This window comes from Moschus berezovskii, chromosome 7 (assembly GCF_049115385.1).
Source record: "Moschus berezovskii isolate FMDL1 chromosome 7, NW_MosBer_1.0, whole genome shotgun sequence".
NCBI classification, from domain to species: Eukaryota; Metazoa; Chordata; class Mammalia; order Artiodactyla; family Moschidae; genus Moschus; species Moschus berezovskii.
In genome coordinates this window covers 29,362,500-29,434,187 of record NC_142466.1, presented here as the reverse complement: position 1 = coordinate 29,434,187, position 71,688 = coordinate 29,362,500, and the positions used below count along the sequence as shown (strand labels likewise).

Below are 71,688 nucleotides of genomic sequence, written 5' to 3'. Positions count from 1 at the left end.
TCCCAGGCACAAGCGCTGTGTCCCTTCTCTTGCAGATAGAGAGTGATTCTGTGGAAGTATTTCCTCACAGCCAGGCTGGAGTCCCCCTTGAGCAGGGGAGCCCCTTGCAGCCCCTCCTCCTGCCTCAGACAGGCTTGCAGGTCAGTGAGCTGCTGATCCAGGGCAGTGCGGAGCTTGTCCAGGAGGCTCTCGTCCCATGCGGCGGCCGAGCCCTCTGTGCTGAAGAGCTGGAAGGTGTGCTGGGTCACCTCGTGGAGCACAGAGATGGCTTGAGCTTTCTGCAGCTGGCTACCACCCAGCGCCTCCTGGGGGAATGCAAAGTCATTTCTGTCCTGCAGGCAGGAGGAAGGGGAGACCCTCCTCAGTTGTCTCAGGAGCATCAGGATCCTCCTGTTGGCCAGGCTGTGGGTGTGAGGCAGGTGGCAGCCCAGAGAGCAGATGGCGTTGCAGCTGAGCAGCAGCAGGGCCAGGAGTAAGGACCATCCTGGGGCCATCGGGGACCTTTCACGTGCTTCTGGCCTGGTGAGGTGGGTGACTCTGTGAACCTGCTCTCTAGGTTCTCTGAAGACCTTCCTTCAGGCCTGTGTCTTAAATAGGAGCCCATGGTTTCCATTTTCTCAAAGTTCCCTCTTACTTTCTACTTTTGTTTTTGCTTTTCAATTTGCACTCTCCAGTGGGTTAGGACAGCATTTCGCAAACATTGTCTTTCCTTATTGTCCCGCCTTCCCCTATTGAAAGAGTCTTCTGAGATTTTTTTTCCCCTAATTACCCCCACCATGAAATTTTGACAACACAGTTATGCTGTGGATCCGTCTTTGTACTACTTGCATATCTTTATGCATAGAAAGAGAAAGTGTGAAGCTTACTTGTTGTATTCACCCTAGGGTTGCTACTGCTGCTGCTGCTGCTAAGTCACTTCAGTCGTGTCCGACTCTGTGCGACCCTATAGACGGAAGCCCACCAGGCTTCCCCGTCCCTGGGATTCTCCAGGCAAGAACACTGGAGTGGGTTGCCATTTCCTTCTCCAATGTGTGAAAGTGAAAAGTGAAAGTGAAGTCGCTCAGTCGTGTCCGTCCCTTAGCAACCCCACGGACTGCAGCCTACCAGGCTCCTCCATCCATGGGATTTTCCAGGCAATAGTACTGGAGTGGCTTGCCATTGCCTTTTCCGCCAGGCAGCTGCAGGAGGGCACAAAAGATCTTTTTCTCAGGTTTTTTGGGGATAACCACTTTGGAGAGTTTGCAGTTCTGGGCTCTGCAGACCGACAGAGCACAGCATCCTCAGTGAGTCTTTTGATACTGATTTACTACTGGGGGGAAAACCTTTGTTTTCACAGTGTTGAGAGCTGAAGAGGGGGCCTTGTTGCCCTGCCAGTGACAGTGTTCTCTGGTTGGGAGCTCCGAACTTTCTATTTTCTGAGCTTTCCCTAGACTTTTGTGCTTTATTTTCCAGGAAGGATTCCATTTACTGAGGGGCTTCAGGTGGGGACTCAGCGAGTTGGAGTCGATTTTACAGATTCGGGTCCCTTCTGGCACCATCAAGCAATAGTTCAGAGACAGGGGAAGCTGGTGGTGGTGATGGGACCTCTGGAAGGTGTCCAGGATGTCCTGGGGGTGAATCAGAGCACGGCCACCACCAGGGCCAAGGACCGGGGAGCTGTGATTTCTTGCCTTAAGAATATTTATCCCTATAGAGATTAAATTAAAAAATATATTTCCTGGCCAATATTCATGGATAATAAGGAAATAAAATAAAAATAATTTAGAACATGGAACCAACAGATTTCTTCTTTAACAAGTTGTCAGGAAAACTCAGGAATTAAGGGGAAATATTTTAATTCTCAAGATACTGAAATTTACTGACTTTCACCAAAACATGAAGTTAAGCAAATTGGTTAATTTCACTGCCCCCTCTCTGACGGGTTACTGATTAAAGGAATGTTTCATGCAAATATTTGGATCAAGCCATGGATAGGGAACAATATTGGCTAAACGGTTAAATGATTTTTAAAATATCCAATTGCTTTTCAAAATATATTAAAATAAAAATTATTTTAGGTATATTTTTCCCATTATCCCTTGGGAAGAACCAGAGGCAGAGCATTCTTCCCTGTTGCCTCAGGTTTCTTGCTGTTTCCCTTCTTTCATCAGTACTCTTAATGTCATTTAGATGGGCTATCATTCCTCTCTCTTTGATTCAGACTCTATGGTTTTTACTTGTGAGTGCAGATTATCAGTTTTCTTTCTGAAGAAGAGGATTGAGAATAATTACACATGACAATTTCATCTCTGTCATATATGCTTTGAAAACAACCTCAACTAGTGGACTGCCGAAGCTAAATTTGCCATGCCCTGTGTCTTAGTTCAGGCTGCTCTAACAAGGTTCCAGAGACTGGTGACTCATCAGTGATAGTTTATTTGTCACAGTCCTGGGGGCTGCAAGTGTGAGGTCAGCGTGCCAGCAGGGTGGGGTTTTGCCTGAGAACCCTTTTCTGGGTTGCAGACTACCAGCGTCTCTCTATGTTCTCACATGGTGGAGAGCAGAGAGGAAGCAAAGTGTCTCGTGAGCCTCATGAAGACAGTAATCCTGTGCATGAGGAATTCCCCCTCATAACCTCCTGTAACCCTCATGATTTCTCTAATAGCCCACCTCCTGATATGATCACATGGTGGGGGTAGATTTCAATATATGAATTTTGGGAACACACACACATTCAACCTGTAACATGGTAACAAGAAGATACCTAGGTATTGTGTTTATTGCAGATTCATTAGAATAAATTTCATTCTCGATATTTATTTGAGGATAACACATTCCTTGATGCGGTCATCCCTTATTATGGCTCATTCATCCTGAATTGATTACTAATTAAATGTTACAATGCTACTGTGAACATGATTATCAAGAACTTGCCAAACCAATTCCACAGACTTTCAGTCTTTATAAAGATGATGTTGACAGCAACTGCAAATTCCTTAGCCCTCAAAAGGGACACTTAATCCTTCCACCATAGTTGAACCTGAGTTTACATATTCTCATTTCCAGGAGTCACCTGCTAAGACTTTATTTGAATAAAACAATCTAATAAGAAAATGACAAATCCAGGTTTGAAACCTATTATGTCAAATTCCAAACTCCACCTCCCTATCATACCATAAACACCTGTGCAAATTGTATGTATTGAACCATCACTTATTTTCCTATTTCACTAACACACGTTGTGCCTTTGTTTTCCATACCTTGCTGGTACAGTACTCTATATTTTCATTAGTTTATTGTCTACCTCCAAATATCTAGATGAATTGAGCAATTTACAAAGTATCCTGATTATTTTATGTAATAAGAAAAATGAAATTATCAACTGGTAGGTGCAGTGGCTGTGCTTTCTTGGAGCAGCTATGAAGAGATATCTTACGCCCAAGGTAAGAGAAGCCCAAATAAGATGGTAGGTATTGCGAGGGGGCATCAGAGGGCAGACACACTGAAATCATAATCACAGGAAACTAGTCGATCTGATCACATGGACCACAGCCGAATGTGGTCCACTGGAGAAGGGAATGGCAAACCACTTCAGTATACTTGCCTTGAGAACTCCATGAACAGTGTCAAAGGGCAAAATGATAGGATACTGAAAGAGGAACTCCCCAGGTCGGTAGGTGCCCAGTATGCTACTGGAGATCAGTGGAGAAATAACTCTAGAAGGAATAAAGGGATGGAGCAAAAGCAAAACCAATACCCAGTTGTGGATGTGACTGTTGAAGAAGCAAGGTCTGGTGCTGTAAAGAGCAATATTGCATAGGAACCTGGAATGTTAGGTCCATGAATCAAGGCAAATTGAAAGTGGTCAAACAGGAGATGGCAAGAGTGAACATAGACATGCTAGAAATCAGTGAATTAAAATGGACTGGAATGGGTGAATTTAACTCAGATGACCATTATATCTACTACTGTGGGCAGGAATCCCTTAGAAGAAATGGAGTAGCCTTCATGGTCAACAAAAGAGTCCGAAATGCAGTACTTGGATGCAATCTTAAAAAAGACAGAATGATTTATGTTCGTTTCCAAGGCAAACCATTCAATATTACAGTAATCCAGGCCTATGCCCCAACCAGTAATGCTGAAGAAACCGAAGTTGAACAGTTCTATGAAGACCTACAAGACCTTTTAGAACTAACACCCAAAAAAGATGTCCTTTTCATTATAGGGGACTGGAATGCAAAAGTAGGAAGTCAAGAAACACCTGGAGTAACAGGCAAATTTGGCCTTGGAGCACGGAATGAAGCAGGGCAAAGGCTAATAGAGTTTTGTCAAGAGAACGCACTGGTCATAGGAAACACCCTCTTCCAACAACACAAGAGAAGACTCTACACATGGACATCACCAGATGGTCAACACCGAAATCAGATTGATTATATTCTTTGCAACCAAAGATGGAGAAGCTGTATACAGTTAGCAAAAACAAGACCAGAACCTGACTGTGGCTCAGATCATGAACTCCTATTGCCAAATTCAGACTTAAATTGAAGAAAGTAGGGAAAAACACTAGACCATTCAGATATGACCTAAATCTAACCCCTTATGATTATACAGTGGAAGTGAGAAATAGATTTAAGGGACTAGATCTGATAGAGTGTCTGATGAAATCTGGACGGAGGTTCGTGACATTGTACAGGAGACAGGGACCAAGACCATTCCCATGGAAAAGAAATGCAAAAAAGCAAAATGGCTGTCTGAGGAGGCCTTACAAATAGCTGTGAAAAGAAGAGAAGTGAAAAGCAAAGGAGAAAAGGAAAGATATAAGCATCTGAATGCACAGTTCCAAAGAATAGCAAGGAGAGATAAGAAAGCCTTCCTCAGTGATCAATGCAAAGAAATAGAGGAAAACAACAGAATAGGAAAAACAAGAGATCTCTTCAAGAAAATTAGAGATTCCAAGGGAACATTTCATGCAAAGATGGGCTCGATAAAGGACAGAAATGGTATGGACCTAACAGAAGCAGAAGATATTAAGAAGAGGTGGCAAGAATACACAGAAAAACTGTACAAAAAAGATCTTCACAACCAAGATAGTCACGATAACGTGATCACTGACCTAGAGCCAGACATCTTGGAATGTGAAGTCAAGTGGGCCTTAGAAAGCATCACTATGAACAAAGCTAGTGGAGGTGATGGAGTTCCAGTGAAGCTATTTCAAATCTTGAAAGATGATGCTGTGAAAGTGCTGCACTCAATATGCCAGCAAATTGGGAAAACTCAGCAATGGCCACAGGACTGGAAAAGTTCAGTCTTCACTCCAATCCCAAAGAAAGGGAATGCCAAAGAATGCTCAAACTACTGCACAATTGCACTCATCTCACACGCTAGTAAAGTCATGCTCAAAATTCTCCAAGCCAGGCTTCAGTAATATGTGAACCGCGAACTCCTAGATGTTCAACCAGGTTTTAGAAAAGGCAGAGGCACCAGAGATCAAATGGCCAACATCCACTGGATCATGGAAAAAGAAAGAGAGTTCCAGAAATACATCTATTTCTGCTTCATTGACTATGCCAAAGCCTTTGACTGTGTGGATCACAATAAACTGTGGAACATTTTGAAAGAGATGGGAATACCAGACCACCTGACCTGCCTCTTGAGAAACCTGTATGCAGGTCAGGAAGCAACAGTCAGAACTGGACATGGAACAACAGACTGGTTCCAAATAGGAAAAGGAGTACGTCAAGGCTGTACATTGTCACCCTGCTTATTTAACTTATATGCAGAGTACATCATGAGGAACGCTGTGCTGGAAGAAGCACAAGCTGGAATCAAGATTGCCAGGAGAAATATCAATAACCTCAGATATGCAGATGACACTACCCATATGGCAGAAAGTGAAGAGGAACTCAAAAGCCTCTTGATCAAAGTGAAAGAAGAGAGTGAAAAGGTTGGCTTGAAGCTCAACATTCAGAAAACAAAGATCATGGCATCTGTTCCCATCACTTCATGGGAAATAGATGGAAAAACAGTGGAAACAGTGTCAGACTTTATTTTTTGGGGCTCCAAAATCACTGCGGATACTGATTGCAGCCATGAAATTAAAAGACGCTTACTCCTTGGAAGGAAAGTTATGACCAACCTAGATAGTATATTAAAAAGCAGAGACATTACTTTGCCAGCAAAGGTATGTCTAGTCAAGGATATGGTTTTTCCGTGGTCATGTATGGATGTGAGAGTTGGACTGTGAAGAAAGCTGATCGCCGAAGAGTTGATGCTTTTGAGCTGTGGTGTTGGAGAAGACTCTTGAGAGTCCCTTGGACTGCAAGGAGATCCAACCAGTCCATTCTAAAGGAGATCAATCCTGGGTGTTCATTGGAAGGAGTGATGCTAATGCTGAAACTGCAATACTTTGGCCACCTCATGCGACGAGTTGACTCACTGGAAAAGACTCTGATGCTGGGAAAGGTTGGGGTGGGAGGAGAAGGGGACGACAGAGAATGAGATGGCTGGATGGCAACACCGACTCTGTGGACATGAGTTTGAGTGAACTCCTGGAGTTGGTGATGGACAGGGAGGCCTGGCGTGCTGTGATTCATGGGGTCGCGGAGAGTCGGACACGACTGAGCGACTGAACTGAACTGAATTCTTTCTGAGAGTCTAAATGTGATTGACAAAATTAATGATTCTAATAATTATAAAACAATCATATTTAACTGTCCAAGATCATTCTTATAGATTGCTCAATTAACCATCACCATTAACTTGAGATGCATGATAGATAAGACCCTTGAGAATTATAGCCATTGCCAGAGATTGGATTACAAACATTTCAGTGAGTCTCTGTAGGAAATAGGCTTTCCTTGTGGGAAGAATCTTTCAGTGGATTAAAGAATCCACGTGTCCATGCAGGAGAGCGGTGTTAGATCCCTGAATTGGGAAGGTCCTCTGGAGGAGGAAATGGCAACGCACTTCCAGAATAGTCGAGGAAAACCCATACAGAGAAGCCTGGCAGGCTACTGTCCATGGGGTCACAAAGAGTCGAATAAGACTTAGCAATAAAACAATGAGAACTGTAGAAAACACCAAGCTGACGGGGCTCTTGTGGATTTAGGTTAAAAATACTTCAGTCAGTCAGTCAGTCAGTTCAGTCGCTCAGTCATGTCCGACTTTTGTGACCCCATGAATTACAGCACACCAGGCCTCCCTGTCCATTACCAACTCCTGGAGTTCACTCAAACTCATGTCCATCGAGTCGGTGATGCCATCCAGCCATCTCATCCTCAGTTGTCCCCTTTTTGCCCCTAATCGCTCCAAGCATCAGAGTCTTTCCCAGTGAGTCAACTCTTCGAATGAGGTGGCCAGTGTATTGCAGCTTCAGCTTTAGCATCACTCCTTCCAATGAAAACCCGGGACTGATCTCCTTTAAGATGGACTGGTTGGATCTCCTTGCAGTCCAAGGGACTCTCAAGAGTCTTCTCTAACACCACAGGTCAAAAGCATCAATACTTCGGCACTCAGCTTTCTTCACAGTCCAACTCTCACATTCATACATGACCACTGGAAAAACAATAGCCTTGACTATACGGACCTTTAATGGAAAAGTAATGTCTCTGCTTTTTAATATGCTGTCTAGGTTGGTCATAACTTTCCTTCCAAGGAGTAAGCACCTTTTAATTTCATGGCTGCAATCAGCTTCCGCAGTATTTTGGAGCCCCAAAAAATAAAGTCTGACACTGTTTCCACTGTTTCCCTATCTATTTCCCATGAAGTGATGGGACCAGATGCCATGATCTTAGTTTTCTGAATGTTGAGCCAACTTTTTCACCCTCCTCTTTCAATTTCATTAAGAGGCTTTTGAGTTCCTCTTCACTTTCTGCCATAAGGGTGGTGTCATCTGCATATCTGAGGTTATTGATATTTCTCCTGGCAATCTTGATTCCAGCTTATGCTTCTTCCAGCCCAGCGTTCCTCATGATGTACTCTGCATATAAGTTAAATAAGCAGGGTGACCATATACAGCCTTGACGTACTCCTTTTCCTATATGGAACCAGTCTGTTGTTCCATGTCCAGTTCTAACTGTTGCTTCCTGACCTGCATACAGGTTTCTCGAGAGGCAGGTCAGGTGGTCTGGTATTCCCATCTCTTTCAAAATGTTCCACAGTTTACTGTGATCCACACAGTCAAAGGCTTGGCATAGTCAATGAAGCAGAAATAGATGTTTTTCTGGAACTCTCTTTCTTTTTCCATGATCCAGCGGATGTTGGCAATTTGTTCTCTGGTGCCTCTGCCTTTTCTAAAACCTGCTTGAACATCTGGGAGTTCATGGTTCACATATTGCTGAAGCCTGGCTTGGAGAATTTTGAGCATGACTTTACTAGTGTGTGAGATGAGTGCAACTGTTTGGTAGTTTGAGCATTCTTTGGCATTGCCTTTCTTTGGTATTGGAAGGAAGACTGACCTTTTCCAGTCCTGTGGCCACTGCTGAGCTTTCCCAATTTGCTGGCATATTGAGTGCAGCACTTTCACAACATCATCTTTCAGGATCTGAAATAGCTCAATTGGAATTCCATCACCTCCACTAGCTTTATTCGTAGTGATCTTTCTAAGGCCCACTTGACTTCACATTCCAGGATATCTGGCTCTAGGTGATTGATCACACCATCGTGATTATCTTGGTTGTGAAGATCTTTTTTGTACGGTTCTTCTGTGTATTCTTGTCACTTCTTCTTAATATCTTCTGCTTCTATTAGGTCCATACCATTTCTGTCCTTTATTGAGCCCATCTTTGCATGAAATATTCCCTTGGTAACTCTAATTTTCTTGAAGAGATCTCTTGTTTTTCCTATTCTGTTGTTTTCTTCTATTTTTTTGCATTGGTCACTGAGGAAGGCCTTTTTATCTCTTCTTGCTATTCTTTGGAACTCTGCATTCAGATGCTTATATCTTTCCTTTTCTCCTTTGTTTTTCACTTCTCTTCTTTTCACAGCTATTTGTAAGCCCTCCTCAGACAGCCATTTCACTTTTTTGCATTTCTTTTCCATGGGGATGATCTTGGTCCCTGTCTCCTGTACAGTGTCGCGAACCTCCGTCCATTGTTTTCAGGCACTCTATCTATCAGATCTAGTCCCTTAAGTCTATTTCTCACTTCCACTGTGTAATCATAAGGGATTTGATTTAGGTCATATCTGAATGGTCTAGTGTTTTTCCCTACTTTTTCAATTTAAGTCTGAATTTGGCAATAAGGAGTTCATGATGTGAGCCACAGTCAGCTCCCGGTCTTGTTTTTGCTAACTGTATAGAGCTTCTCCATTGGCCGAGAGGAGCTACTCCATGACTGAGGTCAGGGGCGGTGGCCGAGAGGAGCAATCCCACGTCCAAGTGGTGGCGCTGCATGGGCGCAGCAAGTCTGAGAGGAGCTACTCCACGTTCAAAGTCAGGAGGGGTGACGGTGAGGAGATACCCCTCGTCCAAGGTAAGGTGCAGTGGCTGCGCCTTACTGCAGCAGCCGTGAAGAGATACCGCACGACCAAGGTAAGAGAAACCCAAATAAGACGGTAGGTATTGCGAGAGGGCGTCAGAGGGCAGACACACTGAAATCACAATCACAGAAAACTAGTCGATCTGATCACATGGACCACAGCCCTGTCTAACTCAATGGAACTAAGCCATGCCGTGTGGGGGCACCCAAGACGGACGGGTCATGGTGGAGAGGTCTGACAGAATGTGGTCCACTGGAGAAGGGAATGGCAAACCACTTCAGTATACTTGCCTTGAGAACCTCATGAACAGTATGAAAAGACAAAATAATAGGATACTGAATGAGGAACTCCCCAGGTCGGTTGATGCTCAACATTCAGAAAACAAAGATCATGGCATCTGGTCCCATCACTTCATGGGAAATAGATGGAAAAACAGTGGAAATAGTGTCAGACTTTATTTTTTTTGGGTTCCAAAATCACTGCAGATGCTGATTGCAGCCATGAAATTAAAAGACGCCTGCTCCTTGGAAGGAAAGTTATGACCAACCTTGATAGTATATTAAAAAACAGAGACATTACTTTGTCAACCAAGGTCCGTCTAGTCAAGGCTATGGTTTTTCACGTGGTCATGTATGGATGTGAGAGTTGGACTGTGAAGAAAGCTGATCGCCGAAGAATCGATGCTTTTGAACTGTGGTGTTGGAGAAGACTCTTGAGAGTCCCTAATACTGCAAGAAGATCCAACCAGTCCATTCTAGAGGAGATCAATCCTGGATGTTCATTGGAGGGACTGATGCTAAAGCTGAAACTGCAATACTTTGGCCACCTCATGCGACAAGTTGACTCACTGGAAAAGACTCTGATGCTGGGAAAGGTTGGGGGCGGGAGGAGAAGGGGACGACAGAGAATGAGATGGCTGGATGGCATCACCGACTCTGTGGACATGAGTTTGAGTGTACTCCGGGAGTTGGTGATGGACAGGAAGGCCTGGCGTGCTGTGATTCATGGGGTCGCGGAGAGTCGGACACGACTGAGCGACTGAACTGAACTGAACTGAACTGAATGCTACTGGAGATCAGTGGAGAAATACCTCCAGAAAGAATGAAGGGATGGAGCCAAAGCAAATACAATACCCAGTTGTGGATGTGACTGATGCTAGAAGCAAGGTCCGATGCTGTAAAGAACAATATTGCATAGGAACCTGGAATGTTAGGTCCATGAATCAAGGCAAATTGGAAGTGTCAAACAGGAGATGACAAGAGTGAACGTCGACATTCTAGAAATAAGTTAACTAAAATGGACTGGAATGGGTGAATTTAACTGAGATGACCATTATATCTACTACTGTGGGCAGGAATCCCTTAGAAGAAATGGAGTAGCCATCATGGTCAACAAAAGGGTCCGAAATGCAGTACTTGGATGCAATCTCAAAAGCGACAGAATGATCTCTGTTCTTTTCCGAGGCAAACCATTCAATATTACAGTAATCCAAACCTATGTCCCAACCAGTAATGCTGAAGAAGCTGAAGTTGAACGGTTCTATGAAGACCTACAAGACCTTTTAGAACTAACACCCAAAAAAGATGTCCTTTTCATTATAAGGGACTGGAATGCAAAAGTAGGAAGTCAAGAAACACCTGGAGTAACAGGCAAATTTGGCCTTGGAGCACAGAATGAAGCAGGGCAAAGGCTAATAGCGTTTTGCCAAGAGAACGCACTGGTCATAGCAAACACCCCTTTTCAGCAACACAATAGAAGACTCTACACATGGACATCACCAGATGGTCAACACCGAAATCAGATTGATTATATTTTTCACAGCCAAAGATGGAGAAGCTCTAAAAATACTTAATGCTACCAAATTACATGAATATGGGAAATGACTGGAAGAACAAAAGACGACATATGTGAATGTTAGGGATGGAGCAGAGTGTCCCCGTTGCCATCAGCAGGGAGACCAGAGTTTCAGAAATTCAGCACTTCACCTGGGTCTCAGTGAAACAGCTCAGGTCCTGCACTAAGCTAAGTCCTCCAGCTCCCTTTGCTGCGCCCCAGCGGCCGGGATGTGCACCTTAACGCTCAGTAATGGACCGGACGCGCCTCCAGGTCCAGAGCCTCAAACTCCCGCGCATGATCCAGGGGAGAACCGAGGAGTCCCCGTCGACTAGAGCCTTGACCCCGGCGAGGCACCGCCAGAGCCCAGGGAGCCCGAGGGGCCGCGGGAGCAGAGAGGAAACTTCCTTTTCGGTCCCACTGCCTAGGGGAGCTTTAATGTTACTTCGCTCAGATTCTTAGATTTCTGCATCTGCCCCCATGTCCACCCTCCCCTTCCTAGATGGAGATTTTGGCCAGAGCGGTTTACACCGGTGCCCATTTGTGCTGCGGTTGATGGCTGGAAATCAGAGCATGTTGTGAAGTGTTTTCAAATTCAGGATTGTTTCTGGGTAGAAAGACTGATTATTTCAGGGATTCAGGGAAAAGGGAAAGGCACCTGAAGTCTGGACAGGAATCTACTAGATATTGGGACCCTCCAGTGAGAGATTTTGGGGACAACACTGAGACTTAAAGGGAAAAGTATTTCATTTAATATTAATATAAACGGTTAATTTCTCTTGCAATGTTAATTGGTTAAAAAATATTTCAGAATTTATAGTGAAAGTCGTTATGTTTGACTCTTTGTGACCCCATGGCTTACACAGTTCATGGAATTTCCCAGGCAACACTAGAGTGGGTAGGCATTCACTTATCCAGGGGATCTTCCCAACCCAGGGATTGAACCCAGGTCTCTTACATTGCAGGCAGATTCTTTACCAGATGAGCCATTAGGGAAGCCCAAGAATACTGGAGTGGGTAGCCTATCCCTTCTCCAAGGGATCTTCCTGATCCAGTAATCTAACCAGGGTCTCCTACATTGCAGGCAGATTCTTATCATTTATAAGTAATTATAAATAACTTAAAATGTGTAAGTCTTAAATATCAAGTTAAGATATTTTCTTTATGACCAAACAAAACTTTAGTTTACGTTCTTGGCTTCAGTGGAAGCAAAATCATCAGTAATGTTTTGAAAATTGTTTCCTAGTTTATCTCACTTCATTGCACAAATGTCATATTTGACTAACCTATGACCCAGTAACAATCATAAATAATTAATTTCAGTTTACAAAATCCCTTTTTCTCTCATTTCTTTCAACCCAGGGTCTTCCCTAGTGGCTCAGACAGTAAAGAATCTGCTTAAAATGCAGTTTCTAGATTCCATCCTTGATTGGAGAAGATCCCCTGGAGAAGGAAATTGCAACATACTCCAGTAATCTTGCCTGGAGAATCCTATGGACAGAGGAGCCTGGTGGGCTATAGTCTATGGGGTCACAAAAGAGTCACATTTTACTTAGCAACTAAACAAAAAACAATAAAAAACTCAAGAAGTTCACCTTGACAATATTTAATAAATAAAACAAATTACAAATTTAATGAATTAAAATTTGAATATATTTGATAAATTTTAATACAATGTAATCAAAATATTTTATATTAAAAAATAAATATGAGGAGATAAAAGAATAAATATAACAAAATAAATAAGCAAACAAACAATAACATCAGGGCAGTCTTCACTTCGGGACTGATGCACTGGTAGCCAAAAAAATTTATATATATTCATTTACTACTGACAAAGTATTGGCTGAATAATTCAATAAATTTTGTTGCTAAGGCAGAAATCAGAGTCTTCTGAAATGACCACAGGTGAGTGTACAAAGATGATGTGGCATCTTAGTCAGTGAGAGTCATCTCAAGGTGAGTTCAGGTTTCCATCCATCATTCTTAACCTTTCTTGCAAGCTGGCTGATGAAGACAAGGTTCTCATGATTTCCACTCTGACGATTTCCCAGGTGCAGTCACTGTATCCCTTCTCTTTCAGGTAGACATGGATGCCCTGGAAGTACCTCTTCACGGCCAGTGTGGGGTCCGTCCTTCCCAGGGCAAAGTCTTCCTCTCCTGTCACCTGCCCCAGGCAGGCGTCCAGGTCGTCCAGCTGCTGATGGAGTCCAGTGCGGAGCTGCGCCAGGAGGGTGGCGTCCCAGGCAGCAGAGGAGCGCTCTGTGTGGAAGAGGCTGAGGCTCTGCTGGAGCATCTCGTGGAGCACAGAGAAGGCCTGGGCCTCCTGGAGCTGGCCGCCCTCCACCATCTCCTGGGGGAAAGAGAAGTCTTTTCTGTCCTGCAGACAGAAGCGAGGGGAGAGTCTCCTCATTTGTCCCAGGAGCCTGAGGTTCTTCTTGCCAACCAGCACGTGGTTCTGAGACAGGTCACAGCCCAGGGATCCTCCTGGGCCGTAGCTGACCAGCACCAGGGCCATCAGTAGAGAGAACACGAAGGCCATGGGGAAGATGCGGCTGTTGCTGGCCTGGCTGAGACGGCGTCTGGTGGAAACTTGAGGTAGGTTCTCTGATGCCATGCTTTCTAAGCAAGCCATTAAATAGGGAACACGGTAGTTTTCATTTTCTGGTCATTTCTCTACACTTTTACTTCCTTTTTTGATTTTCATTTATGTATTCTGAATATGGTCAAAGAAATTGTCATCAGTCTAAACTATTAATTTTATCTATTTCCCAATAGCTTCAAATGTACCCATCCAAATGGATATTTATCAATCAAATGAGAAAGATCTTTGTCTTACGTCAGAATTGATGTGGGTTTGTAAATTTCACTGGGCATCTCTGTCCGTCTATCTCTGTCTCTGAGAATGCCTGAGGATCAGGCTACTAGATGAGGAGAAACAGCCTTCTTTCTTTTACTTGAGTGTAATTTTTTGTTTAAACTTTATATATGCATTTTCATATAGTGACTTATTGGACTAGATTTGTCCTGCTGCTCCTGCTCTAGTTCTAATTCATGATGAGATAAGCACAATAAAGGGAAGTAAAGACAGGCAGAGGGGCTGTATCTCTGTCACCTTTAAGACTTTAAATTTCCTGTTTCCCTTTGCAGCTTTTCCTAGAAAGTAAAATTTGAGATTGCTTTTTGTGGGCAGAAAGAAAACAAGTGTAAGTCTCAATGTCATGAATATTATAGAAAGGAAGTATTCTGACACAATGACGTATTCTGAGTTAGCAAACTTTAGTGCAGCAAAGCTGGGGACAAGGCTGTGGCAGAGGGGAAGGATGAGGTCAGTATGACAAACAGAGAGGCTGGGACATGGCTGCTTCTCACAGAAGTTCAGCGAAGGCCAAGTCCTGGGTCAGTTGACTGCTCTTTGCTTTTCAAGATCAACTACATCATTTTTCTTTCTTTTAATCCATGTAGGATCAGTTTCAGGAGCAAAGGAAGAAGTCACACCCACCAACTCACAAGAGATGGGCAACTAGAACCCCAGTTGCTGCAACATTAACCCTCTCTGGCGGGGTCATGGACACCAGCCTTGCTGAGGATCTGTCTCAGATGATAAATCCACTGAGACAATGAGAAGATGCTTTGTAAAAACTAGAATTAAAAAGAAGGGAATCAAATCAAATGATTCCAAAGATACTTATGTTAATCCCCAGGTAGTAGTAATCATGATGTTAAAAAGTAACTGAATTTTATTGCTTGCTACTAATGGACTAGGCACTTTCTAAGGTCTTTAAAATATTAAATCAATCCTGTCATTAATCCTGCTGGGATCATACCCATTTATCCAGCTGGAGAGAAATATAAATCTGAACCACTGAACTATTCCCAGCGTACCAAAGGTACAAAGGCACATTTTAGGAGCTTTACAATGATTTATCTGAACAAGCTCGTTTAAAAAAGTGAAGAGTGCAGATGAACATGATATTTAGGAACCAATGAAATAGATAGACCGAGGAGAGTGAGGTGACGAAGGACCTGTAATGCATTTCAGATGCCAAAGGATTACATTCCATGGTTTTGTAAGGCAATTCGGAATGGGATCTGAGTCAACAGAATTGACATTAAGTTTTAATCAAAAATAGACTAATAAATACTTAGAAGAGTATAGATTTTTCTGCCAATTGAAAGAAAAAAAAAGGCATTAGTTTTCTAATCTAGTGGTCTACTGGTCAGGATCCAGCACTTTTCACTTCTGAGGTCTGAGTTCAACACCTGGTAGGAAACCAAGATCCCACAAACCTTGAGGCACAAAGTCTGAGATTTTATGAGTGATTTCTTCAGTGAAATATAGTAAATTAACTTTATTAACCGTATGAGAGGTGAACTTCTCATTAGTTTATGAATAGAGAAAAAGTACCTAACAATTTCTTGCCACATGAGCTCCGACATTTCTCCTTCAGGATAATGACTAAAATGTCATTCACCATCTTGTTCTACATGAATGAAGTCACTAGCCACTGCAGTCCCTGATCTCCAATTCACCTTGATAGAGGTTCAGGTTGGAAATCAGGAATGAGACATTCTGTGCTCTTTGAAAATTAGCAGAACCGGCCTTAAGATACTTAGATCATTTCTGGAGAAAGTTTTATGAAGCTAACTTTTTGCAACATATACAGAGAAAAGCACTAAACTCATTCATAGAGACATTTGTTATCCTGACTCTCAGCCATCTTCTACCAAGATGTGAGGTGTCTTCATGTAACCCCTTCACCGCAATCACGTATACGGACCTCCCCTGACCTCCTTGGAGCAGTTCCTGCGAGCTGATGAGATGCTGTCCTCCTAGCTATAACCTGCAGCAAGTCCTCCCAAAAACTGAACTCTCAGCTCTCACATTGTTTTGTTTTCAGTTGAGAATGACCTCACTGATTTCTCAGATCTCCTCAGGTCTGAAAGTGAAAGTGGCTCAGTCGTGTCTGACTCTTTGTGACACCATGGATTATAAGGTCCATGGACTTCTCCAGGTCAGAATACTAGAGTGGGTAGCCATTCCCTCCTCTAGGGGATCTTCCCAACCCAGGGATCGAACCCAGGTCTCCCACATTGAAGGCAGATTCTTTACCAGCTGAGCCACAAGGGAAGCCCAAAAGTACTGGAGTGGGTAGCCTATCCCTTCTCCAACAGATCTTCCCAACCCAGGAATAAAACTGGGTCTCTTGCATTGAAGGGAGATCCTTTACCAGCTGAGCTATCAGGGAAGCCCCACTCTCATTCTCTTCCATTTCCCACGTCTAGTCCAGATGGCTCATCCTGTTGTCCACTGATAGGGTCCAGTGAAGAACCTCTGCTCTTTATTTTTCCAGCTACTAGTTGTGATGTGGGCACTGAAGAGGCCTTATGTGTGACCAAGATGGGAGAACATGCACAATTCCTGAAACAGAAGGAGGGAAGGTTTTGATGGGCCCTTAGCACGGAGGGTCTGGAATGAACTCCGAAGTCAGCCTCACGGCCTTGCATGGTTGTGTTTATTTAAATTTCTAGCCTCAGTCTAATAAACATCATAAAATAATACTGTAAGACTGAAATTAAAAATATTATTTAAGAAGTTGCTTGTTGGGGGAGCACGGGAAGATGGCGGAGGAATAGGACAGGGTGACCACTTTTTCCCCCCGCAAAATCAGCAAAAGAACATTTGAATGCTGAGTAAATCCCACAAAACAACTTCTCAATACCAGGCACTCAGAAAAGCAGCCCATAGTGGTCGAAAGGAGGTAGGAAATAGTATAAAAGATAAAAAGAGAGACAAAAGAAGGAGGGATGGAGCTCCGTCCCGGGAAGGGAGGCTTAAAAAAAAAAAAGAAGTTTCCAAACACCTGGAAACACTGGCGAGTGGAACCTCAGAGGGCCGCATAACTGGGAGAAAAAAAGACATAAATAATTAAAAGTCACAGACTAAGTGCCCAGAGGAAACTCTCAGCGGAGAAGTGGCACAGATGCCCGCACCCCCCACTAGCAGGCGGGGGCTGGGCAGGGAGGCGCTGGCGGCAGTGCTTAGGGGAAGAACCTGGCTTGAATGCCCCAGGGCAAACTGAGGGCGCGAACTTAAAATAGCAAAGCAGAAGCTGCAGCTAAAAGGCGAAAAGGCTAGGAAAAGCCTGCAAAAAGCCCCAACCCAGGACTCCGCCAGCCCTGCCCACAGAACAGGGCACTGAGCAGAGTGAGCCGGCAGCGGGCAGCCCATCCCCCAGCCCCTGCCAACCCCGGGCGGGGAGGTCAGTCAGCACCGGGGCGGGGGCATCCGTGGCCCCAGAGAGGCTTCCCGTGCCAAGCTGCAGGCAGGCTTCCTTGCTGGCCAGGACTTCTTGGGTTCCAGCTGGTGGATATCTGCCTGAGAAAGTGCGCCCGTTGTACTCCCAGAAAACCGAGCGGCAGGGACCGGGAAGGCGATAAGTCTCAGCGATGGCGCTTGCCAAACGCCTGGTCACCTGAGCTGCTTGGACCGGGGAAGACACAAAACGCAGGCCCAGCCAAGTTTGCGCCTTTGTGGAGTACCCGAGGACTTGAACCTGAGCCGCTCAGACCTGGGAAGTGCATGCAACCTAGCGCCAGCCGCGGACAGTTCCCGGCAGAGCAACCTAGAGCCTGAGCAGCATAAACAGGGAAAGCACACACGCCTCGAGCGGGAGCATTCCCAGTGTAACCGAGACACTGCGAGCACTCCCCACAGACGCCAGGGATATTTGTTAGCTGCGTTCCTCCCTCCCCACAGCAGGACTGAACAGGTGCGCCGGGAAAAAAAAAAGTGTCCACCACCGCATCCTGGTGTCAGGATGGGAATTAGACACTGAGGAGACCAGAAAACAGAAGAGCTTTTTCAACAGAAGGAACTGCCTTGGAAGTAACAGAGGGAGAAGCCTTGAGCCTACTGCAAGAATAAGACTGAAAACCAGAGGCAGAGGCTTAAGTCCAAATCCTGAGAACACCAGAGATCTCCTGTTCTAGGGAACATTAATTGATAGGTACTCATCAAATGCCTCCATACATACACTGAAACCAGGCACCACCCAAGGGCCAACAAGTTTCAGTGAAAGACATACTACGCAAACTATCCAGCAACACAGGAGAATAGCACTGAGCTTCAATATACAGGCTGCCCAAAGCCACTCCAAACCCACTGACATCTCAAACTCATTACTGGACACTTCATTGCACTTCAGAGAGAAGAAATCCAGCTCCACCCACCAGAACATCAACACAAGCTTCCCTAACCAGGGAACCTTGACAAGTCACCCATCCAACCCCACACACAACGAGATAACTACATAATAAAGAGAACTCCACAAACTGCCAGAAGACGGAAAGGCCACCCCGAACACAGCAATATAAGCAAGATGAACAGGCAGAGAAATACCCAGCAAGTAAAAGAACAGGATAAATGCCCACCAACACAAACAAAAGAGGAAGATATAGGGAACCTACCCAATAAAGAATTTCGAATTTTAATTGTGAAAATGATTCAAAATCTGGAAAGCAAAATGGAGTTACAGATAAATAAACTGGAGAAAAGGATTGAGAAGATGCAAGAAATGTTTAATAAGGAATTAGAGGAAATAAAAAAGAGTCAATATACAATGAATAATGCAATAGATGAGATCAGAAACACTCTGGAGGGAACAAACAGTAGAATAACGGAGGCAGAAGACAGGATAAGCGAGCTAGAAGATAGAATTGTAGAAATAAGTGAAACAGAGATGGAAAAAGAAAAAAGAATTAAAAGAAATGAGGACAATATTAGAGACATATGGGACAATATTAAATGCCCCAACATTCGAATCATAGGAGTCCTAGAAGAAGAAGACAAAAAGAAAGACCATGAGAGAATACTTGAGGAGATAATAGTTGAAAATTTCCCTAAAATGGGGAAGGAAATAATCACCCAAGTCCAAGAAACACAGAGAGTCCCTAACAGGATAAACCCAAGGTGAAATACTCCAAGGACATATTAATCAAATTAACAAAGATCAAACACAAAGAACAAATATTAAAAGCAGCAAGAGAAAAACAGCAAATAACACACAAGGGGATCCCCATAAGGATAACAGCTGATCTTTCAGCAGAAACTCTTCAGGCCAGGAGGGAATGGCAAGACATACTTAAAGTGATGAAAAAAAGTAAACTACAGCCCAGATTACTATACCCAGCAAGGATCTCATTCAAATATGAAGGAGAAATCAAAAGCTTTACAGACAAGCAAAAGCTGAGAGAATTCAGCATCACCAAACCAGCTCTCAAACAAATACTAAAGGATCTTCTCTAGACAGGAAACACAGAAAGGGTATATAAACTCGAACCCAAAACAATAAAGAAAATGGCAACGGGATCATACTTATCAATAATCACCTTAAACGTAAATGGGTTGAATGCCCCAACCAAAAGACAAAGGCTGGCTGAATGGAAACAAAAACAAGACCCCCATATATGTTGTCTACAAGAGACCCACCTCAAAACGAGGGACACATACAGACTGAAAGTGAAGGGCTGGAAAAAAGATATTCCACGCAAATAGAGACCAAAAGAAAGCAGGAACAGCAATAGTCATATCAGATAAAATAGATTTTAAAACAAAGGCTGTGAAAAGAGACAAAGAAGGAAACTACATAATGGTCAAAGGATCAATCCAAGAAGAAGATATAACAATTATAAATATTTATGCACTCAACATAGGAGCACCACAATATGTAAGACAATACTAACAAGTATGAAAGGGGAAATTAACAATAACACAATAATAGTGGGAGACTTTAATACCCTACTTACATCTATGGATAGATCGACTAAACAGAAAATTAACAAGGATACACAAACTTTAAATGATACAATAGACCAGTTGGACCTAATAGATCTCTATAGGACATTTCACCCCCAAACAATGAATTTCACCTTCTTCTCAAGCGCACACGGACCCTTTTCCAGGATAGGTCACATCCTGGGCCATAAATCTAGCCTTGGTAAATTCAAAAAAATTGAAGGCATTCCAAGCATCTTTTCTGACCTCAATGCAGTAAGATTAGATGTCAATTACAGGAGAAAAACTATTAAAAATGCCAACATATGGAGGCTGAACAACACGCTGCTGAATAATGAACAAATCATAGAAGAAATCAAAAGAGAAATCAAAATATGCATAGAAATGAATGAAAATGAAAACAAAACAACCCAAAACCTCTGGGACACTGTAAAACCAGTGCTAAGGGGGAAGTTCATAACAATACAGGCACACCTCAAGAAACAAGAAAAAAGTCAACTAAATAACCTAACTCTACATCTAAAGAAACTAGAAAAGGAAGAAATGAAGAACCCCAGGGTTAGTAGAAGGAAAGAAATCGTAAAAATTAGGGCAGAGATAAATGCAAAAGAAACAAAAGAGACCATAGCAAAAATCAACAAAGCCAAAAGCTGGTTCTTTGAGAGGGTAAATAAAATTGACAAACCACTAGCCAGACTCATCAAGAAACAAAGGGAGAAGAACCAAATCAATAAAATTAGAAATGAAAATGGAGAGATCACAACGGACAACACAGAAATACAAAGGATTATTAGAGAATACTATCAGCAATTATATGGCAATAAAATGAATAACTTGGAAGAAATGGACAAATTCCTAGAAGAGTGCACCTTGCCAAAACTGAACCAGGAAGAAATAGAAAATCTGAACAGACCCATCACAAGCACGGAACTAGAGGAAGTAATTAGAAATCTTCTAGCAAACAAAAGCCCAGGTCCAGATGGCTTCACAGCTGAATTCTACCAAAAATTTAGAGAAGAGCTAACACCTATTCTACTCAAATTTTTCCAGAAAATTGCTGAGGAAGGGAAACTTCCAAACTCATTCTATGAGGCCACCATTACCTTAATCCCAAAACCTGGTAAAGATCCCACAAAAAAAAGAAAACTACAGGCCAATATCATTGATGAACATAGGTGCAAAAATCCTTAACAAAATTCTAGCAATCAGAATCCAACAACACATTAAGAAGATCATACATCATGACCAAGTGGGCTTTATCCCAGAAATGCAAGGATTCTTCAATATCTGCAAATCAATCAATGTAATACACCACATTAACAAACTGAAAAATAAAAATCATACGATTATCTCAATAGATGCAGAGAAAGCCTTTGACAAAATACAACATCCATTTATGATAAAAACCCTCCAGAAAGTGGGAATAGAAGGGACATATCTCAACATAATGAAAGCTATATATGACAACCCTACAGCAAACATTATCCTCAATGGTGAAAAACTGAAAGCATTTCCCCTAAAGTCAGGAATAAGACAACAGTGCCCACTCTCACCACTACTATTCAACATAGTTCTGAAAGTTTTGGCTACAGCAATCAGAGCAGAAAAAGACATAAAAGGAATACAATTTGGAAAAGAAGAAGTAAAACTTTCACTATTCGCTGATGACATGATCCTCTACACAGAAAACCCTAAAGACTCTACCAGAAAACTTCTAGAGCTAATCAATGAATACAGTAATGTTTGAGGATATAAAATCAACACACAGAAATCCCTTGCATTCCTATACACTAATAATGAGAAAATAGAAAGAGAAATTAAGGAAACTATTCCATTCACTGTTGCAATGAAAAGAATAAAATACTTAGGAATATATCTACCTAAGGAAACAAAAGACTTGTACATAGAAAACTATAAAACACTAGTGAAAGTAATCAAAGAGGACACTAACAGATGGAGAAATATACCGTGTTCGTTGATTGGAAGAATAAATATTGTGAAAATGAGTATACTACCCAAAGTAATTTATACATTCAATGCAATCCCTATCAAGCTACCAACAATATTTTTCACAGAACTAGAACAAATAATCTCACAGTTTGTATGGAAATACAAAAAACCTCGAATAGCCAAAGCAATCTTGATGAAGAAGAATGGAACTGGAGGAATTAACCTGCCGGACTTCAGGCTCTACTACAAAGCCACAGTCATCAAGACGGTATGGTACTGGCATAAAGATAGAAATATAGATCAATGGAACAAAATAGAAAGCCCAGAGATAAATCCACGCACCTATGGACACCTTATCTTTGATAAAGGAAGCAAGAATATAAAATGGAGAAAAGACAGTCTCTTTAACAAGTGGTGCCGGGAAAACTGGTCAGCCACTTGTAAAAGAATGAAACTAGAACACTTCCTAACACCATACACCAGAATAAACTCAAAATGGATTAGAGAGCTAAATATAAGACCAGATTCTATAAAACTCCTAGAGGAGAACGTAGGCAAAACACTCTCCGACATAAATCACAGCAGGATCCTCCAAGACCCACCTCCCAGAATATTGGAAATAAAAGCAAAAATAAACAAATGGGACCTAATTAAAATCAAAAGCTTCTGCACAGCAAAGGAAACTCTAAGCAAGGTGAAAATACAGCCTTCAGAATGGGAGAAAATAATAGCAAATGAAGCAACTGATAAAGGATTAATCTCCAAAATAGACAAGCAGCTCCTGCAGCTCAATTCCAGAAAAATAAGTGACCCAATCAAAAAAATGGGCCAAAGAACTAAACAGACATTTCTCCAAAGAAGACATAAAGATGGCTAACAAACACATGAAAAAATGCTCAACATCCCTCATAATCAGAGAAATGCAAATCAAAACCACAATGAGATACCATTTCACACCAGTCAGAATGGCTGCTATCCAAAAGTCTACATGCAATAAATGCTGGAGAGGGTGTGGAGAGAAGGGAACCCTCTTACACTGTTGGTGGGAATGCAAACTAGTACAGCCACTATGGAGAACAGTGTGGAGATTCCTCAAAAAACTGGAAATAGAACTGCCATATGATCCAGCAATCACACTCCTGGGCATACACACCGAGGAAACCAGAATTGAAAGAGACACATGTACGCCAATGTTCATTGCAGCACTGTTTATAATAGCCAGGACATGGAAGCAACCTAGATGTCCATCTGCAGACGAATGGATAAGAAAGCTTTGGTACATATACACAATGGAGTGTTACTCAGCCATTAAAAAGAATGCATTTGAATCAGTTCTAATGAGGTGGATGAAATTGGAGCCTATTATACAGAGTGAAGTAAGCCAGAAAGAAAAACATCAATACAGTATACTAACGCATATATATGGAATTTAGAAAGATGGTAACCTTAACCCTGTATCAGTTCAGTTCAGTTCAGTCGCTCAGGTGTGTCTGACTCTGCGTGACCCCATGAATCACAGCACGCCAGGCCTCCCTGTCCATCACCAACTCCCGGAGTTCACTCAAACTCATGTCCACAGAGTCGATGATATGAGACTGCAGAAGAGACATAGGTATATAGAACAGTATTTGGGACTCTGTGGGAGAGGGTGAAGGTGGGATGATTGGGGAGAACGGCATTGTAGCATGTATATTATCATATGTGAAATGAACCACCAGTCCAGGTTCGATACATGATACAGAATGCTTGGGGCTGGTGCACGAGGATGACCTGGAGGGAGGATAAGGGGAAGAGGGAAGTGGGAGAGGGATTCAAGAAAGGAAACACATGTACACCCGGGGCGGATTCGTGTCAATGTATGGAAAACCAACCAATATATTAATGTAAGGTAATTTGCCTCCAATAAAATAAATTAAAAAAAAACAGGAAAAAAAAAGAAGTCGCTTGTTAGTGATATTTTCAGCTGTAATATAGAAATGTTTTTTGCTTACTTTAAGGCCCTATTCCTCAGGAATGTTTCCAAACCTCTAAATGTACTTTAAATGTCCCTCTGACTTTAAACATTCCTACTCATTGCTGCTTGTACCAACTGGAAAGAAAGAAAGATGATTGATCCATCAATGTCCTCTTTCTAAACTGCCTACATTAAAAATAAATTTCCACAAAGATCTTTATTGCTTTTAGAAATTGCGGTCCTCCAGTGTGCATGATGGGTTTCCCCACTGGCTTAGTGGTAAAGAATCTGCTTGCAATGCAGGAGATGCAGGTTCGATCTCTTGAATCGGGAAGATCCCCTGGAGGAGGGCATGGCAACCCGCTCCAGCATTCTTGCTAGAGAACCCCTCTGCTAGACAGAGGAGCCTGGCGGGCTATGGTCCATAACATCACAAGGAGTCGGACACGGCTAAGTGAAACTACATACACACAAAATGTGCACATTACTGATATACATCCTGCTAGAAAGGCTCTGTCCCAGTGGTTCATTTCAGTTCAGTTCAGTCGCTCAGTCATGTCCGACTCTTTGCGACCCCACAGATTGCAGCACGCCAGGCTTCCTTGTCCATCAACAACTCCCAGAGCCTACTCAAACTCATGTCCATCAAGCTGGTGATGCCATCCAACCATCTCATCCTCTGTCATCCCCTTCTCCTCCTGCCCTCAATCTTTCCCAGCATCAGGGTCTTCTCCAGTGAGTCAGTTCTTCGCATCAGGTGGCCAAAGTATTGAAGTTTCAGCTTCAGCAACAGTCCCTCCAATGAATATTCAGGACTGATTTCCTTTAGGATAGACTGGTTGGATCTCCTTGCAGTCCAAGGGACTCTCAAGAGTCTTCTCCAACACCACAGTTCAAAAGCATCAATTCTTTGGTGCTCAGCTTTCTTTATAGTCCAATTCTCACATCCATAAATGACTACTGGAAAAACCACAGCTTTGGTCAAAAGCTGGACCTTTCTTGGCAAAGTAATGTCTTTGCTTTTTAATATACTGTCTAGGTTGGTCACAGCTTTTCTTCCAAGGAGCAAACATTTTAAAATTTTATGGCTGCAGTCACCATCTGCACTAAATGTATTAAAAGCCCAGCCCTTGTCTCTTCTATCAAACTTGTTTTATTTTATCTTATTTTATTTTTATTTTTTGTCTTTCAAAGAGGCAAAGACATCATGATGGAATTTGAAGAACTTTCTTGGATTGCATTATCCCCAGGAACACCTTGCCCTGCTCTGTGATAACTTGCTGGGTCCTGAGAGAGTCAATTCCTAGGCAGGTTGATAAGAAGTCTGGGGTTCCCCGGGGAGGAGAAAGGTGTCTAGGGCTCTCAAGGAGGAGGTAGGGGTCTGGAATTCTCAAGGAGGAAAGGACAAACTTTTTTCTATGTTCCTTAGTAAGGATTATATGACAATAATGTATCCTACTTGAGGACATGTTTCTCCTTCCTAAAAACCTTCTGACTAATCCTGTTATTTTAAAATATATATTGTGGGAGTGGGTCTAGTAAGATCTTTGCAACCGTGAGACATTCATTTGATTTAATTGTAATAACCAATTAAAAAAAGTATATAACTCCCTTGCTAACACTAGCAAGGGGGGCACTCTCCGTCCCCCTTCTGATGTCTATGTCAGAAGCTTTCCCTGTCTCTTTTTCATACTTTAGTAAAACTTTGCTATACAAAAGCTCTTGAGTGATCAAGCCTGGTCCCTGGTCCCTGCTCCTGAAGCTAAATCTTCTTCGGAGAAGATGAATCTGACATCATTCACTGTAAGCTATCATTCCAAAGGAAGAAACAAGTCTGCAGCTGTGACGGGAGTGACCCTCACCCCTTCCAGGACTCTGCAGGCTGCTGTGGTATGAACATCACCCGTGCTGGGGACACAGCTCGTGGCCAGGCATTCATGCTCTGTCTCTGTGCTCTCAGCATCCACTTCATTCTTTTCATTCTCTGAAAAGGAATGTTCTGGAGAAATGCTTGCCTCAGTGCTGCTCATCTGTATTGTTCCATGTCCTGAGGACCTGCCGCTGCTCCATGAACACTTTAAACATCTCTGTTCTCCTTCCAAGTTCTCAAGCTTCCAAGTTTTAGCTCCATGTTTCCTGCACTTTGGGCTATTTGAGCAAATGAAATTCCTGAACCAGGTGAGCTCCTCCTAGTGCAGTCAGCACATGGAAGAGCCCAGACAGACGCTCAGAGGAGCCCCTGGAGTCTTCACCACTGTTCACTGTGGTGCGGGGTTCCCTCTATTTTCTGTGTTTCTCAGAGGCTGGATAGTCTGGACCTGCAGTGCTTGGCAGGCAGAGCAGGTGAAGTCATAGGAGAGTGTCTGACAGATCTAGAACTTTCACTCAGCTTCTGCTTTTAGTTGGTGGTTTGCTGTCCTAAGGGGAAATTGACATCCTGAAAGCGTAATGGAGAAGGACGCAGCTGTATGAATGGAGAGGACGCCTTCATGCAGAGGGAACGAGGAGAGCACGCTGGGGATTTCTACACTGGGAGGAGTGAACGATTGTGATATCTGATTGAAACAATGAGATCGACGAGAGTGCAAAGAGGAAGGCAGAATTCTACCATGTATCAGAATCAGCAGGAGTATGGTATATTATGTACATAGTATACTTTAATCAATAACCTCAGATACACAGATGACACCACCCTTATGGCAGAAAGCAAAGAAGAACTAAAGAGCCTCTTGATGAAAGTGAAAGAGGAGAGTGAAAAAGTTGGCTTAAAATTCAGCATTCAGAAAACTAAGATTATGACATATGGTCCCATTGCTTCATGGCAAATAGATGGGGAAACAATGGAAACAGTGAGAGACTTTATTTGGGGGGGCTTCAAAATCACTGCAGATGGTAAGTGAGGCCATGAAATTAAAAGACACTTGCTCCTTGGAAGAAAAGCTATGACCAACCTAGACAGCATGTTAAAAAGCAGAGACATTTCTTTGCCAACAAAGGTCCATCTAGTGAAAGCTATGGTTTTTCCAGCAGTCATGTATGGATGTGAGAATTGCACTATAAAGAAAGCTGAGCACCGAAGAACTGATGCTCTTGAACTGGTGTTGGAGAAGACTCTTAAGAGTCCCTTGGACTGCAAGGAGATCCAATCAGTTCATCCTAAAGGAGACCAGTCCTCGGTGTTCATTGGAAGGACTGATGCTGAAGATGAAACTCCAATATTTTGGCCACCTGATGGGAAGAACTGACTCATTGGAAAAGACCCTGATGCTGGGAAATATTGAAAGCAGGAGGAGAAGGAGACGACAGAGGATGAGATGGTTGGATGGTATCACTGACTTGATGGACGTGAGTGTGAGAAAGCTCTGGGAGTTGGTGATGGACAGGGAAGCCTGGTGTGCTGCAGTCCATGGGGTCTCAAAGAGTTGGACATGACTGAGAGACTGAACTGAACTGAGTATACTTTATAATGTGTTTTCATATGGTGTATATGTATATCATTATGTATGTAATTACATAATAATTGATGGGACACTTTCCCCCAATTCTTTTCTTTAGATTTGTTTGCGGTCAGTTACAGAGAGATGGTAGGAGAGTTCATTATCGCCAGTTAGATTTATATGTAAAAAAACAAGAAACTAGGCACTACCTGTTTAGCCCTCACTCAGTGGGTGATACTCTGCTAAGTGTTCTTGAATATTCTGGTTTATCTGGTACTCAAAACAACTCTAGAAACATTTTCACTTACTTTATATTTGAGGAGACTGATGCTCAGGGAAGTTCAATGATTTCCTATGATTACCTGTATGTCCTGACAGAGTCTAGACTCAATGCAGGATCTAATATAACACAAAAATCATTCTTTAACTTTCAGCCTGTGTGATTCTCAATCCCTTGCTTTCTTCTTTGCTGCTTTGGGAAGATCATCTCTCCTGGGTGGCTCCCAAGTGCCCTGGTTGTTCCACTTCTGGGCCCTTTGCAGACTCTCCTTCACTTTCTCAGCCTTCAAAATGAAAGGTCCTTATAAGCTTTAGGCCATCTTCTCCATCTACGCTCTTCTCCTAAGGCACAATATCCACACAAGCTTCTACCAATGGGAAATCTGTCTTTAGGTGTTTCTTGGGCACTTCATAGACTACATCTGCATTCTCCCCTTCTCGAGAGTTCTCAGCCAGATTCTAGTGAGATAATCTCCTTTTGTCTAGCTGTCATTGTAGCAGGATGCTTAAATGAAATAATTAAGCATGATTACAGTTTTTAAATCTTTCTTTTCCAAACAGAAGTCTTCAGAAGAAGAGGCTTTACGTTTGCTTTTTTCATCTCTGTATTCTCAGAGCTATCATATATCTGATATAGAAATGTTGTTTAGTCACTAAGTCGTGTCCGACTCTGTGACCCCATGGACTGTAGCTCACCAGGCTCCTCTGTCCATGGGGTTTTCCAGGCAAGAATGCTGGAGTGGGCCGCCATTTCACTCTCCAGGGGATCTTCCTGACTTAGCGATCCAACTCACTTCTTCTGCATCTCTTACATTAGCAGGAATATTCTTTACCACTGAGCCACCTGAGAAGTAATATAGAAATATAAGGTTTTAAAATATAACCTACTAAAGAAGTGAATAATGAGTAGAAATTGTCATCCTTTTTTAAGTTTCCTTTGCAAATTTAGGCTATTTTTTTTCGTAAGAATAACAGCTCCAAGATGTCTCCTGAGGAAGAGTCTCATAAATTAAACAAGAAAATAATTTGAGAGATGATAAAGGTAAGCATCCTTTAGTATATTTGAATACATTATAAAGTTGAACATGATAGTATATGAACAAAAATTTTAAATACCATACACAATATGACTGAGATAAAGTGTAGGGATAAGTAGGTGAATACGTTAGAGCCTTAGCACTTTAGTCACTGTTAACTGACTGCTGGTCTGATAATTTCTAAATATCTACTGTATCTGAGTCTAGTTCTGATATTTTCTGTCTCTTCGAACTGTTTCTCCCCTTTTAGTATAGTAAGTTTCTGTCTTACATTGAATGTGATGGACGGGATAAAGGAAAAGAAGTAAGCTTAGGGTGAGAAGTTACATTTACCTTGCAAGGAGTTTGGCTGTGTTTACTTCTAGTCCTGTTTCTGTTTCTGCCTTCTTAATGTTTTTATATCAGTCCCTCTGACTTATCCTTCTGCATTGGTCTTCTTGAAAATAGATTTATTAGGCACATTTAACAAATAACCACCAAAGGAGAAAGGTATATCTCTTGTTCACCATTCTATTGTTAGCACAGAGTTCATAATTAATCCAAAAAATTATTCACAATGAGTATTCTTAGGTTTTTCCATCATACCTCCCATCATAAGCTTCTATTCACCTCATATCAGAGCTGTAATAGAAGCAGTTAATAAGCATCATTAGCTGATTGAGTTGGAGAAGGCAATGGCAAGCCACTCCAGTACTCTTGCCTGGAAAATCCCATGGACGGAGGAGCCTGGTAGGCTGCAGTCCATGGGGTCGCTACGAGTCAGACATGACTGAGCGACTTCACTTTCACTTTTCACTTTCACACATTGGAGAAGGAAATGGCAACCCACTCCGGTGATCTTGCCTGGAGAATCCCAGGGACGGGGGAGCCTGGTGGGCTTCCATCTATGGGGTCGCACAGAGTCGGACACGACTGAAGTGACTTAGCAGCAGCAGCAGCAGCAGCAGCAGCTGATTGAGTACCTTTCTACTGAGCCTCTTGGATCATCATTTTCATCTCACAGTGGAGCTGTAGGGTCTGTGATGCTAGGTAAATCAGCCTCATGCTTTCCTGATTTCAGACTATGTGATTTTATGTTCTTTTTCATTTCATATTTTTCTGGGCAGGGGTTTTCTTGCTACTTATGAATTACTTTCTGTATCACTTTGAGGTTAGTAGCCTAGCAGGAAAGTAAAAATGGGAACACAAAGGGTCTGTACCATAATTTTCCATAATGTTCAACACATCATTGATTTTCTTCTCCATTCAGCTCTCTTGGAAAGCCATCATTGTATCGGATACACTAAGGCAAAAGAAAAACTAACGCAAATCTGACTTTTATGAGAGTAAAAGAAGTGAAGTGAATCCCCAGGTGAGTAAATGTCCATGGGACTTTGTTTGTTATTAATCTTCCACCTGCTCCAGTATGGTTCCTGCTGATTGATTCCACCAACAGCTCTCACAAAGGTCAGTTCTTTAGTGGTTGCCGCCTTTGCATCTGTCCTCTCAGCATTCCCTCTTGTCCTGTTACCTTATGGCTCCTCTATCTCTGCATCCTGTGTGACAGTCCCTCCTTTTTAAGGTTAAGGTCAAGGAGCTCAATTTTAAGTCCTTTTCTCATTCTCTCCTCCCATTTGATCACTTCTTCTGTTCCATGCTTTATACTTCATAAATTTGCTTGTTAGTTACCATCTCCAAATCCAATGGACATTTGCACTGAAACGTCTCTTTGTCTAGTGCTGTGCTGTGCTAACTCACCTCACTTGTGTCTGACTCTTTGAGACTCTATGGACTGTCACCCACCACGCTCCTCTGTCCATGGAATTCCCCAGGCAAGAATACTTCCTGGGTTGCCATTTCCTTCTCCAGGGATCTTCTGGACCAAGGGATTGAAACCATGCCTCTGCCTCAGGCAGAGTTTTTACTGCTGAGCCGTGGGGGAAGCCCACTAGTCTAGTAGTTAACTTTTATTTTTATGTCCTCACATAGCTTGATCCACCTTCTACTGAGGGAATTACATTTTTCTCCCTTTTGTTTTTGCATTCAACCTAACTGATATTTTCTACAACTAATTAATACTATTTTAAAAATAATTAACACATTATTATGAATTAAGTGATTATTGTTTCTAGGCTATTTTCCTTAAAAAAAAAAAAATCAGAATTACAAAGAGGATTGGATTAGTTATGTTCACCTCTATGTCCTGAAGGCAACAAACACCCTGGCTAAAGGAAGTGTATTTTTACTTCTAACATGCAAGTTGTAAAAAAGGGTCAAGGAATTGTAAAATGTATTCTTTAATCAAGTTTCACATTCAGGCTTGGTATTTCTTTTTTAAAGAAACTGCAAATAAAGGAAGTTTTTATAGGAAGAATTTAATGAGTGAATAAAAATAATAAACTTCATACAGAGTATATATATTTTTCTCTTAATGACAACATACATATGCACATAATTTATATGGACAAAAATAATTTAAATCTTTATAAATAAATAAATAAATGTTCAAGTAGATAAATAAAGGGATACATCAGCTAGGGCATCTGTGAGGGACTAGTGCCTATAGAGTAGAACATAATGTTGACTAATATTCCTGAAGTCATGTGACAAATTGATTCAGTTCAGTGCATGATGACGACAGAAATGAGAGTCCTTGACATGTGAGCGCAGGAGGAAGTGTGGTCTGTTAGTCTGTGAGAATCATTTCCGTGTTGAACCAGGTGTGTGTCAGTCCTTTCTCCTGAATCTCTCCTGCAGGTCTGTTGAGGAAGAGAAGGCTCTCATGACTTCTGCTCTGACAACCTCCCAGGCACAAGGGCTGTGTCCCTTCTCTTGCAGATAGAGAGTGATTCTGTGGAAGTATTTCCTCACAGCCAGGCTGGAGTCCCCCTTGAGCAGGGGAGCCCCTTGCAGCCCCTCCTCCTGCCTCAGACAGGCTTGCAGGTCAGTGAGCTGCTGATCCAGGGCAGTGTGGAGCTTGTCCAGGAGGCTCTTGTCCCATGCGGCGGCCAAGTCCTCTGTGCTGAAGAGCTGGAAGGTGTGCTGGGTCACCTCGTGGAGCACAGAGATGGCTTGAGCCTTCTGCAGCTGGCTGCCACCCAGCGCCTCCTGGGGGAATGCAAAGTCATTTCTGTCCTGCAGGCAGGAGGAAGGGGAGACCCTCCTCAGTTGTTGCAGGAGCATCAGGACCTTCCTGTTGGCCAGGCTGTGGGTGTGAGGCAGGTGGCAGCCCAGAGAGCAGATGGTGTTGCAGCTGAGCAGCAGCAGGGCCAGGAGTAAGGACCAGGCTGGGGCCATCGGGGACCTTGTATGTGCTTCTGGCCTGGGGAGGTGAGTGACTCTGTGACCCTCCTCTCTCGGTTCTCTGAAGACCTTCCTTCAGGCCTGTGTCTTAAATAGGAGCCCATGGTTTCCATTTTCTCAAAGTTCCCTCTTATTTTCTACTTTTGTTTTTGCTTTTCATTTTGCACTCTCCAAATGGGTTCTGACAGCATTTCTCAACCGTTAATTATTTTTTCATTATTGCCTCCCTTTCCCCCCATCCACAGAGTCTTCTGAGATATTTTTTCTAATTTGCCCGCACCATGAAGGTTTGATATCACAGATACACTGTGTATCTATTTTTATACTCCATGTATATCCTTATACATAGAGAACGGAAGTGCACCACTTTCTCTTTGTATTGAATACAGGGTTAAGAATGACACAGGGGACTTCCCTGGTGGTCTAGTAAGACTCCAGGCTCCCAGTGCAGAGGGCCCAGGTTTGATCCCTAGTCAGGAAACTAGATCCCACATGCTGCAGCTAACACCCGGCACAGCCAAATAAATTAATATTTTTCTTTTAAAAAAAGAATGATATTGGCACTTCCCTGTTGGTCTAGTGGCTAAGAATCCACCTGCCAATGCAGGGGACACAGGTTTGATCCCTCATCCAGGAAGATTCCACATGCTGCAGGGCAACTAACCCCTAGAGCCACAACTCCTGAGCCCATAAGTCCCGAGTTCTAGGGCCCATACTCTGCAACAGGAGAAGCCACTGCAATGAGAAGCCCATGCACCACCCCTAGAGAGTAGCCCTGCCTTCTGCAACTATAGAAAGCCTGAGAGTGGCAAAGAAGACCCAGCACAGCCAAAAATAAATAAATAATAATAATAATAAAAGATAGGAGTCCTGCGGCTTTATTTTGAGGCCACAGCCTCTGCCATTTCCCCTTCTAACTGCAGAGAGAGGAAAAGAAAGCAACTTGCCCTGGTACTCCAAATAAAATTGCTGAAGGAATTATAATTTGTTTGTGCTCCCTGTATTAGTTGACTCTGAGCATAGAGCATGTTATGGTAAATATTGCTGCATTGCAAGTTATCATAAAATTTAGTAGCTTAAAACATTTTCTGCACACAATACAATGTCCCTGTCACTATAGCTTTGAAATAACTTACTCCAAGATCAATCACCCTAAATAATAATTGTCTCAGCTAAGTCAGGGATTTATTTCCACAGGGCACAGAAGGAATGGCTTGTCCCTGTTTCACAGTTTTTTAGAGCCTCAGATGCACAAATCACTGGGTAGCTTGGGATGACCTGGCAGTTGGTGGGCACTTTCACTTATAGATCTGATGCTAATAAGCCTCAGCTGGTACCTCAACTGGCCCTGGGCACAGACGCACCTCTCCATGACCTCTCCTGCAGCCTGGTTTTCCTGTGAGCATGGTGCATTCAGGGTAGTTGTACTTTTTACATGGGGAGCTTGAACTCAAAAGTGAGTGGTTCAGTGAGCAAGCTATTATGACATAATCCATTGATTCTCAGTGAGGGGAATTTTGTCCCCGAGGGGGGATACTGGCGATGTCTGGAGACATTTCCAGTCACTAAAACTGGTGATGAGGGCTGACACTGGCACCTAGTGGATAGGGGTGAGGGATGCTGTTCAGTGCCCTGCAGTCCACACAGGGTAGACAGCACAACAAAGAGTGACCCACCCTCAATGTCTGCAGTGCCGAGGCTGGTAAACCCTAACCTTCCATTGGAAGTCATAGAATGTTTCCAACAAATCACTCTGTAAACAGTGCACACGCTGTATGCTTAGGCAATTCAACCTGGATGTTCTCTTCTTTCCACATCCCCTGCTAGACCGGACCCTGCAGACTTAGACCCCACTCACGGGAACATGAGTGCCCCACCTAGTTTGGCGGGGGGCGTTCTACTGCTTGGGCTAAAGCAGCTACAGCTGCTACTTCACTAAAGGGTAATATCAGGCCTGGTGATGGTCATCAACCTGAGGGTTGTGAGGGATGGCTTGGCTCCTGGTTTCCTTGGTAACCGATGAGCCAACCTGAGGTCAGTTCCCCCTGGAAAGGTTCATCTCAGTCCTCCCCAGGCACTGAGAAACAAGGATGACTGGCCCATCCTGCCTGCCATTTGCTGTTCACAGTGGGGTGTTCTTTGAGGACCTTCTGCTAAGACCAGTAAGACCCCCCAGTCCAATAAACCACTCGTGTCTCTGCCACCAACTCTGGGCTCTTTCCTCAGTCTCCAGAGAGGGCAGCTCTAAGGCTTGAAGACATAGGGGATGCCACTCAACCACTGGTGAGCCAGCCAAGAGGCCAAGGAAACTCTGGTGAGTGTTGAGATGTAGGGAAATAAAAATGGGAAACAGACTGGAAGGGTGTTGGGGAGGGGTGCTAATCCCAAGGTGGCCCTCCACTAGCAAGGGGGACCCTGAGGCCACTGTCCACTGTAAGGTTTGTCTTTCTAGATCCTTCTACCGCTGATATCTTCTTAACCTCAGGGTCTGTTTCCAGGTAAAAAGCAGCAGCCCTGAGCTCATGGTCTATCTGACTGGACAGGGAAGGCTGGTGAATTCAGGCAAAATGCAAGGACCTGGGTTTCCTATCAAATACTTTGGGGGTTAACCTAGTTGGGTAATCAAGCAGACCCTCAACCCAACACTGCTAAACAGTTATCAGCCACAAGCTTTAAGGATATTTAACTGAGGACAGACTTGTAAATTGGGCGTGGCCAGTTCCCCAGAAAGGTTTTGTCCAGGCCTCTGGCGAAGGTAGTATACTAAGGATACCCTGGAGCTTTGGGACATTGGAAGGGGGCAGAGCAATGATTCAGTGTGATGGAACAGCTTTCTGCCATCTGCAATGTCTTAGAAGCAGTGGAAGCCATAACCACAGGCTTCAATGAGGCATAGAGCAATGTGAAAAACCACTGATGGGGAATCTAGAATAGCTGTGTGGGATCAATGGGATTCCCAAAGTTCCCGGGCACTTTCCAGATCCTTGGGTTGCAACAGCATAGGAACAATATCATTTCCACAAGACTCGGGGAAGCAAAGCTTTTTATTCAAAGAGATGTGCAGAAAGGAGAAGGGGCAAGAGAAAGCCAGCTCCCTGAGTAGAGGGGGCAGGTTGCATTTCTGACAAATGGGAGGGTGTGTCTCTGGTGACTGACATGTCCAGAAATCATCACACTTGTTGGATCAGCAGCAGGAGGCCCATGGTGGCTATCAGGAATGGCGAGCTTCAGTGTGGGGAAAGGGGTGTGTGAGAATTTTCTGAAAGAAAGCACAAGAACAGGTAAGGTTAAAGGTTACAGCAGATGGACCTTCTTGCCTTGTGAACTAGGTATACACTTTAGTATAGCAGAAAGTTCTTTTATTTCTGGGAGACCGCTGCCCCCCAGGTCCCCAGACTCAGGACCCCAGGACCCCCAAAACATTGTCTGGTCTTTTTCAAAATGGATGTACTCTTGTCTTTCTATCTCACCATGGACACTGATAGTGACAAGGAATCTCACTTTACCCACCATGGAGCAACAAGGAATCCCACTTTACTGACCATGGATTTCAGGAATGGCTGATGAGGCCGGTGAGCACTGGTGTTTCCACTTTTCCTTACAACCGTGCTGCTACAGGGCTCATTGGAAGGCTTATCACGTGGCACGTGCTGTGGGGACTGGGGGTGGACAGACTGTGTGGTACTGCAGCCAGGACAGAAAACACAGGCCTGGGTGGCATTATCTGAGAATGCTCTTAAGGCTTATCTTTTGCTTACTGGTCAGGATCTCCCTGTATTGTCCTGCTGGATTTCCTCCCTGGCCTGAGAGCAGGGGATGAGCTGGAGCATCGGCGACAGGGTCGGCCTTTCTGCAAAGTGAGTCTGCTGGCTGGTGTGCAGCAGGACGCTGTGGGAAATCAGCCTGGCTAATGCAGCCGTGTGGGGCCAACGAAGAGTCTTACCTTCTTCCTGTCCTGGCTGCCCGGAGCCTAGCTTACTATGACACTTCTTAGCTGCTTTCCCTTGTATTACATTTGTGGTATTTGGTTGCTGGGCTGACCCAGCAACGTACTAACCCTAAGGATGTCTAGGATGGGGCACCATTGTAAGGGTTGTGCAAGGTTATGTAGGGGGTCGGGGTGTATGTTCATGCCCTCAAGATGGCTGTTCTCCCGCCCTTTCCACATCCCCTGCTGGAGCATTTCTGCTGCACTTACACCCCACTCACAGGAACCTGCTTGTCCCTGCCCCACCTAGTAGTGGTTCTAATGCTTGGGGAGAAGTAGCTCCACCTGCTAGTTCCTGAAAGGGAAATACCAATCCTGGTGATGGTCATGAACCTGAGGTGTTTTGAGGGAGTGGAACCTGCTGCTGGTTTCCTTGGTAAATGATGAGCCAACCTGAAGTCTGTTTCCCATAGAAATCTCCATCTACCCCTGGGCACCAAGTAACAATGATGCCTGACCTTTCTTACCTGCTGTTTGCTGTTGACAGTTGAGTGTCCTTTGAGGACCTTTGGCTACAGATATGTAGCATCCTCAGTCCAATAAACCACTGATGTCTCTGCCACCAACCTTGGGCTCTTTCCTCAGTTTATAGATTAGGCTACACTAAGGCTTGCAGGCATGCCTGCAAGTAACCGGGTACAGCTCGACCACAGGTGAACCAGCCAAGAAGCCAAATAAGTTTTGAGTGCTAAGATGTGAAAAAAAGTGAAGTCGCTCAGTCGTGTCCGACTCTTTACGACCCCATGGACCGTAGCCCACCAGGATCCTCAGTCCATGGGATTTTCCAGGCATGAATACTGGAGTGGGTTGCCATTTCCTTCTGCAGGGGATCTTCCCAACCCAGGGATAGAACCTGGGTCTCCTGCACTGTAGGCAGACGCTTTACCATCTGAGCTACTGAGATGTAGGGAGATAAAAATGGGAAACAGACTGGGGGTGGGGGGTAGGGAAAGTAGGGGGGAATGGGCAGGGGACCTGATCTCAAGGTGGCCTTCCAATAGCATGAGGGACCCTGTGGCTGCTGTCCACCATGAGGCATGTCTTTCTCAATCCTTTTACTGGTGATACCGTTAACCTCGGTTTCTTTCCAGTTTAAAAGTAGCAGCCCTGTGCTCAAGGTCAATCTGACTGTGTTGGGATGGCTGGGGTGTCCTTTCAAATACTTTGGGAGTAACATGGTGAGGTAATTGATTGTACCAGCAACCTATCACCCCTAAACAGAGCCACAGGCTTTAGGGATAATAACTGAGGACAGCCTTGTGAATTGGGTGTGACCGGTTCCCTTCAAGGGTTTCACTGGAACCTGTTGTGAACGCAACATATTAAGAATACCATGGAGTTTCTGGGCCCAGCTCTGGAAGAGGATGGAGCAAGGACGCAGTGTGATGAAACCACAGCTCTCTGCTGTCTACAGTGTCTTAGGAGCAGTGGAAACCATAACCACAGGCTTCTATGAGTTGTCAAGCAATGTCAAAGATCACTTCTGGGGAATCTAGAACAGCTGTGAGCAATAAACAGGACTGCTGTTGTTCCCAAGCCCTTTCTAGATCCTTGGGCAGCAAAATCATAGAAATGATACCACTTCTAGAAGACTCTTAGGCAAGCAAAGCTTTTTATTACAACAGAGGACTTGTGCCCAAGGGAGAAGGGGCAAAAAAAAAAAAAAAAAAAAAACCAAACCAAACCTGGCTCCACGAGTAGAACAGTCTGTTCTAGAAAAGAGACTTTGTCTCATGAGCTGATAAGGATGGTAAGCACTGGTATTTCTACTTACAACCTTGCTACTGGCAGCTTAATTGGAAGTCTTATTATGTGGCATCTGTTGTGGGGACTGGGGGTGAACAGACTGGCACTGCAGGCCAAGGCAGGAAACACAGACAGGGGTGACATTATCTGAGATAGTGTCAAGGCTTGTCTTTTTCTTACTGGTCAGAACCTCCCTGTATTGTCCTTCTGGATTTTCTCCCTGACTGAGGGTGGGGAATCAGCTGGAGGACTGGGTGACCATGGTGGCCTCACTGCAAAGTGAGTGTTCTGGCTGGGTGTGCAGCAGGACTGAATGGGAAATCAGTCTGGCTAATGCAGTCATGTGGGGCCAGCGAAGACCCTTGCCATCTTCCTGTCCTGGGCCTAGTTTACTATGACACGTCTCAGCTGCTCTCCCTTGTATTACATTTGTTGTATTTGCTTGCAGGGTACCTCTGCACGCTAGACTGACCCCGCAGACGTCTCTGAAGAGGGACACCAGGGTAGTGTGTTGTGCAGGGCATGTACAGGGCAGAATGTATGGTCAGGTCGCTGAAGATGACTCTTCTCCATCCTCTGCTACACCCGTCCCTGCTACAGGCATACCCCACTCAAGGACCATGCTTGCCCCTGCCCTACCTAATGGCTGTTCTAGTGCTTAGGCCAAAAGGGCTCCACTGCTAGTTCATTAAAGAGAAATATCAGCCCTGGTGATGGACATTAACTGGAGGGGTTGTGAGGGACTGGCCCCAGCTGCTGGTTTCTTTAGTAACCGATGAACCAACCTCCGGTCAGTTTTGCCTAGAAATACTAGTCTGTATCTGCCCCCTCCCCACCCCACACCCCCAACTACAGTAGCAAAGATGAAGGGTCTGTCTTGTTTGCTGTTCCCAGTTGGATGTTCTTGGAGGACCTTTGGCTTCAGACATGTAAGATCCCTAGTTCAATAAACCACTGATGTCTGCCACTTACTCTGGGCTCTTTCCTCAACCTCTAGGCTGGGCAACTCTAAAACTTGCAGGCTTGCCAGGTGCAGCTCAACAACTGGTGAGCCAGCAAAGCAACTCTGGTGAGTGCTAAGATGTAGGAAAATAAAAATGGAAAACAGACTAGGGTGGGGTTTGAGGAGAAAGGGTGGGGTTGCTAATCCCAAAGTGGCCCTCCACTAGAGGAGACCCTATGGCCGCTGTCTATTGTGAGGCATGTCTTTCTAGACCCTTACACTGATGATATCCTGTTAACCTCAGAGTCTCTTTCCAGTTATAAAGTAGACATCCTGTGCTCCTGGTTGATCTGACTGCAGAGGGATGGCTGGTACATGCAGGCAAAATGAAAGGACCTGGTTTCTTCCTTTATCAAATGCTTTGGCAGTTACTTGGTTTGGCATAGTCAATGAAGAAGAAATAGATGTTTTTCTGAAACTCTCTTGCTTTCTCCATGATCCAGCGGATGTTGGCAATTTGATCTCTGGTGCCTCTGCCTTTTCTAAAACCTGCTTGAACATCTGGGAGTTCACGGTTTACATACTGCTGAAGCCTGGCTTGGAGAATCTTGAGCATGACTTTACTAGCGTGTGAGATGAGTGCAATTGTGCGGTAGTTTGAGCATTCTTTGGCATTGCCTTTCTTTGGGATTGGAATGAAGACTGACCTCTTCCAGTCCTGTGGCCACTGCTGAGTTTTCCAAATCTGCCGGCATATTGAGTGCAGCACTTTCACAGCATCATCTTTCAAGACTTGAAATAGCTCCACTGGAATTCCATCACCTCCACTAGCTTTGTTTGTAGTGATGCTTTCTAAGGCCCACTTGACTTCACATTCCAAGATGTCTGGCTCTAGGTCAGTGATCACGTTATCGTGACTATCTTGGTTGTGAAGATCTTTTTTGTACAGTTCTTCTGTGTATTCCTGCCACCTCTTCTTAATATCTTCTGCTTCTGTTAGGTCCATACCATTTCTGTCCTTTATCGAGCCCATCTTTGCATGAAATGTTCCCTTGGAATCTCTAATTTTCTTGAAGAGGTCTCTTGCTTTTCCTATTCTGTTGTTTTCCTCTATTTCTTTGCATTGATCACTGAGGAAGTCTTTCTTATCTCTCCTTGCTATTCTTTGGAACTCTGCATTCAGATGCTTATATCTTTCCTTTTCTCCTTTGCTTTTCGCCTCTCTTCTTTTCACAGCTATTTGTAAGGCCTCCTCAGACAGCCATTTCACTCTTTTGCATTTCTTTTCCATGGGGATGGCCTTGGTCCCTGTCTCCTGTACAATGTCACGAACCTCCGTCCAGAGTTCATCAGGCACTCTATCTATCAGATCTAGTCCCTTAAATCTATTTCTCACTTCCACTGTATAATCATAAGGGATTTGATTGAGGTCATATCTGAATGGTCTAGTGGTTTTCCCTACTTTCTTCAATTTAAGTCTGAACTTCACAATAAGGAGTTCATGATCTGAGCCACAGTCAGCTCCTGGTCTTGTTTTCGCTAACTGTATACAGCTTCTCCATCTTTGGTTGCAAAGAATATAATCAATCTGATTTCGGTGTTGACCATCTGGTGATGTCCATGTGTAGAGTCTTCTCTTGTGTTGTTGGAAGAGGGTGTTTGCTATGACCAGTGCATTCTCTTGACAAAAGTCTATTAGCCTTTGCCCTGCTTCATTCCGTGCTCCAAGGCCAAATTTGCCTGTTACTCCAGGTGTTTCTTGACTTCCTACTTTTGCATTCCAGTCCCCTATAATGAAAAGGACATCTTTTTTGGGTGTTAGTTCTAAAAGGTCTTGTAGGTCTTCATAGAACCGATTAACTTCGGCTTCTTCAGCATTACTGGTTGGGGCATAGGCCTGGATTACTGTAATATTGAATGGTTTGCCTTGGAAATGAACAGAAATCATTCTGTCATTTTTAAGATTGCACTATGCCAAAGCCTTTGACTGTGTCGATCACAATAAACTGTGGAACATTCTGAAAGAGATGGGAATACCAGACCACCTGACCTGCCTCTTGAGAAACCTGTATGCAGGTCAGGAAGCAAGAGTTAGAACTGGACATGGAACAACAGACTGGTTCCAAATAGGAAAAGGTGTACGTCAAGGTTGTATATTGTCACCTTGCTTATTTAACTTATATGCAGAGTACATCATGAGGAACGCTGGGCTGGAAGAAGCACAAGCTGGAATCAAGATTGCTGGGAGAAATATCAATAACCTCAGATATGCAGATGACACTACCCTTATGACAAAAAGTGAAGAAGAACTCAAAAGCCTCTTGATGAAAGTGAAAGAGGAGAGTGAAAAGGTTGGCTTGAAGCTCAACATTCAGAAAACAAAGATCATGGCATCTGGTCCCATCACTTCATGGGAAATAGATGGAAAAACAGTGGAAACAGTGTCAGACTTCGTTTTTTTGGGCTCCAAAATCACTGCAGATGCTGATTGCAGCCATGAAATTAAAAGACGCTTGCTCCTTGGAAGGAAAGTTATGACCAACCTTGATAGTATATTAAAAAGCAGAGACATTACTTTGCCAACCAAGGTCCGTCTAGTCAAGGCAATGGTTTTTCCCGTGGTCATGTATGGATGTGAGAGTTGGACTGTGAAGAAAGATGATCGCCGAAGAATCGATGCTTTTGAACTGTGGTGTTGGAGAAGACTCTTGAGAGTCCCTTATACTGCAAGGAGATCCAACCAGTCCATTCTAAAGGAGATCAATCCTGGATGTTCATTGGAGGGACTGATGCTGAAGCTGAAACTGCAATACTTTGGCCACCTCATGCGACGAGTTGACTCACTGGAAAAGACTCTGATGCTGGGAAAGGTTGGGGGCGGGAGGAGAAGGGGACGACGGAGAATGAGATGGCTGGATGGCATCACCGACTCTGTGGACATGAGTTGATTGTACTCCGGGAGTTGGTGATGGACAGGGAGGCCTGGCGTGCTGTGATTCATGGGGTCGCGGAGAGTCTGACACGACTGAGCGTCTGAACTGAACTGAACTGAACTGAGTCACTTGGTTGGATAATTGATCATACCCACCACCCCTAAACTATTAAAAGCTACCGGTTTTAGGGATATTAACTGAGGACAGGCTTGTGAATTGGACCCCAGACTACTGTCTGATCTTTTTTCACAGTGGTTGTACTCTTGTTGTCCTATCTCACCATAGACATTGATAGTGACCAAGGAATCCCAGTTTACTGGCTAAGTTCTGGTGTTTCCACTTACCTTATAACCCTGCTGCTGCCAGGCTAGTTGTGGCACCAGCTGTGGGGACTGGGGGTGGACAGACCGTGTGGTACTGTAGCCAGGACAGAAAACATAGGCCTGGGTGGCATTATCTGAGAATGCTTTTAAAGTTTATCTTTTTCTTACTGGTTAGGACCTCTCTGTATTGTCCTGCTAGATTTCCTCCTTAGCTTGAAGGCAGGGAATCAGCTGGAGGACTGGGTGACAGGGGTGGTCTCTTTGCAAAGAGAATCTGCTGACTGGTGTGCAGCAGATGCCGAGGGAAATCAACCTGGCTAATGCAGTCATGTGGGGCCAATAAAGACTCTTGCCTTCTTCCTGTCCTGACTGCCAAGAGCCTTGCTTACTCTTGACACTTCTTAACTGCTGTCCTTTGTATTTATTGCATTTATGATATTTGGTTGTAGATGCTGCTACATACTCTTGAGACCAAAAAAAGTAGGCTTAAAACTCAACATTGAGAAAACTAAGATCATGGCATCTGGTTGCATCACTTCATGGCAAATAGATAGGGAAACAGTGACAAACTTTTATTTTGGGGGGTTCCAAAATCACTGCAGATGGTGACTGCAGCCATGAAGTTAAGATGCTTGATCCTTGGAAGGAAAGTTATGACCAACCTAGATAGCATATTAAAAAGCAGAGACATTACTTTGCCAACAAAGGTCCATCAAGTCAAGGCTATGGTTATTCCAGTGGTCATGTATGGATGTGAGAGTTGGACTGTGAAGAAAGCTGAGCACTGAAGAATTGATGCTTTTGAACTGTGGTGCTGGAGAAGACTCTTGAGAGTCCCTTGGACTGCAAGGAGATCAGTCCTGGGTATTCACTGGAAGGACTGATGCTAAAGCTGAAACTCCAATACTTTGGCCACCTCATGCGAAGAGTTGACTTACTGGAAAAGACTCTGATGTTGGAAGGGATTGGGGGCAGGAGGAGAAGGGGACGACAGAGGATGAGATGGCTGGATGGCATCACCGACTCGATGCATATGAATTTGGGTGAACTCCAGGAGTTGGTGATGGACAGGGAGGCCTGGCGTGCTGTGATTCATGGGGTCGCAAAGAGTCGGACACGACTGAGCGACTGAACTGAACTGAATGGGTGTGAATACTCAAAATCCAGATGATATGTTTCAGATTTGTATCTAACTCAAATTATATGAATTTATCAATAAGATAAAAGCCAATGCAATTTAAATTTGTATTTTTGTGCTACAGCAAAGAGGGTGGAGTAGACAGACCCTGTCTTACGAGCATGCCAAAATCACCTACCTGCAGAACAATGTCAATGAAAAAGACCAGAACCAACCAGAAGAGATCTTCTACAACTAAAGACATAAAAAAAGAAACTACAGCGAGACTGGGAAGGAGGGGCAGGCTTGGATACAGTCATGTTGCATACCGCCCCTCCTGGGATGGGAGACCCACAAACTGGTATAGTTCTATTGCAGAGATTCTCTCACAGGAGTAAGTTTTGAGCCCCACATTGGGCTCCTCAGCCTGAGGGTCCCGCACCAAGTTGAGCCCCCAGAGCATTTGGCTTTGAAGGTCAGTGGGGCTTATTTCTCCCAGTCCTTTGGGATTCACAAAATTGACTCCCCTTTTAAAGGGCACATAATCTCTCTGCAATGAGACCCAGGGTAAAAGCAGAAAGTTGGCAGGACTTTAGGCCAGACCTACCTGCTGGTCTTGGGGAGTCTCTCAGAGAGGTAGTGGGGAGTGGGTGGCTGCAGCTGACCCTGGGGACACAGGCATCAGCAGCAGCCATACTTGGGAGTTCCCTCTACCACGTGGACTGGATGGGCAGGCACTGTTGTGGGATCCTCTCCAGCTCATCAGTGCCAAGACCTGGCCCCACCCAACAGCTGTTAGGGGCCAGTGCTGGGACACCTCAGGCCACACAACTTACTGGGTAGGATTACAGTGGACAGGTTATATAAGGGGAGGTGGGGAAGAGGAGTACCAGACCTCAGACTCAAAACCACAATCTTGCAGCCAGTGGACCCAGCCTACCCACAGCTAGCCACACCATGCCCTGGGACAAGCTGGGCCCTGGCCCTGACCACTAGCATGCCAAAACAAGCTTAGGGATACCCCATACCCAACTGTGTCAGGAACCACACCACCACTCCCCACTGACACCAGCTCTGGGTTCTCTGGACCCTGCAGCCTGACTCCAGGATCAGGCTCTGCCTGCCTGTAGTCTGGGAGTAATTTGAGGACCTACCCTGGGACCTGGCATGAGATGAAGTAAAAGCAGTTTTAACAGGGAAGTTTACAGCAATACAAACTTACTTCAGGAAACTAGAAAAATCTTAACAACCTAACTTTATACCTAAAGGAACTAGAGAAAGAACAAAACCCAACGCTAGTAGAAGCAAAAGATCAGAGTAGAAATAAAGACTAAAAAACAAAGGAAAGACCAATGAAACTGAGTTGGTTCTTACAAGACTGAAAAACTTTAGCCAGCCTCATTAAGAAAAAGGGGGGAGTGCCCAAATCAATAAACTGAGAAATGAAAAAGGAGACGTTACAACCCAGACCACAGAAATACAAAGGATCCTAAGAGACAGCTACAAACTATAGGCCAGTAAAATGGACAACCTAAAAGAAATGGACAAATTCTTATAAGAGTACCATATCCCAAGACCAAATCAGGAAGAAAGAGAAAATATGAACGGACCAATTACAAGTAGTAAAATTAAGCTAATAATTTTAAAAATTCACAACAAACAAAAGTCCAGGACCAGGTGGCTTCACAGGTGAGTTCTACCAAACATTGAAGAGTTAACATCTATCCTTCTCAAACTATTCTCAAAAATTTCAGAGGAACACTTTCATATTCATTCTATGGGGCCAGCATTACCCTGATACCAAAACCAAACAAAGACACCACAAAAAATTAAAATTACAGGCCAGCATTACTGATGAATACAGTTGCAAAAATATTCAAAAAATATTAGCAAACTGAATCCAATATAGTAAAAGGATCATTCACCATGATCAAGTAGGATTTTATCTCAGAGATGCAAGGACTTTCCAATACCCACAGATCAATCAATGTGATATACCATGTTAAAAAAACTTTTAAAACCATATGATGGTCGTAGTAGAGGCAGTAAAAGCTTTTGACAAAATTCATATCCATTTATAGGGAAAAAAATGGGCACAGAGGGAACATAAGATAATAGAAGCCATATATGCCAAACTGACACCGAACATCATACTAAATGGTGAGAAGCTAAAAGCATTTCCTCTAAGATCAGAAGAAACAAAACAAGGATGCCCACTCTTACCGTTTTTATTTAACAGTCTTGGAAATCCTAGCCACAGCAAAAGAAAAAGAAATAAAAGGAACCTGAATTGGAAAAGAACTGAAAATGTCACTGTTGGCAGATGACACAATACATAGATCCTAAAGATGCCATCGAAAACTATTAGAGCTAATCAATGAATTTGGTAAAGCTGCAGGATACAAAATTAATATACAGAAACCTCTTGCATTTCTGTATACTAACAATGAACTATCGGAGAAGGCAATGGCACCCTACTCCAGTACTCTTGCCTGGAAAATCCCATGGATGGAGGAGCCTGGTGGGCTACAGTCCATGGGGTCGCTAAGAGTCGGACATGACTGAGCGACTTCACTTTCATGGATTGGAGAAGGAAATGGCAACCCACTCCAGTGTTCTTGCCTGGAGAATCCCAGGGACAGGGGATCCTGGTGATTTACCATCTATGGGGTCGCACAGAGTCGGACATGACTGAAGCGACTTAGCAGCAGCAGGAATAAACCTATCTAAGGAGGTAAAATATCTGTACTCAGAAACTTATTAATAAGACACCGGTGAAAGAAACTGAAGACACCACAGATGGAAAGACGGTACCGTGTTCTTGGACTGGATGATTTAATACTGTTGGAATGACCAAACTATCCAAGGCAATCTACAATTCAGTGTGATTGCTATCAAAATATCAAGGGCATTTTCAGACCTACAACAAATAATTTTAAAACTTGTATGGAAACAAAAGACCCCAAACCACCAGAACAATCATGAGAAAGAAGAATGGAGTTAGAGGAATTATGTTCCTTGACTTTACAGTGTATTAGAAACTTCTGGCACAAAACCAAGACACACAGATCAATGGAAAAGTATAGAGAGCCCAAAAATAAACTGAAGTACTTACAGTCAATTAATCTGACAAAAGAGGCAAGAATATACATTAGCAAAAAGACAGTCTTTTCAATAAGTGGAGTGGGGAAAACTGGACAGCTATGTGTAAAACAACGAAATTAGAATATTCTCTAACACCATATACAAAAATAAACTCAAAGTGGATTAAAGACCTAAATGTATAAAGTTCCTAGAGGAAAACACTGGCAGAATACCCTTTGACATAAATTTTATCTGTCTCCTAAAACAAAGTAACGGAGAAGGCAATGGCAAGCCACTCCAGTACTCTTGCCTAGAAAATCCCATGGGTGGAGGAGCCTGGTAGGCTGCAGTCTGTGGGGTCGCTAAGGGTCAGACATGACTGAGCGACTTTACTTTCACTTTTCACTTTCACACATTCGAGAGGGAAATGGCAACCCACTCCAGTGTTCTTGCCTGGAGAATCCCAGGGACGGGGGAGCCTGGTGGGCTTCCGTGTATGGGGTCACACAGAGTCGGACACGACTGAAGTGACTTAGCAGCAGCAGCAGAACAAAGTAAATAAAAGGAAAAATAAACAAATGTGACCTAATAAAACTTAAAAGATTTTGCACAGCAAAGGAAACCATCAACAAAATGAAAAGATAACCTACTGATCGGTAAAAGATATTTACAAATGATATGGGGTTAATTCCTTAAACTCTTAGGGCCTATAAGGGGTTAATATCCAACATACATAAACAGTTCATAAAACTTGGTATCAAAAAACAGCCTAATTAAAAAATGGGCAGAACTGAACAGATATTTTTCCTAAATAGGAAATGCAGATGGCTAACAGGCACAAGAAAAGATATTCAACATTGCTAATCATCAGGGAAAAGGAAATCAAAGCCAAAATGAAATGTCACCTCACCCCTGTCAGAATGGCTATCATTAAAAAGAATACAAATAACAAATGTTGGTGAGGATGTTGAAAAAAATGGAATCCTTGAACACTGTTGGTGGGAATGTAAATGGGTACAGCCATAGGAAAAAATAGTATGGAGGTTTCTCAAAGTACTACATAATGCAAGAAATTAAGAATAGAATTATGACCCAGCATTACACATCCAGAAAAAACAAAAACATCAATTCAAAAAGATAATACATGCTTCCCAATGTACATAGCAGCATTATGACTGACAAGATATGGAAACAACCTAAGTCCATCAAGAGATGAATGGATAAAGATGTGATATCTATATATAATGGAATACTGCTCAGCCAAAAAAAAAGAATGAAAATTTTGCCATTTACACCAACATGGATGGACTTGGAGGGTATTATGCTAAGTGAAATAAGTCAGACAAAGACAAAAAGTATATTGTATCACTTACATGTGGAATCTAACAAACACAACAAACTAGAGAATATAACACAAATAAAGCAGACTCACAGATACTGACAACAAACTAGTGGTTACCAGTGGGGTGAGGGAAAGGGTAATACAAGGGATAGGGGATTAAGGGTTTAGGTACAAACATGTATAAAGCCACAAGGATATACAATACAGGGAATATAGGCAATATTTTATAATAATTAAATGGAGTATAACCTTTAAAATTGTGAGTCACTATATAATTGTGTACACCTTATATAACAGCATCAACTATATTTCAATCAAAAAAAATTTTTAATGGGACCACGGGGGCGGGGGGGATATGTATTCTCTGATTATCTGACCCTCTCTATACACCAAGAGTTACCATAGGGATTTTCTATTCATTTATTTAAGTATGACCTGAAGACTCTGAACTTTCATATACACTATAAAAACATCTGCTGAGTTCTGTCATTACTGTTTTTTAAAAAAGCCTACATTTTCTGTCATCTATCTACATAAGGATTTAAAATTTCAACCAGTAGATGGCAGAATAACATCAAAACCCCTGGAATATGGTTGTTCAAAACTGTTACCAAGAAAATAGACTATTAGACTATAAATGTACTATTATTAGTACATTTGTTTAAGGACCACAACATCAACAGTTCTGCAGTGTATGCAATCATCTTTAGTGAACATCTAAGTCTTTTTTAACCATCACTCCACCATTCAAATATATGCTTAACAATGAATACTAGCAACAGAGATACTGTAGTAAAATCAGGGAGGATAAAATCCAAAAAATTCATTTTTAAAAGTATTTATGGAATGTCTGAGGGGGGTCACATTAGAAAGGAAATATCAATAATAATAGTATCATGCTGAGATTATCATTTGGGGGCTTATTTATTATTACTAATTTGGAAATACATTTAATGTCCAAAAGGTATGAGGAAGTTGGAAGATAATCTTTTACTACTCATGCCAAATTGCTTTCTAAACTATGCCAATTGATAATATACTCAGTGATATAGGAGAGTAATTTCTAATCCAACAGTGGAAAACAAAAAACATTTCTCCAGTATCTGATATGAAAAAAATTAAGTTGCCCCCCTCAATAAATTTTGGTATTTGTAATGCAAATATTATTCCCTCATTTTAAAGACTCCCAATTAATGCAGAATAAATAGATAGCTCAAGACCAAGAATATCTCTCTTTAACAAAGGAATTCTAAATTCTAATTCTAGAGTTATCCCTATTAAAATTACCCACAAGGCACAATGCCTTGTATTACACCTAAAATCTGCTGAAAATATTAACCAATGCTTTAAGTTATGAAACAAATAAAATAAAAACAAAATTCTATTCAAAAGAGCAATCTACATGCCAAAGACAACTTGAATAAAAGATCATTACAACTGAAGAAAAAGACCCTAGTGTGCCCATATTATAAATAAGATTCTACTACATGATTTTAAAAAGCATAAAAATTCAGTGAGAAAGTAAAGATTATTCAAAACGTTGTTGTGAAACAACTGGATAATAACTTGGAAACAGAAAACTAGTGAAAAGCTGAAAAGCCATATCCATAACAATGACGTCAAATACCAGGGTAATTACATCACATGATGGGGAAAATTATGCAAAGAGAGCATTACAAAAATGACAGAGGAAAAACTAATTTCACTACAATGTAAGAAATACCTTGTGTAAGACATATATACTCAAAGAAAAAAGATGGGAATAAGATAATATTCTGAATATAAAAGGAATTTTCAAAATTCATCTTCATTTCAACCAGAAAAAAGAAAAGCTATTTGAACAAGAGACAAGCAGTAAATGCTACCTGATCACATTAAAAATAAGCACTGACAAAGCAATAAAATAAAGGACAAGGAATGGACAAAAACTGCAATATTATCACTAAAAGGTCAAAATGCAAAAAAGACATATTTGATTATTAAATTGAAGATGGAGATCAAAAGGTACAAGTAAGTCCCAGGTGTATAATGTTCAGCATGGTGACTATTAGTAATACTGTACTGTATATTTGAAAGTTGGTAAGAGCACAGATCTTAGAAGTTCTCATTACAAGAAAAAAGTGTATAACTATGTGTAGTAATGGAAGTTAATTAGGCTTGTGATCATTTCATTCGTTCTGTTCCGTTGCTCAGTCGTGTCCGACTCTTTGCGACCCCGTGGACTGTAGCCTACCAGGCTTCTCCGTCCATGGGATTCTCCAGGCAAGAATACTGGAGTGGGTTACCATTTCCTTCTCCAGGTTATCTTCCCGACCCAGGGATCGAACCCGGGTCTCCTGCATTGGAAGCAGACGCTTTAACCTTCATAATATATACTATATAGAACCATCCTCTGCTGGCTGCCATGTTTTGGGCTTCCCTCATGGTTCAGATAGAAGGCAATGCAACCCACTCCAGTACTCTTCCCTGGAAAATCCCATGGATGGAGGAGCCTGGTAGGCTGCAGTCCATGGGATCACGAAGAGTCGCACATGACTGAGCGACTTCACGTTCACTTTTCACTTTCATTGCATTGGAGAAGGAAATGGCAACCCACTCCAGTGTTCTTGCCTGGAGAATCCCAGGGACGGGGGAGCCTGGTGGGCATCCCTCTATGGGGTTGCACAGTCGGACACGACTGAAGCAACTTAGCAGCAGCAGCATGGTTCAGATGGTAAAGAATCTGCCTGCAATGCAGGAGACCTGGGTTCAATCCCTGGATCCAGAAGATCCCCTAGAGAAGGAAATGGCTCCAATGTTCTTGCCTGGAGAATTCCATAGATAGAGGAGCCTGGTGGGCCAAAGTCCAAGGGGTTGTAAAGAGTAGGAAACAGCTAAGAGACACTCTCACTTTCATCGAATCATTATGTTGTATGCCTGAAACTAATAATATGCCAGTCATAACTGAATTTTAAAAAATTGAACAGCCCTGTCCCCATAAAAATGACACAGGAAAAGAGTCTTTGTAGCTAACAGAACATTTAAAACAATAGAAAGGAGTAAATAATACACATATGAAAAAATGCACAGGCTCAATAAACAAAAAATTCAGTTTTCAATAATTAAATGTTAGTACAAACAGTAAATAATGAGAACTGCAAAGATTTCCTTTGAAATAGTCACTAAACACATTCTGGAGAAAAGACATATTCACACACTCCCAGAAATATTTTTCAAAAGCATAAAAGAGCCTACAGTATTTCACTCAGATTTTACTTAGAATTTATCACAGGGTAATAGAGATGGAAAAAGAGTATTAAATCTTGCTTAATTTATAATAAAAAGTTAGGGTTGGATATTTAAATATAATCCATAGGGAAATGGAAAAAATATTAAGGCATATTCATGGATAAAATATGGTTAGATATTTAACACTTTCAAAGAAAAGAATCTGTGAAAATCATTAAGACAAAATTAAAACATTATGATGTAGTACAAGGTCAATTAATAACTATCTTAATACTTCTCTGTATATGTTTTATGCTAATCACTTTATATTATTCAGTTCAGTTCAGTTGAGTGGCTCAGTCGTGTCTGACTCTACGACGCCATGAATCGCAGCGCCCCAGGCCTCCCTGTTCATCACCAACTTCCGGAGTTCACACAAACTCATGTCCATCGAGTTGGTGATGCCATCCAGCCATCTCATTCTGTGTCGTCCCCTTCTCTTCCTGCCCCTAATCCCCCCCAGCATCAGAGTCTTTTCCAGTGAGTCAACTCTTTGCATGAGGTGGCCAAAGTATTGGAGTTTCAGCTTCAGCATCAGTCCTTCCAATGAACACCCAGGACTGATCGGATCTCCTTGCAGTCCAAGGGACCCTGAAGAGTCTTCTCCAGCACCACAGTTCAAAAGCATCAATTCTTCAGTGCTCAGCATTCTTCACAGTCCAACTCTCACATTCATACATGACCACGGGAAAAACCATAGCCTTGACTAGATGGACCTTTGTTGGCAAAGTAATATTTCTGCTTTTTAATATGCTGTCTAGGTTGGTCATAATTTTCCTTCCAAGGGGTAAGCGTCTTTTAATTTCATGGCTGCAGTCACCATCCGCAGTGATTTTGGAGTCCCCCAAAATAAAATCAGCCACTGTTTCCACTGTTTCCCCATCTATTTGTCATGAAGTGATGGGACCAGATGCCATGATCTTAGTTTTCTCAATGTTGAGCTTTAAGTCAACTTTTTCACTCTCTTCTTTCACTTTCATCAAGAGAATTTTTAGTTCCTCTTCACTTTCTGCCGTAAGGGTGGTGTCATCTGCATATCTGAGGTTATTGATATTTCTCCCGGCAATCTTGATTTCAGCTTGTGCTTCTTCCAGCCCAGCATTTCTCATGATGTACTCTGCATATGAGTTAAATAAGCAGGGTGACCATATACAGCCTTGATGTACTCCTTTTCCTATTTGGAACCAGTCTGTTGTTCCATGTCCAGTTCTAACTGTTGCTTCCTGACCTGCATACAGGTTTCTCAAGAGGCAGGTCAGGTGGTCTGGTATACCCATCTCTTTCAGAATGTTCCACAGTTTATTGTGATCCACACAGTCAAAGGCTTTGGCATAGTCAATGAAGCAGAAATAGATGTTTTTCTGGAACTCTCTTGGTTTTTCCATGATCCATTGGATGTTGGCAGTTTGATCTCTGGTTCCTCTGCCTTTTCTAAAACCAGCCTGAACATTTGGAAGTTCACGGTTCACGTTTTGCTGAAGCCTGGCTTGGAGAATTTTGAGCATGACTTTACTAGCGTATGAGATGAGTGCAATTGTGTGGTAGTTTGAGCATTCTTTGGCATTGCCTTTCTTTAGGATTGGAATGAAAACTGACCTTTTCCAGTCCTGTGGCCAGTGCTGAGTTTTCCAAATTTGCTGACATATTGAGTGCAGCACTTTAACAGCATCTTTCAGGATTTGAAATAGCTCAACTGGAATTCCATCACCTCCACTAAGTTTGTTCGTAGTGATGCTTTCTAAGGCCCACTTGACTTCACATTCCTGGATGTCTGGCTCTAGGTGAGTGATCGCACCATCATGATTATCTGGGTCATGAAGATCTTTTTTGTATAGTTCTTCTGTGTATTCTTGCCACCTCTTCTTAGTATCTTCTGCTTCTGTTAGGTCCATACCATTTCTGTCCTTTATCGAGCCCATCTCCTTATAATTCTAATATAGATACATTTATTAATGCCCACCACCCACCCCATGGGCAAACTGGAAAATGTACTTTGGAGAGGTTAACGTACCCTGCTGCTGCTAAGTCACTTCAGTCGTGTCTGACTCTGTGTGACCCCATAGACGGAAGCCCACCAGGCTCCCCCGTCCCTGGCATTCTCCAGGCAAGAACACTGGAGTGGGTTGCCATTTCCTTCTCCACGTACTCTAAGGTCTTTCAATTGAGCTGCAGACAGAATGTTGCTTTGAAGTCTCAATAGTATGTTTTGGTAGTTTTGAGTGAAATTTTCTGCAGGTGTATATTTTGTCTTTATAATCAGAACAAGATAATTTAAATTAGAAACCAGAAGAATCTGAACATGATTAAGTGTTTACTTTGCAGGTAAAGTATAGAAATAGTACTCTAGGCAAGTGGGAAATTTTAAGTATGGATATTAATCTGGTTTAAAAATGCAATGTTTTTCCTAATGCACATGCATTTGATAATTAAGGAAAAAACATATACTACTTTCTAATACATATAGATTTTAGCAAACTTGGAGGAAGCCATAATAATACCAGTGTGTCTCTGGAAGTTGAACTTACTTCATCTTCCAGATTTTAGCTTAAGGTTTGGCATATTTGCAATATATTTGACACATGTCTGTAGAGTCCCTGCATTGCAGGCAGGAGACCCTGATTCGATTCCTGGATCAGGGAGATCTGCTGGAGAAGGGATAGGCTACCCACTCCAGTATTCTTGGGCTTACCTGGTGGCTTAGCTGGTAAGGAATCTGCCCATAATGTGGGAGACCTGGGTTTGACCCTTGGGTTGGGAAGATGGCCTGAAGAGGGAACGGCTAACCACTCCAGTATTCTGGCCTGGAGAATTTCACGGACTATACAGTCCATGGGGTTGCAAAGAGTCAGACACAACTGAGTGACTTTCACTTTGTACATAAGTAAATTCGCAATATACCTTGTATTAACATGTTACCTTTGAATGTGGAATCATTGATAATTTACACCTTCTGTTCATTTTTATTTTCCTGTACTTACCACAGGGCTTCCCTGGTGGCTCAGCAGTAAAGAATCCACCTACCAGGGCAGTAGATATGGGTTTGATCCCTGGATTGGGAAGATCCTCTGGAGAAGGAAACGGCCATCCATCCCAGTATTCTTGCCTGGGAAATCCCATGGGTAAGAGGAGCCTGGTGGGCTACAGTCCATAGGGTCGCAAAGAATTGAACACAACTTAGCGACTAAACAATAACTTACTGTAACAGACAAATTATTTTTACAATCAGAAGACTTAACAAAAGTCAACTTTTGACCCTATCAGAAAAACTAAAACAAGAAATTAAAATTTAACAGAATGTTTTATATGCTTACAGTTATCTTTTAAATATTGTTTTACAGTCTAAATTTTGTTAAAAAAAAAAAACTATCAGCTTGTTAAAACAGGTATCATCCCAATCATTTCAGTCACCTAAAATTTCCATATCTGTAAGGAAGGAATGCCAGATCTAATATATTTAATTAGCAAAGCACCAGTGAGTTGTCTTATGATTATCAAGAGACCTGAAAACTGCAGAAAATTATAAAGTAGAAGGATGAGAGGTGGGATGTGTGAGGCTGGAAGGCAGGGGGTATAGGTGAAGCAGTTAACTTACCTGGCTAAATAACATTTAACTACAAAACAATGTCAAACAGGGTCAAATGTAGCAGAAACCTTTTCTCAACAAGAAAAAGAGAAAAGCTTATGCAGAACAGTACCATTTCAGCATGTCAGAATTAGCACCAAAAAAGTAATACATCAAAATGACATAAAAATAAAGGAAATTTGGCAAAATTATACCCAAAAGGTCAAAATGCAAAAAGATGGACAAATTTGATCCCCAAAACTAACTGAATGCCCTGTCTTGTAAACTTCTAACAGACTGAGAAAAAAAAGTCAATGCAAGCAAATGCCAGTTAAATTATATTTATTATATAAAGAGATGCTGTAACGATATGAAAAAGAAAGCAACTCCAATAGGTATTACAAGAGCAAAGGACATTAACATTTGATTAAAGAGGAACACAGCTACTGAAAAAATGCAAATATTTAACCTAATTAATAATTAAAGAAATAATTGAGATGCTCTTATTTGATGCACGTATTGCAATTTCTACTTTTTCTATTTTCTAAATGTACTCAAATGTGCTATATTTAGTAATAAAAAATTGAGTCATTTAAAAAAATAGTAAGTATGAAATTTTCTGCCAATGCAGAAATCATTAAAGCATTAAAATGAAAAGGGCAGTGAGACTCAGATCCCTTGAAGCCAATTCCTTTCGTTTTGGTTCCTGAGATTGTCAATAACAAGGTTGTTTCTGATTTACACTATGACAATCTCCCAAGTACAGGGATATAAATATTAATAATATATGTAAATGTATGTATGTATATTTTTTCTTCAGGCAGGCAATTATTCCAGGGAAGTACCTCTTCAGATTCTTCAGAATCACTCACTTCAGAGGACTCATATGATTCCATTTGCTGATAAGGTCCCATTAAGACCTCCCCTTGTGGTTCTCAACCAGTAGGGATGCCTCTGGTATTGAAGAGGCTGAAGATTTACTTTAGCACTGCCTGTAAGACAACAGTGTCCTAGGCTTTCTATAGCTGGCTTCTCAGGGAATCTGAAGTTGGTCCTGTCCTTCAGACATAGCCAAAAGGACATTTTCTGATGTGATGCCAAAAGTACATCTTCCACTTGCTCAGCTCACAGCCTCAAGGCGGATCACACAAACCTCAGGATGCACATGGGCTGGAGCAGCACCAGAGCAACCACCTCAAATGAACTAGTCATGTCAGAATGACCAAGTTGAGAGACTGAACTTAAAAACCTACAGCTATGTTGAGCATGCTTTTGTCTTTTTCATAAGTTTTACTGAACACAAAGGTGTAAAGTAGCCGAGCCTAAATTTACTGAGCAAAAGCAATTCTCTGAGACTTGAACTCTGCTAAATAATCTATATAAAGGCAACTCTACAGAAAACAATATACAAGAAGGAAAAGTTAAGTTTCATCTATAGTAACGATTCAGTCAAATGACAGATTTGGTTATTAATAATTTAATGTTGAAGTCCTTATCTACATCACTGCAGTAAGACTACATAGACATTTATTCTCTAGTAGTGAATTCCCATTTGAGTAGAAATAGCTGCTATGTAGAAGAGTTTAAATTTACAGTTTCACTATAGCTGAAGTGCCAATCAATTTAAAAATTATATATGTATATACATTTGTATGTGTTTGGTAATGTATTTTCTCTCTTCCTCTCCCCAGAAAGAGATATGAAACCCTGACTTGGGGTTATACTATTTTTTGAGTTAATATTCCTCCAGTCTGCTGAAGAATTGTCACATATTCTGAATATACCCACACAATCTGGTGAGTCAGCAGCTATGTCACAAACCATGAAAAAAGGGAAGCAGCTAATAAGGCTTGGCGACCTTTTTTGTTTATTATTTTAGGTTATAGCAGGCATCCTCCCTTTGATGTTTTGTAGTCAAAGATGAAAACTTTCAACTTTGAAGCATAATGAACATAATTACACATTTACTTCAATCACCTACACTTTGCCTTACACAACACCACAAAAAGATATCTAACAATCATTTTTCTGCTTTTTACGTTGGTTAAAATAGCTATGTTGAATACATACATTTGCAGAATACATTTGTTAACCACTTGAAATACATACTAAGCCAAACAATACAAATAACATCAATTACCTTTTTAATCTAATAACTGTACCAATCATTGTAAGTAGATACAACTGAAGGGGAATTACAGGATCATCCTTGATGCACTGCAAAGGTATTACACCTTGGTCTTTAAGAATGATCTGAAGGTGCTGAAAGAGGTGATTCTCTGGAAGGTGACCCAGGATTTTCTTCAGGTGGAAAAACTGTGAGAGTACAAGCTCGAATGCCACCAAGTGACTCTGGAAGGTCAAAAACTTTATGCCACTCATCCTTTTCTGGGTCATATTTCTGGACAATTTCTACCATACAACGATTATTCCAAGAATATCCACCTACGACATAGATTTTATTTTCAAAGACAGCAACTCCAACATCACTTTGACCTCTTAACATGGCAGCAATTGGTGTCCACTGGTCAAGGGTTGGCGAATAGTATTCACAGCTTAGAACATCATCATAATCACTTGTTCCTCTGAAGTGATTGCCACCAATGACATAGAGCTTGTCTCCAACTGTACACATGCAATGCAGACCTCTGACTGTAGTCATTGGAGCCTTCTGTGTCCACTTGTCTGTATCAGGGTCAAAACACATGAGCTCATTTTGGAAAGTGTCATGAGTAATTCCTCCTGAAATATACATTAAGCCTCCATACACTGTTCCAGCATGGCCATAGTGGGGTTCACTCATTTTCGCAACATAGCTCCACTCATTCATTCTTGGATTATAACATTCTACAGTGGCCAGCTCACCAGCTGCACTTCGCCCACCAACAGCATACAAATGTCCTTTGAGGGCGCTCAAGTGAAAAAAGGTGCGCTTTTCATTTAATGATGCAACCTGCATCCATTTATTATATCGAGGATCAAATCTGAAAACTGTATCAACAGCAGTTTTTCCTTTTGTATCATAATTACTTTGACCACCAACTACATAAAGAAAGTTTCCAATGACAGCAATGCCATGCTGATAACGAGGAGCATCCATGGGGGCTAAAGATCTCCACTCTTGCGCCCTCTCATCATACATCCGTAATTCTTTACTGACAACCAGCTGCTGCCTCAAAACTCCTCCTAATGTAACCAAGTGTGTCGAATCAGATCGAATGGCGGTTCTGTCTGACTGCATCACTGGCTGCATATATGGCATCATTTGGTAATTGCTAGCTTCCAAAAGCAAATTCACACACGTATTGTCTGTTCTCATGAAATCTACTGTCTGCACATAATTGATGAGATCCTGTGGTGTCATCAGTGGAAATCGAATATTCTTCATTAATTTTGCAGCATAATCCATCCGAGGATCTTCCAACCTTAGCCAGCGACAGGCAGCCTTAAAGAGTTCAAGTTCAGTACAGTGCTTAAGGCTATTGCTAGAAAGCACAAAGGCAAGCCGTTCAAAAGGCAGTTTTAGAAACTCCCCAGTACTCAGTAAGGCAGGAAAATTCTTCAGAATGAAATTATTGACATATTTATCTACTTCTATAAGATTGTAGGTGTTAGCAATTCGTCCAACTTCAACACAGTTATCCAAAGAGACTCCTGAAATAAGAAACACTTTACAGAAGTCTAAAACAGGCAAGATTTGCAAAAAGCTGGCAGCTTCAAGAGTGTCCTGAAGATTGTCCATATTAAGAGAAAGCTTTGCAGTATAAATAAAATCAATTATTTTCTTCAGACCAACTTTGTTCACCCCGTGAAGCTTAATGCACATTAAATCCTGTTCTTTCATTCCACCTGTGAACATAGCCTTGAAGTAATCACTAGCGGACGCCATCATAGCTCTATGAACAGGGAAGATTTCATCTCCATCACCTGGTACCAGAGTCACATCGCAAAGCAATCCTTCTATTCTAAGTTGATCAAAACCTTGCAACACCACCGAACTGTGAGTATTGCTGGTAAAAAAACGTGTGGTTCCTGCCTTGCAAGGCTGTAAATGGGCGGAGACGCCCATTTCACCGTTACCAAGAGACACTTTCATGTGAACGCCTTCCTCTTGCACAAAGATGTATGCCGGACAAAGAGGTTACGACCGGAAAGCTTTAAAGGAAACGAGGATGTCCCAAGAGCAAGAGAGCCCGGTTTCCTTATCAAGGGCAAACTGTCACTGCAGCACGCCTCAGAACACAACAGTCACACATTGAAAATTGTTCTGCAGCTGGCCCACAGAGGGCTGTGGACCTCAAATCTGACTACTGTGTAGATAATTCATCACCTGAGGCAGTTAGGTGACCCGGTTCACCTGGTCCGGCCTGCGCCGCTCTTCTTCCCGCAGTTCTGCTCCGGGCCAAGGGGGAGGTGCCGCCACGTCCTGCGGCCCGGCGTCTCGCTCGACGGCGAGGGCCGGCACCTCAGAGAGCGGCCCGCCGCGCCCTCCGCTGCCCTTTGAGCGTCGCCGCGGCTACCGGCCCGTCCTGGAGCAAGGACCTGGAACACGAGCCTGGACCTGGAACACGGGCCGAGCCCCCAACGCCGAGCCGGTCCTTCCGGAAAGGCCTCGTCCCAGGATCCCCCGGGCTAGGAGCGGCCGTGGCAGCTACTGCGGCTGCGCAGCCGCCCGACCTCGCCAGTAGGCGGGCATGTGGGGGATGGGAGGATGTGGGCGGTGCCTCGAGCAGGCGGGGTTTGGGTCGGGCACGGATGTGCAGGGTGGGCCAGGAGGTGTCTTCGGGGTACTTTGTGTGTGGTATTATTAAATAGGAATGGGTGCGCGGATATTATTTTTGATACAAATCTTTCACTGCAGCTAAGCTGTTCCTCTAAATGAATACTTCGAGATTTACATTTCTTGGCTTCTGCCTTTTGGATAACAATGAAATGCAGCTTTTCTGGAAGCTGAAACCTGGCAGAAGGCTTCCTTAGGGGGAAGATGCTTTTAGTTTTCCTCTATTAAAAAAAAAAAAAAAACCTTTGTTAATTCTTATCCCACACTCGGAGTGCCCTGGCAGGTCAGTGGTTAGGACTTGGCACTTCCACTGCTGTGGCCAGGGTTCAAACCCTGGCTGCAGAACGAAGAGCCCTCAAACTCCTCAACCAAAAAAAAAAAAAAAAAAAATCCTATCCCACACAGTTTAATAGACACTTCAATTATAACTCTGGGTACATATTTTCAAACTTTAAACATTTAAAACAGGTCATTTGCCTCTCTTAAAATACCAAATTATGACCATGCTATGTAAATAATATAGGCTGAATTTTTGCCATGCGGCAGAATTCCATCAGTAAATTTTTCGTGCTTTTGTTTTCCACTCACAAGTTTTTAAATGATAGACAATTGTCATTTGTTCCTGGATATATACTTCCTTGTTCTCCAATGTTATAGACTCCGAGCACAAAACTTCCCGTTTTGGGATAAATCCTAACGTTAGAATGCTGCTTGAAGACATACAAAGTTTTTTTTTCCAAAATATTGTCACCAGAGATGTTTTGAAAAACTACAAATTGGCACTTTCCATTGGCACTTGCCGTCAACCTCTACAAGGATTAAATAAATCACTCCTGCTGTTGTAGCTGCTGACCTTCAACACCACTTGATGTGTGTTCAGAGTGGAGATCAGAAAGGAGGCACTCTTGTGCTCTGGAAAAACTGGCAGATAGATATTTTCAGGAGCTGATTTTAGGAGCACAATGCTTGCATCTCTTCATATCTAGAAAAGCACTAAATTCCTTCATGGTGATATCTGCTCCCTTGTGACTAGCAATACCTTCTGCAAAAACACGTGCTTGATTGCATATACCCCTCTCTTCACCTTCCCTCTACCTCTTTGGAGCAGTTTTCCAGAGTATGTGAAGTGCTATCTCCAGGGCTATAGTCCTCATTTTGCCCCGCAATAAAACTTAACTCGCAATTCTCTTTAAGTACTTTTTTTAAGTCGACACTTTGAGTGTATATTTACCCCGCTACTGATCTTTCCCTTAATGGATATTTTATTAACTTACATTAAAAAAAATTCAAATATAGTTGATTAACTTATATTTTAAAAATTACTAGTCAATTTAAATTTGGGTATATGAATAAATGTATACTTTGGGCTTCCCTGGTGGCTCAGAGGTTAAAGCGTCTGCCTCCAATGCGGGAGATCCGGGTTCGATCCCTGGGTCAGGAAGATCCCCTGGAGAAGGAAACGGTAACCCACTCCAGTATTCTTGCCTGGAAAATCCCATGGACGGAGAAGCCTGGTAGGCTATAGTCCACGGGGTCGCATAGAGTCGAACATGACTGAGCGACGGAACGGAACGGATACTTTGACAACTGCTTCCAACATTTTCCACAGTTTGAAGTTATTACTGTCTTTTACATCCTTCCAGTTTCTTTATGTATAAGCTAACTGATGAGAATATAGATATATTCTTTTATTACACTCTCCCTTGTTTTTATATAGAAGATAACATACTATACTCACTGTTCTGCTCCCATCTTTTTTAACCTGGAGATCTTAGTCATTTATAGAGAACTTCTTTATCTTTTTAAATATCTGTATTGTTTCCTACTGAATGGATGGGTCCTACATTATTTGATTAGTCCCCTAAAGATGGACATTTAGCTGGTTCCAATGGTCTTCTGTTGTTTCTGGCAGATGGCAGCAGGTCCAAAAGGACTGGGTCACTGCTATGTTTCATCAGAGGCTTCAGCAAATCTTCAAACTGTTCAGAAGAAGAGGTTGGTTGGAATGAGACCAGCATGGAGGAATTCTTCACTGGGTTTTATCCACATGGACAAGTCCTGGAGGCCTGCTAGAAGCTGGAGACAGAAGAACTCCCCTGAACTGTGAAAATTCCAGAATGGTTGTGAAAAAGCACTTTCAAGGAAAAAGTTTCTCTCTGGAAAAGAAAGAACAGAGCTGCAATACCTGGGAAGTTATCAGAGCAAGGAATCATGAAATCCTTCTTTTTATTATCAAGCTTGCAAGAGAGTCTAAGAGCTGAGGAATTAGAGGTATGTTCTTAAACAATTACTATTGATGGATACAACTCATCATGCCCCCACATGTTAGTAATTTCAAAAGCCTTTTTCTTTCTGCTTTCATCATAAAATAAATGGATTAAATTTGTCAAAACATTTATTGGTAGCATTAAACAACTATAAGTAAAATCATTTAGTTCATAGCAGGCACCAGAAAATTGCAGATAATCTTGCTAATGTACTTATATACGTAAAAATCTATTTTACTATATCTCTTGTATTTCAGTATTTTTGTTTGTTTTGTGCTAATTACACAAGTGTTCATCTTTTTATTTTAAAATTATTTATTATTTAAAGTTTTACTTTCAAATCGTTTTGCATTTGTTTCTCTTAAAGAAATTAATGTCAAGACTGATTTCACAAACTCAATTAAAGGGTGGAATTGCAGTTCATTCATTCATGTCATTAAAGTTATGTATCTAAATCACTGATTTTATGCCTTCGAAGGATTAAAAGGTGAGGATGAAGGAAGAAAAGGAAGTGTCCGCCCTCTTGGAACTTCCTTTTTTGCTAGAAGGAAACATAAAAGTATTAATCAATGGGTTAATTCAACTACATTATATACCATAGGCAAAAGAAAAGGCTTCTGTCACCAAAAACTGGGGGATGCAGTTTCAGGACTCTAAGACTTGATGCTGGATGTGCAGGTGTAGAACTTAACAGAGTGCTATGGCTAGAAGTGGTAACCTGGGAATTGGGTTATCCTGGTCCCGGAAAGCCCAGAAAGGAATGAGCACTTTTAGGAACAGAGAAGAGGAGGACCAAAAGCTGAAGCTTAGGAACCATCATGTGTTAATGTAGCGAAGAGAAAGAAGAAGGAACCTGAAAAGAAGCCCGGAATGGAATGCAACATAACAGGATGACAACCTGGAGACAAATGGTGACGAGAGAATGTTTCAGGAAGAAATACATTTAAAACGTGGTATCTTAGAGTAAAGGAAAATGAGGGCTGGTTTGGCAGAGTTAATTCTGCAGAATCCAGATTGGAGTATACCAACTAAAGTTAAATAGGAGAAAAAGATTTTGGAGACAGAATAAATGGAAACCTCTTCTGAAATTTATCTGTGAAAGGAGGAAGAGAACTAGGGTAGCACCTGGAAAATAAAAATGTATGTTTCTATTATTTGATATAATTTTAAAAAAATTACAAACATTTTTGGGGATAGATTTCAAGAAATACATGTAGTAGCACAAACCACATAAAAATAAATATTTTTTTTTTTTAAAAACTGCTTATCTAACGGGCTAAAATATTAAGCATCATTGTTAAACCATTTGTAAAGACTAGTGGGGCCAGAATGCCTTTTCATAGTCTCTGTTTGCTATTTTTAGTTCTTTTATTTATATTTCATTTTAAAACATTAACTAGTTGTATAGTGTCATTGTGAATTACGTTTTTGTGTTGTTTGATAGATGCTCAGTCATGTCTGATTCTTTGTAACTACATGGACTACAGCCCACCAGGCTCCTCTGTCCATGGAATTTTCCAGGAAAGATTACTGGAATGGCTTGCCTTTTCCTTCTCTAGGGGATCTTCCCAACCCAGAGATTGAACACAGGTCTCTGGCATTATTAAGGGAGGATTCTTTACCATCTAAGACACCAGGGAATTATGTTTTTCAGTTCAGTTCAGTCGCTCAGTCATGTCCGACTCTTTGCAACCCCATGAATCACAGCATGCTAGGCCTCCCTGTCTATCACCAACTCCCAGAGTTCACTCAAACTCATGTCCATCGAGTCGGTGATGCCATTCAGCCATCTCATTCTCTGTCGTCCCCTTCTCCTCCCACCCCCAATCCCTCCCAGCATCAGAATCTTTTCCAGTGAGTCAACTCGTCGCATGAGGTGGCCAAAGTATTGCAGTGTCAGATTCAGCATCAGTCCTTCCAATGACACCCAGGATTGATCTCCTTTAGAATGGACTGGTTGGATCTCCTTGCAGTCCAAGAGACTCTCAAGAGTCTTCTCCAACACCACAGTTCAAAAGCATCAATTCTTCGGCGATCAGCTTTCTTCACAGTCCCAATTCTCACATCCATACATGACCACTGGAAAAACCATAGCCTTGACTAGACGGACCTTGGTTGGCAAAGTAATGTCTCTGCTTTTTAATATACTATCTAGGTTGGTCATAACTTTCCTTCCAAGGAGTAAGCGTCTTTTAATTTCATGGCTGCAATCAGCATCCGCAGTGATTTTGGAGCCCAAAAAAATAAAGTCTGACACTGCTTCCACTGTTTCCCCATCTATTTCCCATGAAGTGATGGGACCAGATGCCATGATCTTTGTTTTCTGAATGTTGAGCTTCAAGCCAACCTTTTCACTCTCCTCTTTCACTTTCATCAAGAGGCTTTTTAGTTCCTCTTCACTTTCTGCCATAAGGGTGGTGTCATCTGCATATCTGAGGTCATTGATATTTCTCCTGGCAATCTTGATTCCAGCTTGTGCTTCTTCCAGCCTAGCATTCTTCATGATGTACTCTGCATAGAAGTTAAATAAGCAGGGTGACAATATACAACCTTGACATACTCCTTTTCCTATTTGGAACCAGTCTGTTGTTCCATGTCCAGTTCTAACTGTTGCTTCCTGACCTGCATACAGGTTTCTCAAGAGGCATATCAGGTGGTCTGGGATTCCCATCTTACATATCCTTAATTCTTAAAAATACATATAAACCTTTTATGCAGATAGTAACTATATTCCTATGGTACAAATATTTGTCAATTTTATCTTTACAAATAGCAGGTCATTTTCTTTATATTTTCTAATGCCAGAATACTGAACATGTAGAACCAATCCTCGCCCATTTTCATTCTTCTATTGATCTTATGGATTATCAATTCCCTTTATGTTTTAAATCTTTCACACTTATTTTTATAGTACATTAGGATTTTTTTTCCATCTATGAGATGAGAATATAAACTGATTTGTGTCTAGATTACCAGGCATTTATCTTGTAACCATTTATTGAAACTTTTTTCTTCCATATTAACATCTAAGATGTTACTTTCAAACTTAATTACTACAGATTATATAACAATTTCTGAAATTTTGGTTTTTTTTTTTTTTTTCTGTACCATGCAGCATATGGAATCTTAGTTCCTGGACCAGGATTGAACCCCAGGCCACAGAAATGAAAGCACAGAGTTGTAACCATTGGAGTGCTGGGGAACTCCCCAGAGATTTATTTTCTCTATTACTCTGATCACCTAATTTTCCTTACTGTTACTGTGTTTATACTATTGTTGCTTTATAATACAGTTCATTTTCTGATAAAGCTATATGTATAAGAATTTTTTCTCTTATCTATACTTTGGTATTTTTGTTTGGTGATCTTTCTTAATTAACTTTGGAATTGTTCTACAGAGGTCAGCATTGGCTTTATAAAATCAGGAAATTCTGTGGACTCAAAAATAACCATACTGCAGTAGATATAAAATTCTGAGGATTTTCTTTCATTAGATGGATAAATGAAACTGGATCAGAGAATTTCTCTTCCCCAAGAAATCTAAGGTAAAGAAAAAATAGATTAAAATCATATCACAAAAAATAGACTAAAATCATCAGAAAGTACAAATGTAGCCACCAAAAAGAGAAGCCCAGGGAAAAAGAAAAAGAATATTTCTGCAAGTAAAAAAAATAAAGATTAAAAAACCCCACAGAAATCCAACATATTGCTTAAAGAATCTGACTCACTATCTGAGGTTCTGCATGGAACCCTATTCTGCTTAGAGGCAACTCAATTTCTTTGAGTCTCAGTTTTCTCAAGTGGAATCAAAAATATTTGTAAAGCTGATGTAAGTACATTTTAAAGCTCTTAGAAAGCCCCTCTCTTGGAGTTAACAACAAGTGGTAACTCTCTTATTCATTTTCTCCATATAAACCTATATGAGAATATTTTATGTCTTTTTCGATAAACTGGTTTCGATAAACAGTTTTCAATAAACTGTTCCATTTCACTTTTGATGGCTGACTGACAAAGTCAACTGAATTGGTAAGAACATTGAAGAGTGAAAAATAGATATGATCATGTACACACTGCTACATTTAAAATGGATAACCAACAAGGACCTACTATATACCACATGGAACTCTGTTCAATGTTATATGGCAACCTAGATGGGAGGGCAGTTTTGGCGGAGAATGGATACATATTTATGTATGGCTGAGTCCTTTCGTTGCTCTTCTGAAACTCACAACGCTGTTAATCGGCTATCAGTTCAGTTCAGTTCAGTCGCTCAGTCGTGTCCGACTCTTTGCGACCCCATGAATTGCAGCATGCCAGGCCTCCCTGTCCGTCACCAACTCCCGGAGTTAACTCAAACTCATGTCCATCGAGTCGGTGATGCCATCCAGCCATCTCATCCTCTGTCGTCCCCTTCTCCTCCTGCCCCTAATCCCTCCCAGCATCGGAGTCTTTTCCAATGAGTCAACTCTTCGCATGAAGTGGCCAAAGTATTGGAGTTTCAGCTTTAGTATTAGTTCTTCCAATGAACACCCAGGACTGATTTCCTTTACTATACTCCAATATAATATAAAAAGTTTTTTTTAAAATAGATATGATCATATCAAAGGCATATTTGATTTATATTGAGTCAGCACAATGGCTTAAATCAATATCTGAAATTGAGAAGGGAATCTCCTAGGCTGGAATGGGAAAAACATCCTGTATTCTTTTGCTGATTCTGGAGCCTGGTCCACTTCTCTTGGCACGGCTGCCTGCTTTGCTGGATCTATTCCTTTGCTTCCATATCGCAGTACTTTCTCCTTCAGGGCTGAAATCACCAGGGGGCCTCAGCTTTCACTCCCTCTACTTTCACTGCCCTCTCCTATTTGCACAGTCACTTCCTGTTCTGTTGTGGTTTCTGGCTTTAAGTTTTCTCAGGTGGACACAAATAGAAAGTTAAAGTTGTGTATGATATTTTCAGATTTTGTGGAAACACATGTAAGAGAAATCTTCCTTCTTTATGTTGAATACTTTTGAAAACATGAGGGCCCACAGAGTTCAAAGGAAGCAGAAAGCAGAGTCCAATAACCGAGAGGTCTACAAAGCCCTCCCAGGAAGAGAAGCCGTACCCCGGCTGAGGACGACAGGGCCAGAGAACAAGTCTGTGGAGGGCAGGCTTCTGTCCATGTCAATGTGCTCCTTTTAGGTAATTTTTGTCCAGAGCTGATCAGAGGTCCCTTCATGGCAGGAACTGCCCCTATTATAGGAAGTCTCTTGCCATAGTCTTTGTTACAGAGAGAAGTCTTTAGCTTCGGGCACGGCTCCTTTGACCTGGGAGCAGGTGAGAGACACAGGAGCCAAAATACGGTTCTTTCCTCCAACCTGCTGGGCAGACCCAGGGCTTCTGATTAATGATCTGATCCACTTACAGTCTGGTCTTCCCTGGAGGCTCAGATGGTAAAGAATCCACCTGCAATGCGGGAGACCTGGGTTTGATTCCTGGGTTGGGAAGATTCCCTGGAGAAGGGAATGGCTAACCACTCCAGTATTCTGATCTGGAGAATCCCATGGACAGAGAAGCCTGGCAGGCTACAGTCCATGGGGTCTAAAAGAGTCAGACACCACTGAGTGACTTTCACTTTCCACATACTGTCTGACAGTGGGAGGTGGGTAGGCCCTGAAAATCTCAGGGTAAAAACCATAACAGGGGCTTCCCTGGTGGTCCAGTAGTAAAGATTCTGCCTGCCAATGCAGGGGACATGGGTTTGACCCTGGTCCGGGAAGATTTCACATGCCACCAGGCAACTAAGCCTGTGCATCCCAACTACTGAGCCTTCACTCCACGACCACAGAAAGCCCGCATGCAGCAACAAAGACCCAGCACAGCCAAACATTATAAATAATTAATAAACAAACAAATATTTTAAAACTACAACAGTATTTTGAGTATAACTTCATGTTTGAGGGTGCATTCAATTTCTCTATTAATGGTAATTCCGAGTTTCACAAACTCATTTTTCATAATAGATCTTTTATCTTTATAATTAGGAAAATATGCTCATCATAACTTTGCATAAGGATTGCAATAGGCCTTTGTACCCCTGACACAATAGTAAAAGGTTGCAGTCAGCGCCATGCCAGCCTCCAAATCCCCTTTTATCGCTGGATGCCACAGTACTCGAGGATCATTTTTACCTCACCGCTTGCCTTTTACTTTCAACCCACAGAGTATGCAAAGACACTGGAACCTATGCCTCACTTTGTCTTTCAACACCACCTCCTCACCTGACCTACACTCCCCAAGTCCATCTTTTCCTATTCCATTACCCATGTTTCAAAGACTAACTCCATGGACAAGGTTGCAAAGCTCCTTGGAAGAAATTATCAAGCAGGTGGTTGCTACTGTTCAGTCACTCAGTCGTGTCCAACTCTTCTGTGATGCCATGGACAGTGGCCCACCAGGCTCCTCTGTCCATGGGGTTTCCCAGGCAAGAATACTGGAGTGTGTTGCCATTTGCTTCTGGAGAAGAAATTCAGTCCCCAGTGTGGATAGCTTTTTCCTTGGGCCCTCCACTGGGGCAAAGGGAAGCCAGAGGACCATGAGAGGGGCCCACTCTAATTCTTCTCCTGGGCTTTCATAATTAGTCTTTTGGACTGGGAAGAATAGCAAACAGGACAAGAATCTATGATCAACTTAGAAGTGAGAAGACCCAGGGGACTCTTAGAAGGAGAGTATTAAAGAGGGGGTGTGGGAAAATGGGTCCTTCTACATTACAGATTAGATCATTTTGCCCAGGACAGGGAATTAGCAGAGATCCCTGCAAGCAAGTTGCCCCAGTTTCTATTACGGACTCCATGAAAGAGTAACTTTAAAAGCCAGATGAAGTGTGTGTGTCAGATGCTTCATCCACAAGAAACTGGGAAGGTACAGGAAGATCCACAGCACAAATCCATAGTGACATCAGCCTCTGTTGAGGGCCTAAACCTATTAGAAATCAGAGCAGTCTCTATGGATAAAGGGAGTTGTGACACTCAGAAGTACAAGTCAGATATTGGCCAGATCCTAGAGAAGAAACTGAGGCTTATGCATGAATTAAGGAAAGAAAAGACAACCCATCAGTGGAAGAACTCAAGGACCAACAGAGTCCAAAGATAGAAATTCCTGGACTTCCCTGATGGTCCAATGGTTAAAAGTCTGCTTGTTAATGCAGGGGACACAGGTTCAATATCTGGTCCAGGAAGATCCCACATGTCTCAGAGCAACTAAGCCCATTAGCCACAACTACCGAGGCCTGTGTACCCTAGACCCCATGCTCCACAACAATAGAAGCCACTGCAATGAGAAGCCTGTGGACTGCAATTAGAGAACAGCCCCCACTTGCTGTAACTAGAGAAAGCCCACACGCAGCAACAAAGACCCAGCAGCCAAAAATAAAATTAATTAATTAACTAATTAAAAAAAAGAAATTCGTATAATGGCAGGACCCCTCCTCCCCCAAGGAAAGGTAAGGGCTGAGTGTCACATCCTGCAGCTTCCTGTGAGGGCCCGAGTGCACTGGGCATCCATGTCCTTTGTTCTAACCAAACTTCACTACATATTTTCCAAGAGGTACATACCTTTACCTTCGCTGCCTAAAACTTCCATATCTCTAAGAAGTTGGGTTTCTCTTGCACTGAAGGTAAACTTATGAACTGCTTTTGCCTTTTGGCCAATTCCCTGAATACTGGTTATATTTAACCTTAAATACACTTGCTACATGCTGGCTGTCTTCTGCCAACCTGGAATGTTTCCAGCACAATCCAAGAAAAAGGAGGAAAACTGCCACAAAAATTTAATAGTGTTCTCATAGAAAGACTATGCTAGCCAGCAAGCTTCCATGCTAGGCAAGGAAAAGACAAGTGATCTTAGATTAGACTGGTGGAGAGAGAGTTAAACTTTGTATGACCATAAATTGAATCATTTACACCTTTTACATGTATTTCTGTTACATACGTCTCAAAATATTCTGTGTTTAATAAGTTACAATGTGTCCCATTGTAGCCACATAAGGTAGTACCAGTAATTTCTATGTTATCTGTCAGGTGAAGAAGTGAGCAGCTTCCACCAACCTGACTGGCTTTGCTGCTGCTGCTGCTGCTGCTAAGTCGCTTCAGTCGTGTCCAACTCTGTGCGACCCCACAGACGGCAGCCCACCAGGCTCCCCCATCCCTAGGATTCTCCAGACAAGAACACTGGAGTGGGTTGACATTTCCTTCTCCAATGTGTGAAAGTGAAAAGTGAAAGTGAAGTCGCTCAGTTGTCTCCGACTGCTAGCGACCCCATGGACTGCAGCCCACCAGGCTCCTCTGTCCATGGGATTTTCTAGGCAAGAGTACTGGAGTGGCTTGCCATTGCCTTCTCCGTGACTGGCTTTAACTAACTCCATAGTGAAGAGAAAGTTACTCAGCTGTATCTGACTATGACCCCATGGACTGCAGCCCACCAGGCTCCTCTTTCCCTGGGATTCTCCAGGCAAGAATACTGGAGTGGGTAGCCATTCCCTGCTCCAGGGATCTTCCCGAACCAGGGGTCAAACCCTGGTCTCCTGTACCGCAGAAGAATTCTTTACCGCTGAGTCAGAGGTTGGGGCTTCCCTGGTGGTTCAGAGGGTAAAGCATCTGCCTGCAATGCGTGAGACCTGGGTTTGATCCCTGAGTCAGGAAGATCCCCTGGAGAAAGAAATGGCAACCCACTCCAGTATTCTTGCCTGTAGAATCCCATGGACAGAGGAGCCTGGTAGGCTACAGTACACGGGGTCGCAAAGAGTTGGACATGACCGAGGGACTTTCTTTCTTTCTTTCTTTCTTCAGAGCTTAACTTGAATGGGACACAAGGCAAAAAAAAAAAAAAATAGTGTATTCAGAAATGATTGTCCAAGTAGACCAGAACAATCAGAAGATACTCCACCTGGTCTTCTGCCCTATACATCTGGTCATTATGTTATTGTGCCCTTACTATCTAATGATAAACTAACTTTTCATCAGAATGTTAACTACAAATGGATGCTTGCCAAGGGCATTTGCCATTTGTCTGCAGGGAGTGGGCTTCCCTGGTAGCTCAGCTGGTAAAGAGTCCACCTGCATGCAATGCAGAAGACCCCAGTTTGATCCCTGGGTTGGGAAGATCCCCTAGAGAAGGGACAGGCTACCCACTCCATATTCTGGCCTGGAGAACTGTATAGTCCACGGGGTTGCAAAGAGTTGGATACGATTGAGTGAATTTCACTTTTTTCTGTGGGGATTGAATCCTGTGCTGCTGCAGCTGCTGATCTTCAACACGCCTGAAGGGAGTTCAGGGTGGAGAACAGGAGTGAGGCACTCTGTGATCCAGGAAAACTGGTGGAACAGGTCTTTAGATAGCTATTTTCAGGAACTGATTTCATGATCCCAACCCTTGCATCTCCTCACATCTAAGAGAAAGTGAAAGTGTAGATTCTTTACATGTGAGCCATCAGGGAAACCCTCACATCTAGAAAAGCACTAAACCTTTTCACGGTGACATCAGCTCCTTCTGACGAGCAGAAAACCTTTCTTAAGATAAGTGCTGCTGCTGCTAAGTCACTTCAGTCGTGTCTGACTCTGTGCGACCCCGTAGACGGAAGCCCACCAGGCTCCCCCATCCCTGGGATTCTCCAGGCAAGAACACTGGAGTGGGTTGCCATTTCCTTCTCCAATGTGTGAAAGTGAAAAGTGAAAGTGAAGTCGCTCAGTTAGCGACCCCACAGACTGCAGCCTACCAGGCTCCTCCATCCATGGGGTTTTCTAGGTAAGAGTACTGGAGTGGCTTGCCATTGCCTTCTCCGAAGATAAGTGCTAGATTGCATGAACTCTCCCTTCACCAAAATCACATGTATTTACCTCCCCCTACCTACCTTTCTGGAGCAGCTTCTCAGAGTTATTTGAGGTGCCATCTCCCAGGCTGCAGTCCTCGTTTTGCTCCCAATAACTCTCCCATTGTGCATCTTTTTAAGTAGACAAGAGAAAGAGAAGTACCTTATTTTTAACTCCAAGAAGTAGCTGATCCAAATGGTCCATCAGGGAAGAGTGATTTTTTAAAAAGTAACTTAATCTCTTAACAGAGCTATATGAGCAGGGCTCATTCGTTATTTTTTATGTCTGGGGGTTAAAAGTAGATCTCATATGTTATGTTACTATAGGTCAAATACCTGGGAAAGCAGACTGAGAATTGGATGAAGGCTGCCCCAGGAGGGGGAAATAACTTTGGGCTAAATGACTCACCTTAGCCAAGAGCAGTTTTCAGAGAAGATCTGCATGCATGAAGCATGATACTCTA

At 42.5% G+C, this 71,688-nt stretch overlaps 5 protein-coding genes and 1 long non-coding RNA gene across 7 annotated transcripts in view; 1 reads left to right on the top strand and 5 right to left on the bottom strand.

Moving 5' to 3' along the window:
- Positions 1-613, bottom strand: part of LOC129557274 (interferon alpha-1-like) — a 689-nt gene extending 76 nt beyond the window's left edge. The window contains exon 1 of the mRNA XM_055427852.2: positions 1-613. This exon is cut by the window's left edge and continues 76 nt beyond it. Within this exon, the coding sequence (XP_055283827.2) occupies positions 1-494 (494 nt within the window). The 5' untranslated portion in view covers positions 495-613.
- A 12,630-nt stretch (positions 614-13,243) lies between these two features.
- LOC129557273 (interferon omega-1-like) lies at positions 13,244-13,924 on the bottom strand. The gene has a single exon (XM_088837674.1). It carries the CDS (start codon positions 13,922-13,924, stop codon positions 13,244-13,246), a length of 681 nt encoding a protein of 226 aa, XP_088693800.1.
- Positions 13,925-31,449: 17,525 nt separating this feature from the next.
- LOC129557272 (interferon alpha-1) lies at positions 31,450-32,138 on the bottom strand. The gene has a single exon (XM_055427851.2). It carries the CDS (start codon positions 32,017-32,019, stop codon positions 31,450-31,452), a length of 570 nt encoding a protein of 189 aa, XP_055283826.2. The 5' UTR covers positions 32,020-32,138.
- A 2,913-nt stretch (positions 32,139-35,051) lies between these two features.
- LOC148777294 (uncharacterized) lies at positions 35,052-39,696 on the bottom strand. 2 transcript variants are annotated; one of them, XR_016037803.1, is made up of 3 exons: positions 36,481-38,593; positions 35,568-35,913; positions 35,052-35,284 (listed from the first exon to the last, which is right to left on the bottom strand). It is a non-coding gene; the product is annotated as an uncharacterized LOC148777294 (long non-coding RNA). The 2 variants fall into 2 exon arrangements; XR_016037802.1 differs by having other exon boundaries at positions 35,568-39,696.
- A 14,959-nt stretch (positions 39,697-54,655) lies between these two features.
- KLHL9 (kelch like family member 9) lies at positions 54,656-58,973 on the bottom strand. The gene has a single exon (XM_055428148.2). It carries the CDS (start codon positions 58,424-58,426, stop codon positions 56,573-56,575), a length of 1,854 nt encoding a protein of 617 aa, XP_055284123.1. The 5' UTR covers positions 58,427-58,973; the 3' UTR covers positions 54,656-56,572.
- Positions 58,452-61,141, top strand: LOC148777293 (uncharacterized). The gene is made up of 3 exons (XM_088837772.1): positions 58,452-58,513; positions 58,721-59,014; positions 61,023-61,141. The coding sequence occupies exons 1-3, from the start codon at positions 58,452-58,454 to the stop codon at positions 61,117-61,119; spliced, it is 453 nt and encodes a 150-aa protein (XP_088693898.1). The 3' UTR covers positions 61,120-61,141.
- Positions 61,142-71,688: the final 10,547 nt, after the last annotated feature.

Coding starts and splice junctions, on each gene's coding strand:
- LOC129557273 (XM_088837674.1), bottom strand. CDS start 13,924: ATGGCTTGCTTAGAAAGCATGGCATCAGAGAACCTACCTCAAGTTTCC.
- LOC129557272 (XM_055427851.2), bottom strand. CDS start 32,019: ATGGCCCCAGCCTGGTCCTTACTCCTGGCCCTGCTGCTGCTCAGCTGC.
- LOC148777293 (XM_088837772.1), top strand. CDS start 58,452: ATGTATGCCGGACAAAGAGGTTACGACCGGAAAGCTTTAAAGGAAACG. Junction 58,514..58,720: donor GAAACGAGGATGTCCCAAGA/GCAAGAGAGCCC, acceptor TTCTTCCCGCAG/TTCTGCTCCGGGCCAAGGGG. Junction 59,015..61,022: donor GCAGCCGCCCGACCTCGCCA/GTAGGCGGGCAT, acceptor TGTTTCTGGCAG/ATGGCAGCAGGTCCAAAAGG.
- KLHL9 (XM_055428148.2), bottom strand. CDS start 58,426: ATGAAAGTGTCTCTTGGTAACGGTGAAATGGGCGTCTCCGCCCATTTA.